The sequence below is a fragment of the Primulina eburnea genome, chromosome 1 (assembly GCF_022965805.1).
Source record: "Primulina eburnea isolate SZY01 chromosome 1, ASM2296580v1, whole genome shotgun sequence".
NCBI classification, from domain to species: Eukaryota; Viridiplantae; Streptophyta; class Magnoliopsida; order Lamiales; family Gesneriaceae; genus Primulina; species Primulina eburnea.
Window position 1 is genome coordinate 9,286,137 of NC_133101.1, and position 71,051 is coordinate 9,357,187.

At 36.9% G+C, this 71,051-nt stretch overlaps 7 protein-coding genes and 1 long non-coding RNA gene across 21 annotated transcripts in view; 2 read left to right on the forward strand and 6 right to left on the reverse strand.

The window, feature by feature from the left end:
• Nucleotides 1-2,459: 2,459 nt before the first annotated feature.
• LOC140826808 (uncharacterized) lies at nucleotides 2,460-7,775 on the reverse strand. Of its 3 annotated transcripts, XR_012116871.1 has the most exons (7): nucleotides 7,445-7,770; nucleotides 6,764-6,822; nucleotides 4,537-5,884; nucleotides 4,396-4,437; nucleotides 3,664-3,727; nucleotides 2,656-2,903; nucleotides 2,460-2,571 (listed from the first exon to the last, which is right to left on the reverse strand). XR_012116871.1 is itself a non-coding variant. In XM_073189314.1 (6 exons), coding segments are annotated over exons 3-5 (1,062 nt in total). In that variant the 5' UTR covers nucleotides 4,823-5,884; nucleotides 6,764-6,822; nucleotides 7,445-7,775; the 3' UTR covers nucleotides 2,460-2,571; nucleotides 2,656-2,901. The 3 variants fall into 3 exon arrangements, 1 of the variants encoding a protein (XP_073045415.1); XR_012116870.1 differs by lacking the exon at nucleotides 3,664-3,727 and having other exon boundaries at nucleotides 7,445-7,769; XM_073189314.1 differs by having other exon boundaries at nucleotides 3,664-4,437; nucleotides 7,445-7,775.
• A 214-nt stretch (nucleotides 7,776-7,989) lies between these two features.
• Nucleotides 7,990-11,308, forward strand: LOC140826817 (probable galacturonosyltransferase 3). The gene is made up of 9 exons (XM_073189330.1): nucleotides 7,990-8,206; nucleotides 8,306-8,361; nucleotides 8,437-8,485; nucleotides 8,594-8,635; nucleotides 8,715-8,852; nucleotides 8,955-9,086; nucleotides 9,224-9,558; nucleotides 9,654-10,599; nucleotides 11,004-11,308. The coding sequence occupies exons 1-9, from the start codon at nucleotides 8,150-8,152 to the stop codon at nucleotides 11,277-11,279; spliced, it is 2,031 nt and encodes a 676-aa protein (XP_073045431.1). The 5' UTR covers nucleotides 7,990-8,149; the 3' UTR covers nucleotides 11,280-11,308.
• A 15,754-nt stretch (nucleotides 11,309-27,062) lies between these two features.
• Nucleotides 27,063-32,588, reverse strand: LOC140826826 (ubiquitin domain-containing protein DSK2b-like). 7 transcript variants are annotated; one of them, XM_073189352.1, is made up of 8 exons: nucleotides 32,257-32,588; nucleotides 30,088-30,843; nucleotides 29,230-29,360; nucleotides 29,029-29,142; nucleotides 28,411-28,466; nucleotides 27,652-27,680; nucleotides 27,431-27,520; nucleotides 27,063-27,344 (listed from the first exon to the last, which is right to left on the reverse strand). In XM_073189352.1, the coding sequence occupies exons 1-8, from the start codon at nucleotides 32,471-32,473 to the stop codon at nucleotides 27,196-27,198; spliced, it is 1,542 nt and encodes a 513-aa protein (XP_073045453.1). In that variant the 5' UTR covers nucleotides 32,474-32,588; the 3' UTR covers nucleotides 27,063-27,195. The 7 variants fall into 7 exon arrangements, 6 of the variants coding, with proteins under 6 accessions (XP_073045453.1, XP_073045448.1, XP_073045441.1 ...); XM_073189347.1 differs by having other exon boundaries at nucleotides 27,658-27,680; nucleotides 29,230-29,435; nucleotides 32,257-32,587; XM_073189340.1 differs by having other exon boundaries at nucleotides 29,230-29,435; nucleotides 32,257-32,587.
• Nucleotides 32,589-32,840: 252 nt separating this feature from the next.
• Nucleotides 32,841-38,874, reverse strand: LOC140826859 (ubiquitin domain-containing protein DSK2b-like). 6 transcript variants are annotated; one of them, XR_012116879.1, is made up of 10 exons: nucleotides 38,499-38,874; nucleotides 36,312-37,058; nucleotides 35,471-35,676; nucleotides 35,270-35,383; nucleotides 34,688-34,743; nucleotides 33,958-33,986; nucleotides 33,765-33,854; nucleotides 33,363-33,682; nucleotides 33,187-33,261; nucleotides 32,841-33,099 (listed from the first exon to the last, which is right to left on the reverse strand). XR_012116879.1 is itself a non-coding variant. In XM_073189395.1 (9 exons), exons 1-8 carry the CDS (start codon nucleotides 38,713-38,715, stop codon nucleotides 33,537-33,539), a joined length of 1,605 nt encoding a protein of 534 aa, XP_073045496.1. In that variant the 5' UTR covers nucleotides 38,716-38,874; the 3' UTR covers nucleotides 32,841-33,099; nucleotides 33,517-33,536. The 6 variants fall into 6 exon arrangements, 1 of the variants encoding a protein (XP_073045496.1); XR_012116878.1 differs by having other exon boundaries at nucleotides 33,187-33,268; XR_012116880.1 differs by lacking the exon at nucleotides 33,187-33,261.
• A 7,046-nt stretch (nucleotides 38,875-45,920) lies between these two features.
• Nucleotides 45,921-46,655, forward strand: LOC140811132 (uncharacterized). Its single transcript, XR_012113438.1, has 2 exons — nucleotides 45,921-46,307; nucleotides 46,535-46,655. It is a non-coding gene; the product is annotated as an uncharacterized lncRNA (long non-coding RNA).
• Nucleotides 46,656-48,338: 1,683 nt separating this feature from the next.
• On the reverse strand, nucleotides 48,339-50,068 carry LOC140826875 (lysM domain-containing GPI-anchored protein 2). Its single transcript, XM_073189403.1, is given in 5 exon segments — nucleotides 48,339-48,642; nucleotides 48,739-48,938; nucleotides 49,015-49,135; nucleotides 49,218-49,691; nucleotides 49,694-50,068. Coding segments are annotated over 5 exon segments (1,065 nt in total). The 5' UTR covers nucleotides 49,860-50,068; the 3' UTR covers nucleotides 48,339-48,538.
• Nucleotides 50,069-61,699: 11,631 nt separating this feature from the next.
• LOC140811135 (NAC domain-containing protein 6-like) lies at nucleotides 61,700-62,845 on the reverse strand. The gene is made up of 2 exons (XM_073169009.1): nucleotides 62,113-62,845; nucleotides 61,700-62,006 (listed from the first exon to the last, which is right to left on the reverse strand). Exons 1-2 carry the CDS (start codon nucleotides 62,539-62,541, stop codon nucleotides 61,725-61,727), a joined length of 711 nt encoding a protein of 236 aa, XP_073025110.1. The 5' UTR covers nucleotides 62,542-62,845; the 3' UTR covers nucleotides 61,700-61,724.
• A 2,427-nt stretch (nucleotides 62,846-65,272) lies between these two features.
• The window catches only part of LOC140826882 (alanine--tRNA ligase, chloroplastic/mitochondrial-like), a 7,141-nt gene continuing 1,362 nt past the window's right edge, over nucleotides 65,273-71,051 (reverse strand). The window contains 12 exon segments of the mRNA XM_073189414.1: nucleotides 65,273-65,852; nucleotides 66,314-66,471; nucleotides 66,807-67,016; nucleotides 67,153-67,425; nucleotides 67,543-67,740; nucleotides 67,742-68,218; nucleotides 68,220-68,462; nucleotides 68,560-68,670; nucleotides 68,937-69,086; nucleotides 69,293-69,427; nucleotides 69,646-69,724; nucleotides 70,360-70,538. Of these exon segments, the coding sequence (XP_073045515.1) occupies nucleotides 65,516-65,852; nucleotides 66,314-66,471; nucleotides 66,807-67,016; nucleotides 67,153-67,425; nucleotides 67,543-67,740; nucleotides 67,742-68,218; nucleotides 68,220-68,462; nucleotides 68,560-68,670; nucleotides 68,937-69,086; nucleotides 69,293-69,427; nucleotides 69,646-69,724; nucleotides 70,360-70,538 (2,550 nt within the window). The 3' untranslated portion in view covers nucleotides 65,273-65,515.

The window sequence follows — 71,051 nt, forward strand, 5'->3', positions numbered from 1 at the left end:
TGTTTGTCATGCATAGGGTTTTACAATTTGGCAAATTGACAGGCACGTCAATGCAATCCTCATTATGTTCACCATTTGCTTAGTATAGGGCTTTGCACGATAAATCACAATTATAATAAATAATCGTGGGTAATAAATATAACTTTTGACATAAATATTAAGCAATATTCGAACTAAAAAATAAATCTTTCACTATCATTCAGTTTTGTTAGGTTAAGCGTGCAAGAGTGAGAATAGCATTGGGATGAGTGAACTCCTGTGAAGTTTTCGTAAGTTACGCTGCTGACATTGTGTCGCTTATTTTAAATTTCATTAAAGATATAATTTTTTTAAAAAAAACTGTAAATTTCATTCTAAAAATAAAATTTCATTTTTCTTCAATTATTATAAAATTCATTAATACCTGAAAACGAACAAAAAAAAGACATTTATTTATTAATATTATTTAACGAAAATAACGACATAAATGTAAACTGACACAATTTTATTATAGTTTTCAATTTTATTAGTCGTGTTTATTTAAGTTATTAATGGATATTAATTTACTCAAGTTTAAAATAAAAATTGCATAAAAACTCCTACGAGACTGTTTCACATGAACATGTCTCATATCCTACCCTAATCATGAAAAATCATTGTTTTTTCACTCAAAAAATTGACCGGTGACCCATCTGAAAGATATATCCTTGAGACCGGCTCATATAAAACCAATTCAAAAATTGGAGAACTATAAAAATTCATAAAAAAAAAAAAGAGAAGTCAAACAAAAAGAATTATTTTTAAAATAAGGATATAATACATTCTGTGAAAATATATTGTAAATTTTATTATTCTTCTATTCATTTTAAATTATATTAAAGATATTTTTTTTTTAAAAAAATAAAGTATAAATTTCATTTCAAAAAACGGTGGCTAAATTTAATTTTGTTCAATTTTATTTAGAATTAATTGATAGTTGGGAAAAAAACAAACAATAGAATATGTATTTATTATTATTATTTCAAATTTTATTAAAGATATTATTTTTTTTTAAAAAAATGATGAGTAAATTTCATTCCAAAAAATGTAAGCTTAATTTAAATTTCATTCTAAAAACTGGTGGCTAAAATTTATTTTTCTTCAATTTATTTTAGAATATATTAAATAATAGATGAAAAAAAACAAACAAGCGAAGAGAAGTATATTAATTATTATTATTTACGTTATTTATAGATGTTAATTTATTTAAGTTAAAAATAAAATTGACACAGAAACTCCTATGAGGTTGTTTCACGAGTGAATTTTGTGAAACATGCCTCATATCTCACTTGAATCGTGGAAAAAAAAAATATTTTTTCACTCCTGAAATAACTGGGTCAGCCCCTCTCAGGACTATATAAATGTCTCATATAAATGAAGTACAAATTTCATCACAGAAAATGAAGCCTAAATTCATTTATCTTCAATTTATTTTAAATTACATTAATTAATAGATGAAAAAATATAAAACCAAAAATAATAATAATAATGGAGTGCAAATTTCATCAATAAAATGAAGGCTAAATCTCATTTTTCTTCAATTTATTTTAAATTTTATTAATTAATTAATATATGAAAAAAAGCAAAAAATAAACATGTATTACTGAAGAATGAAGGCTGATGCTAAATTTTATTTTTTTTTATTTTTCTTCAATTTAGTTTAGATTCAATTAATTAATAGATTAGAAAAGACTAAAATTCATTTTTCTTCAATTATTTTAATTTCATTTTTCTTCAATTTATGTAAATTCATAATTCACATTTTACACACTCCATATTTAATTTTATTTTAATTTATTTTAAATTTCATTAATTAATATATGAAGAACATGAAAAACAACAAAAAAAATTAAATATGCAGTGTGTAAATGAAGGTAAGGATATTTATGTAAATTCATTTTATATTAATTTATTTTAAATTTTATTAATTAAAACAACAAAAAAATTAATATGGAATGTGTAAATGAATGTAAGGACATTTATGTAAATTCATTTTATTTTAATTTATTTTAAATTTATATTTAGATGAAAAACATGGAAAACAACAAAAAAATTAAATGTGAAGTGTGTAAATGAAGGTAAGGACATTTTTGTAAATTCACAATTCACATTCATATATTTATATAGACTAGATAAAGGGACCTCAATTCTTGAGGTGTCTTACCCAGATTTGTAGTCCAACATATGAACATTTATATTTATCTCTAGACGAGTATATAAAAATTATTTAGATAAAAAAATATATGATACCGAAAGTACCTTAAATCTGAGCTTATGCTCAAATGACAAATATTCAAATAGATACAATGAATATTTACACTTGTTATATTGTATATGTTTTGGCATTAGTCAGTATTTTTTGGTGTTACGATACAAAAAGTTAAAAGAGTTCAAACCAATGAAAGATTAACCGAGATCCTTATATATTTGTGTGTGTTGTACCTCTTCGAAGTTCCTGGTATTCTTCTTATACGTAAGAGATCAAACACGTTTTGCTGACTCATTACATAACTGGAAGCCCTGAATATCTCCATTTTTAATACTTGCTTCGAGCTGCCAACAAACAAAATAAATAATAAATAATAAATAATAAAATAAAGGGGTTAAAACAATGAGTCAGATTTAAAAGTCGTATACCTGAATGTGAGCGATGCAAAGAAGAATGCTACCAATCGGCAGCCAGAGTTTTGTTTTGCACAAAATCTTCGGAAAGAAAATCTTCGTATTTTAGCCACAATTGTTTCGGATTGGGTGGATTACAATGAACAAGGACTGTAGCAAACAGTTGACGCAAAGCATGAGGTAGTAAGTAAGTAGCAGCCTCTTGCATACACATATCAGCAGTGTTGTCTCCCTCCATTAAACCTAGCTTTTGTGCAGCTTCTCTAAATGTAGAAAATGTTTCACCATTGACTGTCCTTAGGTATTTAAAAAAGGTAGGTTTTGGCACATGCATTAACAACAACTTTAAATAAAATTTTTCACCATCTGAGGGACGACAACTATAAATCCGCCCTATAACCTCTTGTTTTTTACGTGGTTCCCATTCTTTTGAATCACTATGCCACGTAAAGTATTCAGGAAATTCAATATACAAGCATTTCATTTTTTTTGCATATTCATTGTATTCATTCATGAAAAAAAATTGTGTTAGCATAGTTTTTTTGAGTGTTAAGTTGTTGGCAATGCTCGTAAGAGATTGATTAGAAGGGAAAGTAACTACTTGTTCATTCTCTAAATGAATTGGTAAACATATTACGGATGGATGTATATGATTTAGCTCAAATTTGAAAATACGCCAAATTGCTTCAGGTGGTGAAATCCATCTTGCACACTGGAAGTTTTTAATTTCATCAACTACGGGATAGCTCTCATTTGCAACTAATGTATATAGAATCTTATCATGACCCTTGTAAATGTATTTGTATATATATTTTAGAGCCTGAATAGTGGAACATATTTCAACATTAATGTGACAATTAAATTTGGCTAAGAGATATGGATTAAAAGGCACAACCCAACGGTTATCAAGTTGTGCCCCCCTAATAGTAATGGAATGATTGTTATTTCGCCGACGATATATAGGGTATGAATTTGTTCCATATTTAGTGGTCTCGGAGAATTCTTTAGGGTAATTAAACTTACATGATCTATTTTTCATACAAGGGCATGTTGGATTCAATGAGCCACAAGGTCCATGCATCATATGCTTAACAACAAGGGAAAATAGGTATGGTCGAGCATGCGGATCAGGTAATTCAGCACAAACGATTCTATCAAATGCTTCAGGATGAAATAATTTTGAAGCTTTATTCAAAATAAGAAGAAAATGCGCATGAGGTAAACCTCGTTTTTGGAATTCTATTACGTAAGCATAAGCAAGGACATGACCAAAAATTTCTTTGTTAAACAATTCGTTTTTTAGAACTTGTAATTTTGCACGAAATATTCGAGAGGTTAAATCAGGCCTGTTTTGTATTTCATCAAAAGGTAAACACAAACCCTTTATTTCTGGCCAATTTGGATTCGAAGTTGTTGTTAAGAAAATATCAGGTTTTCCATAACGTTGAACTAAAGTTATAGCATCCATATATCTTTTACGCATATCTCTAGGTCCCCCAATAAATGACGTAGGTAAGATTATGCGTTTTCCAACATCGAGGCCCGTTTGGCAACCTTGTGTAATACTATCTAGTAAACCACGATAGGCATCATTTCGTAAACGGTTTTGTATGTCTGTAGTACTGAAAAAATCTAACCTCGATGTTTCAATTTTGATGTACATATCAACTACATATTGTTGAAGAAGCCTTCCAATATGCAATAGAAAAGATTTATCATTTTCTCTTATTTGTAACTTATAACAGTAATACTCACGACATGATACCGTTGACCTTTGAGTTTTGCGCTTGCTCAAATCTACATGAATAAAAAAACAACTTTATAACATAAGTAAATGCACACATTGAAGCACTGTAATTTAATTTTATGGTTGGAAAATTTACAAGCTAGAATCACCTTCGTTTTCAGTTTGTATGCCATGTGCAGCATTTGTGGAGCTTTGGATGTCGTAAATGGTTTGGCCTCTGCATATCGGTTTAGGGCGCATTTTTTTTTGCATTTGATTCAACCTCGCAATTTTACGATGCCAACCAGATTCCCCATTAGGAAATATGAGAGGATATTGCATAGGATCATAACAAGAAAAGTAGTGTTTGATTATCTGAGGGCGATTATCTTTTGGATAAACTTGTATATGTTGGCTTGTACATTGTTTGTTGGCTTGTACATTGTTCATATTCATTAGATTCTAGCCATATTCCAGCAACTTGAGACACTGTAGGCTTAGTAAGACTTCGTTGGTCAATAATAGGGTCAGCTTGCAAGGAAATTTTATATTCGCTCAGATTTTTAATGCTATTAAGGCTCCGGAAGAAACTTGCGTATGGGTTCAGTGCTAAAATATGAATCAATTTTTGTATAAGGTTTTCTTTAAACTTTGTGCTTACACACATTCGATTCGATATTTCATGTTCTACAACTGCAAGTTTTTGGGAATTTCGTTATTTGACGGTATTAAATGATCCATGAAGTGATAAAGTTGAACTTGTACACGGAATGTGTAAATGCCATCATTTCGTCTAGATAAAGATTTGTCGCAATGGACTCCAAGTGATGTAAACGCGAACATATTATTTTAACTACGAACACAGTTATTGAATTCTCTAGCATCTTCAGCACTACCACAATATAATTGTACTAAATCGGAAGGCATTTCTGTAAACAAAAGATTTATTTCTCCCGAGGCACAACAGAATGCCGAGGGTTCTAAGTAAATACGCTTTGCATCACAAAATTCACAGTTAGGCACATCAGGTAGCAGGTCTGGACAGTTCACTATAGATTGTAACAAGTCTGCCTCAACACAATTCGTATCACTGCTCATACATATTTGTAACTGGTTTTTTTTATTTCACCGGCTATTTTTTTGCCATTCTACGATCTTCTAAGCAAACATATTTTCTTTTAGGCGTGTTTTTTTCCATATTGACATCTAAGGAATTTTGTTTGTGTGAGTGTGACATTACTGGCAAAATTACTCACTAAACATGGGAAACTTTTATAGTGTAAAGAGGACAAACATTTATGTAGTTTAAAAAAACGAAATAAAGCGCAATATGGCACATAGGCAAGGTGAGTAATTTCTGAAAGGTTGCAAGCCAAACAGGATATACAGTGAAAAATCTTAATCGAAAACCAAACCTATATCCTGGTCGGGTTGAAGAACCTAGCATTTTTCCTGTAGGCAACTCCTCAATGAGGGTGGACTGCACCTTTAATTTGCTGCAATAGTGTCCAGGCAATTCTACAAGGAAAGTTATATTAATAAAATACAAATTAAAAGAACACTTTGACTCATACTCAGATTTTCTATCTTAGAACGGGTATATTGCAAAGAAAATTAGACATGCGTCATTTCAGGTATTCTTAAGCACGGTGACACACGAATTCACGTATAACGAAAGACAAAGATCATATAACCATGGGGATTTAGTCGGTAGGAGACTTATTCCACAGAGCATGCCAATCCAATGCGTTTAAAAAGCAAATAAGCCAACACAATGTTTGAGAAGAACGACAATGATAAGACTAACTGAGGCAAAACGAAGCTCCAAGGAAAAGCACAACAACTGACCCAGGAAACACTTTTGAATCCCAAACCAACGAGGCCAGGGTTTTTATTTTACTTAATACATGGGTTTAAATAACAGTCTGGGCAAGGGCCATTCGTCGAAAGGAGACACTTTAAGATAGATGTAGATAGGTGTAAGTCTTTGTTATTATATTATTAATTTTATTTGAACTACGTGTTGTGTTTTATAAAAGCTAGATATTAGTTGTTTTTTTTAAAACTTTACTGTTTAAAAAAATGAAAAAATAATTTATGTTTAATTTATAATGAAGTTGAAAATAAGAAAGACAAAGTGGTTTGTTTGCGCAAAACAAGAAAAACTGTACAATTTTATCGTCCAAAGCAAGAGTTTATAAAAGAGTTAAAATGATTTAATGTTTTGCACAAATAAAAAATGAAATCTTGAGGCCAACATCATTTAGCTTAAAGTCCGTTTATAATCAGGACAAAATCACAAAGCCTGCTGGCTAAGCAAGGTAATAACACATGGAATGCAAAGTGCCAATAACATATTGAAGCAAAACTGAGGCAGGAGGAAAAACATTAACTCACCCAGGGAAAGTTTTCGACACCAAGAAATAGATAACGCCGTTGATCCAAAAGCAAAGGACCTAGAAGAAAACCAAAATCAATATAAGCATCTACAGTCTCAAAACAATGGCAAAAAAAAAGCTAAAAACAGATACATCATAGTTAATAAACAACGAGAAATAAATAAGGTAAAAAAAAGTCTTATAATTTTAAAAGCCTAGACGAAAGCGCGACAAAGTTTTTCCATTAGTAACTCAAATAAAAAGCAAAAGTTACAAAAAAAAAAAAAACGAAAGCTCTCCCTTCAAGCGAAGGATAACCAGAAGCCATCTACGAAAACATAAGAAAAGTGACTCCAAAGCAACGAAGCCTACGGCACCGAGTAAAGCTTTGTAGAACGATTAATATAGCTACAAAAGGAAGAAAATACATGAAGAACAACAGATGCAAAGACAACAAAACAGAGGGGAAGGCAAAAAATCTTAAAAGCCTAGACGAAGGCACGACAAAGTGTTATTCTTTAGTCACTCAGTTGAACAATAAAAAAAGGCATCTACAAAGGCATAAGACCAAATAACTCCAAAATAACGAAGTCTGTGGGACCGAGCAGAAATTTGCAGCACGATTAATATAGCTACGACAGGAAGAAAAGATATGAAGAACAGCGGAGTAGAAGACAACAAAGCAGACGGAAACACGCACCTATAAAAACCGGTTGGGTCTGCGGCGATGAAGCAGCGACCGGAGCTTTTAAGGAGAAATACTCACAAGCAAAGGCAGGCTTGGAAAGAGACGAACAACAAATGCAGCAGCTGAAGGGAGAGGAACAAACAGATAGAAATGGAAAAGAAGGAAGATGTGGAAAGAGCCGGTTGCAATAACCCCTATGAAAAAGCCCTCCTCTTGACAGCACGAATTCGTGAGTTGTTGGGCAAAGAAACGTAGGCCACGTGTACTTACTTTTGACCGGGAACTCGCCACAAACCGGAGGTGGAAAGAACCGGTTGCAATAACCCTTATGGAAAAGCCCTCCTCTTGACAACACAAATTCGTGAGTTGTTGGGCAAAGAAACGTAGGCCACGTGTTATTACTTTTGATCGGGAACTTGCCACAAACTTGCCAAAAAAAAATTATTCCCTCTTTTAGATATGTAGATGTAGATATAGATTATTATTATTATTATTATTATTATTTATTATTTATTATTTACTTTTAAATTTGGGTCCAATTTTTGTATCATTGGGTAGAATCCAATCCTAATTTTCCCATTTTCTTCCACCAGAAAACAGTACCCCATCTCCTTCAATAGGTGAGTCTCGCAGAACATCTGAGTGAGTGCGCACCAGCATTTCTCCGTCTGCTTGTTGAGCCACCCGAAGAAGAAGCCCTCTCGAGATTTGAAAAGCATGAGAGGCGATCGTACGTCACTTGTCGTCCTCACAATCTTCCTTTTCATCATACAGGTAATACATTTTTGCTCGGATCGGCCACATTTCAGCTCAGCTTTCAATTTCATCTTCAACCAATTTTTACATTCCTCTCAACATTCATGGCATATGCAGTTTAAGATTCTTCACATTTCTACGGTGAGAGCAGAAGCATGGCACGCAGCTACAGCGTAAGAATATTTCTCGGATCATTGTTTGGCGGATGATTTACAATTTTCTAATTTCCCCATTTCTCATTCTTCCAGACAAAGAAACCGTAAGATTTATGACTGCCCGCGTTGTTTTGATAGACAGGTATGGTCTGATTGACATCTGCAACTGTTTCTCAGAAATTATCATAACCACAATGTCTCCATACGATTTTACAAATTCATTGATTGATACTGAGTGTTGGCTTGATAGGATGAAAGCAATATCACTTCCAATGTTCGTCCAGACGAAAAGGTAATAACTTTTATGTTCTCATCATGGAAGAGATCTGGTCTTGTGGATGATAGCTTGTGTTTTTATTTGCTTTGTGCAGGATATTGACATAATTGTAACATACGGTGACCCTACTGGTGCTGTTCAAGTTAGAAGTGTAAGATCCAGGGACCTGTCTGCTTCCTGGGTGTGGAAAAAACCTGGTGTTAAAAATCATGATCAATCAAGGAATTCATTGGTGACTTGGCACAATTCTCTCTGCCTTTTCAATGTCTTTCACATGTTCGTTGATGTTTAGTCATTCACAATTATGAATTGATATTCTTACCATCTGTCTCAGATGGAAGAGGACCCATTGCAATCTAAAATGAGCACAAGGAACGCCGGAGGAGATTTTGGTAATCAACACTCTGGAGGTGAAATCCCATATCTGCAATCAATTCCATTCCACCCAGTGAAACTCAAGAGGCAGGTACAAATTTCAAACTTTGATTAGACAGAGATGGTTCATTGTTTTACTTTGTCTGATGCTAGTACCATTCCTTGTGCTCTAGATGTTACGACATTGTTTTACTTTGTCTGATGCTAGTACCATTCTTTGTGCTCTAGATGTTACGAACGGAAAGGAGGAAAAGGCGGATTGCAGACTTGATCAAACAAGACAAAGAGACCGAGAAACAGGTGCAAGAGGCTGCAATTGAACGAGCTAGGAAGCTCGATACCACTGTCAAGGGTAAATACAGTATATGGAGGAAAGAATATGAAAATCCGAATTCTGAATCCACTGTGAAACTTATGCGAGATCAGATTATAATGTCCAGAGCTTATGCAACAATAGCTAAAGCTAAGAATGAAAGTGTGCTTTATGATTCTCTCACAAAACATGCTAGAGAAAGTCAATTGGCTATTGGAGAAGCTTCGACCGATGCTGAACTTCATGCTAGGTCTTGCTACTACATTCTCACGCAATTTTATTCATATGTTTGCAATAGGATCTCATGTAGAATTCTTTCTTTTGTTTTTTTCTTCTGTGCATCAGTGCATTGAATCAAGCAAAAGCCATGGGTCACATTCTTGCTGCAGCAAAGGACCAATTATATGATTGTGTCTCTATAGCAAGAAAGTTGAGAGTCATGCTTCAGTCAAGCGAGACAAGTGTCAGTACGCTAAAGAAAAAGAGCTCATTCTTGATACAACTGGCTGCAAAAACTGTTCCCAAACCATTGCATTGTCTCCCTTTACTTCTGACTACAGATTATTACCTACATAGGTACGATGAAAGGGATTTCCCTAGCCAAGGGACGCTTGAAGATGCTTCGCTGTACCATTATGCCATTTTTTCTGATAATGTACTAGCAACATCTGTTGTTGTAAACTCAACAGTGCTGCATGCTAGAGAACCTGAAAAACATGTCTTTCATATAGTGACAGACAAGCTCAATTTTGCAGCTATGAAAATGTGGTTTCTAGTTAATGCTCCTGTTGGTGCTGCAATTGAAATACAGAATGTAGATGAATTTTCTTGGCTCAATTCTTCATACTGCCCTGTCCTACGTCAGCTTGAATCTTCACGAATGATAGAATATTATTTCAAGGCGCATCAGGCATCATCCCTCACAGCCGGTTCCGACAATCTCAAATACAGGAATCCAAAATATTTGTCCATGCTTAATCATCTTAGATTTTACCTTCCTGAAGTTTATCCAAAGCTCGACAAGATATTGTTTCTGGATGATGACATTGTAGTTCAGAAGGATTTGACACCTTTATGGTCAGTAAATCTGCTAGGGATGGTGAATGGTGCAGTTGAAACCTGCAAGGAGAGCTTCCATAGGTTTGACAAGTATCTCAACTTCTCAAACCCAAAGATATCTGATAATTTTGATCCAAATTCTTGTGGCTGGGCATTTGGGATGAATATCTTTGATTTGAAAGAATGGAGGAAGCGTGACATTACTGGAATATACCATCATTGGCAAAACTTGGTAAGAAACCATCTGATTCTAATATCACTCCACGTAGTTTCGATAAACAAATGAATTTCTTAAAATTAATTGGCGCGATATATATCCAGTTGTATTTATTGGAGCTATGGGTACTATTACTGTCTCTTGCATGGATAGACATTGCCGATTAACTTGGTATCTTATACATTTATTTTAAATCAAATATACTCTATTGTTTTGGAAACCATAATGTGAGTGCTTTTGGAGGACCTGATATTAATTTCTGTTTTTATTTCATAACTAGATCTGATTTCTGCAGCTCAAGAAAACAGTACAGATTGAATAGATAGGCTTTAAGACCCCGCCCTGAATGCAAGTTGGGGGAGTTTGTATGTCTTTTCATTATGCAAAATATGCCTGACACTAATTTCAATTTATTACAGAATGAAGACAGGACTCTTTGGAAACTTGGCACGCTGCCTCCAGGCCTGATTACTTTCTATAACCTGACATTTCCTTTGGATCGAAGCTGGCATGTACTGGGTCTGGGATATGATCCTGCTCTTAACCAAACAGAGATAGAGAATGCTGCTGTTGTTCATTACAATGGAAACTATAAGCCGTGGTTGAATCTTGCCATCGCTAAGTATAAAACATATTGGTCCAGACATGTCATGCTTGATAATATGTACCTAAAACTTTGTAACCTCGAGGAGTAATATTTAACTGTAAATTTATTTGGTTTCTATATTTCTATACATGCGTATCCTATCTGAAGCAAATAAAAGGTGGTTACACATGTAGTGGCATGTGTCTGTCAACACAGATGCATTGTTACATAATCTGGTTGATTCAACATAGCAACTTAACCTTGTGCTTGCTTATTCTTGCGATCATAGTAGTGATTCCTTAACTCAATGGTTGAGACTTGAGAATTGTATTTATTATCAGGTATCAAATGCAAAACGGTATATAATCTTGTCTGCGGAAGAAACGGATGCAATTATTTGGTGGTGAAGTCATGGTGCTTTGGGACCTTGTTGACAAGAAAGGATATGTAATAAAAAAAAGATTTCAAGTAGTTTTTAAAGCTGATCATCTCTAACAAAACTACCAAACAAAGCTAGATATATTTTCAAGATGTTATATGCTTCATCTTCCACCCTTGATTAATTTGCTATAATACATTCACTGTCCATGTTTACCATATTTTATCCAGATCCATGAGTCAGTCTTTTTAATGTTATTGCTATAATCTGATTTTGTAACTGAGGCTGTGATCCAATGTAATTGTTAACGAATTTTATATGATAGTATGTGTACCTTCAAATTCATTTCTAAATATTTTACTTTACGGAACACAATTTAAAGCTCAAGTAATTGGTGTTGAGATAAGTTTATAAGAAGCGTGCGTCAAGGAACCCGATCACTGGATTAAGGATGATAACTTCGCCCATGCACGTGATTAAATCAAATTTTATATTACGAGTATCACATTTACTAGGGATGGCAACCACGGGCGGAGGTACAGCCTTTTGTACCCGGGCTGGTCCAAATTTTTTTTAAAAAAATTATATGTAAATGTTTGTATGATTTTGGATAAATTTGATATTAGTCCGGGTAGATCTATTTAAAATATTAAAAGATGTTAGAATTTAAAATTCTAGTCCGGGTAGCGTCAGATTCTTGGCTCCGCCACTGATGTGGCAACGAGTACGGGTTGGGGCGGTTTTGTCCAAACCAGGGACCGTCCCACCTTCCTTTAGACCCGTCCAGTCCGGCGAACTCGACGGGTCTAATCTGGGTTAGACCTGTTGGATCCGTCGAAAATATATAATTTTATATTTATTCGATAAAAAATTAAAATTTAAAAATCATTAAATTTAAATGTCTAAATTTATATTAATAATATTCAAGACAAAACAAATATTATTACAAGTTAAAATATATCCACTTGTATTCAATTTATAACAAAAAAAAATTGTAATGATATATTTCTTATTAAACATATAATAATAAATATAAATAATTTCAATCCAAAAATTTTATAAACTAAAATTATATATAAAGTATTAATTATTTAGTGTAAAAAAAATAAATTATTAATAATATATACACATATATTTTATATTTTAGATATATAGGCAAACCCACCCCGGACACGTCCCGTATTCGCCCCGTACTCGCTTGTAGACCCTGCTAGACCGGGTCTTAACCCGTCCTTTCGAAACGGATTCTGATGCAACCCATTGTCATCCCTAAGATTTACACTTTCATATGACACGTATATATATTCACCAAGCCATGAACACTTCACACACAAGCAGAGCCGTCAAAATGGGTCCGGTTCGTCGAGTTAGCTCCATCCCACCATGAAAAATTAGCGGGTTGGATCATGGTTTAGTGACCCATTTGGAGACGAGCATAAACCGAGTAACCCAAATGTGCCATGGGGTTGGGGCGGCGTGGCACGGGTCAAAGGAGGCCGGCTCGCCAGCTTTTTTAAAAGAATAACTTTTTTATATATATGATACCCTTGTAAGAGCCCGGGTCATGGATGACCCGGAATATCAAATGGATTCCCAAATTCGAGTGAGTCTGCAGATGAATTCTTCTGGAGCCGGGCAGGTGAAAGCCCATGCTCTACTCTCCGGGCAATCTTAGGCTCGGGCTCTTGTATAAATCTCCAGGGATGCATTCTACCCGGCCACCTCGGTATGAGCACCGCACTCGAGTATACTAACAGAATAGGATGTGGGCGACTGTCCCATCTCTGACACCGTGCCGATGAGTTGACATGTCAGAATATAGGGTGTGCTCAGCCGTCCTACTATAATTAGTAGCTAGGTAGCACGGAGAACGAGGTCATCATTACTCCTCATATTATAAATACCAGGTTTTCTCTTTACATTTGGAGGGGATTCATTCATTCATTCACACCAATCACACAGCCATCACTTGGCTACATTGGTTTTATTGCTTGAGTACCCTGCTGACTTAAGCATCGGAGTGGTCACGCCGGACACCCCTCCGGCGCCCATTCACGAGTTCCTTTCATTGTGTGCAGGTTACAGCTGAAGCCATATTACGGAGATATATCTCATTGCTCTTATTCCCATCATTATATTGATAGCAGATCCGGTGGAGCTCCCGACCCGGCTCACCCATTTCACCAGGATCGCATCATTGGTCGGCCGCGTGTATTTCAACATCATTAAATGCCTCCCTCGCTTCGAGATATCAGAAGAGAAGTCATACCAGAACTCTGGTGCTATGTCCTGAATCAACCACTCGAGAGATGGGCTGTCCTGACCCGGGCATCGCTCATGGGCCTGACCCATGACCCTAGCATTCCCGGGATCAACTGCCCGGGACATATTGGGGTATCATCACTCCTTCCTTAAATAGTCGGGCTAGAGTCTACTCGCTGTCCCGATTAGTCCCTTGTGCCCGGTCAGGAAAGCCATTCTGATACACCTTCTGGACTGAGCATAGCTACACAGACGTCGGTGTATGGTGAAGACTCGCGATGTACATCAATCAATCATACCTCCCACGTTTTTATGTTTTCGAGGATGATTTATCGCAATATTTCGATAGGCGTGTACGTCTTTTCAACTTTCTGGTGCAATTCCCAATGTCCGTCCTGACCGTCTATGTATCCAAGGATTCGACGGTTGTGATTAGCCCCTTGCTATTATAAATATAGCAACATCTTTTTTATTTTTTCCAAGTTACCATTAAATAGTTGGTCACAAGAGTCAAATGGCGAGCTCCAGTAATCCGTCGAATTCAGATATGGAAGAAGTCTCGTGGCGATTAGTTGAGAAGAAGAAAACCGAGATAGAAGATGAAGTGTTCCATAAGATTGTTCGTTACTGGGAGAAACTTCAGAAATTACAACTTCTCCACGAGACCGGAGAAGCTAATGCTTCTAGACTGGTGGTAAAGATGGAGAAGTATCGGGAATGTCTGAACGTGACTGAAGAGGTGAACATCTTCGAGGGTGATTACATCTACCAGCTGATGTTGCTTAAGGAGATGAAAATCCTCTCGGGCATTACAAGCACCGAGGGCTTCCTCAAGTCTTCCCCAAATGAGCTAAGGAAATGGAAAACCATGTGGATACTCTTTGTAGAAGAAGAATACTCCGCTGTAATTAGTAGAAATGCTAGCAAGTGAATAAAGTTATTCTTCTGTTTCATCCTTGCTTTGTATTTTTAAGATCTGGCATGAGTCTTTATTACTGAATATCTGCTGAACAAACCAAACAAAAGTATCCCCACGGTAATGGTTGATCACCGGCTTTGCTTTGAAACATTACGTTGGGCCCTGACAATCTCTTAGAGAGGATACGAAGCTCCAAGGTTTGTGATATCCGGGTAGTCAGAATGATGCATGCATTATCATTGAATATTATCTCGGGAAACCTTTCATATTCGGGGTCGTTTTGATAACTGCATCCGCCTTTTGGTCTACCCCACGTAATTTTCGAGGCCCTTATTAATCGCCCACGTGCACTGGTCTTAATGGCTATGATACATTCTCCTTCCCAATAAATGACGGCATGCTTTAATTAACCTTAGGCTCTTCACATTCCCTCATCCCAAACGTCTTTTCCTCCCTTTCCTATAAATAAATTGGTGGATAAGATGCACCCATACCAATCAGAACAATGTCGAGCTCCAGCGACTCCAGCACTTGCAGCAGTGCCATCTCTTCTGTTGGTGTGCAAAGTCAAATCCCAGCGGAGTTACGTCCCTATGTAGAGCTTTTCAAAAAGAATGTCGATGAGTACATTCTGGCCAAAGTCGTATGTACCTGGCATAAGCTTCAATTCATCGGCCTTCTTTATTTGAACGGCACAGTCCTCACTCGTTCTCAAAGGATGGTGACGAGGAAATACAGGCGGGAACTAGGGGTATCCCGCATTGAAGAGTTGCTGACTGACCAAAACCTGCTGCATGCCATGTTGTGGAAGGAATGGCGGCATCTAAATAAGGTCTCGAGCACTGATTCCTTTGTCAATCTTGGCATTCAAGAAGTTACTGACTGGATGGATGAGTGGAAAGGTCGAGTGGCCACTGAAATTTCTGTAATAAGACGCCGACCATTCCCTTAATGAAAATTTAGACAATTAATTCCTGCGTCTTCTTTTAATTCCTTGCAAATGTTTTAACACCAGCTAAACTAATCATCAATCCGAAAACCGAAAAAGGTAGGCCTAAACATATCCGAACGTCGGGTCCCATGCTGTCCGGGCCTTTTAGCCGGGTGATGGGATCCTCTGCTCCCGAGTTACCTCGTAAGAGGCCGGGACTTGGCATGTTTTCTTTCTTGATTGTGATAAAAGGATTCTATCGGGGCGTATTACCTCTTTACCTTTTTCACGCATGGATATAAAAGAATAGTCATATGATAAATCGGTAAGTCCCAATCTGAGTATAGTGGGTATTCCTTCGATAACTTTAGTTCTTCCGGGATCTGAATAAGGCCGAGATATGGCATTATCCCAATCCCTCTCTTCGCTTTTTCAGTCAATCATTGCGCAGTCATAATGATAGAATTCTGAGGACGTGTTGTCAGAGCCCGTACGTATTCTCAGCTACCATGGCGCCTCGATTTGAGCAACTGTCTTTTCAATTTTCCCGCCGAATGATGCCGCTCAACTTCCAAGGCTAATCTAGCCCGTCCAATCTATGCCAGATCAACGGCATAAATTCCATCTTACCCTTATATATAGCGATCCATCGCTTTTTCTAAAAATCACTTGCAAATTTATTCTTCGGCGAAGCCCTGCTTGTTTTCTTCCTCGGTCTTCTCTGTAGATTTCTCCGGCGATCTCTCCGACTATCAACCATCACCCTCAATTCCTCTCAGTAAGTCTCTCTTTTCTGTGTCTTATTTGCTTCTTTTCCATCATGTCCAATTCCACTTCTTCTACCTCGGGCAAAAATGCTAGGGGCCTATCGGAGGACAATTCTCCCACCCCTTCTGACCAGTCTGTTCAGATTCCGAGGGGTATTCCTACTATCCCCTCTCGATCCTTGTCCAAGAAGACTGCTAAAGCGTCTTCTTCCCGACCCCTGGGCTCCCCGAGTAGAGGGAAGGGTAAAATAACAGGGCCCTTCTGGTTTTCTACGGTGTCTTCCACTCTCCGTCCGGGTAGTTTAGGAGACATTCGGTCCCTGGGGGCTATTCCTTCTACTTATGACATTAGGATTCCCGGACCTACTGACCATCCTGATACTCCTCCCCTCGGATACCACGCTTTCTTCCTTGAGCAGCTTAGGAGCGGTCTCCGTTTCCCGGTTCATCATTTCTTTGAAGGAGTTGCTCGATTTTTTAACCTTCCTCTTAATCATCTTCATCCCAATGCTTTTCGTATTATGGCAGCTACTTTTGTTTTGTTCCGCATGAAACTTATTCCCATTAACTCCTCCGTCTTTCACTATTTTTATTCCTGTCGATTTAATGACGGGGTTTTTTCTTTTATGGCCCGGATGCACTATCGGTTTTTAACCGACATCCCTTCTTCTTTGAAGGGATGGAAAACAAAATTTTTCTTTCTGAAATTTCCGACTCTCCCCACCTGTGCTTTGGGGTTTCTTCCTTCCATGCCTAAACAACCTGAGCTTCCCCGAGATTTCAAACTTCTTCCTCCTTTTACTGATGCCTGGGATGCTTTAGGAAAGCAATCCTTCTTATCTTCAGTGCTGATTGGGTCGAACAATCTGGCCTATTACGGGATCGGGTCCCGGCCTGAAGACCCTGTAGATCAGATCATCGACGAGTTTGATCAACCCGGGTCGCAGGCGGGTAAATCGCTTTTCTTGGCTTTTTTTTTTTTTTTTTTTTTTTGGCGACTTTACCTTGCTGACCCACTGTGTTCTTGATGTAGCCGAAGAAGACATGATCAAAGCAAGCTTTCTAGAGGCTGCTGCTCAGAGGAAAGCGGAGCAAAAGAGGATTAGAGCGGAGAAAAGGGCGAAGGAAGCCCAGGAACAGGAGGAGTGCCGGGCCAGGGAGGCGGCCGAAGCTGGTGAATTGGAAGCACGCCGTGCTAGGGAGGCAGCTGAAGCTCAAGAAACAGAAGAACACAGAGCCAGCGAGGCAGATTTGGCCCGGGAAGCAGAGAGTAATGCCCAAGCAGGGGCCAGTTCTCCCAGGGTGGGGCCTATCTCTTCGGGAGGGGAGGAAGACTCAACTTCCCTGAACCGTCGCAAGAGGAGAGCCACCACGGAGCCACGGGTGGAGACGGTAGTGGTGGAAGATGAGCCCGAGGGGATGACCCCTTCCCCTGCTTTGGCTGATCCTTCTACAGGCACTTCGGCGACGAGGCCTCTGGTTCTACCCAATATTTTTGGGGATACCATCAGTTCAGATCTACTAGGAGTGATCGGGAGCTTCCTCCGACCTGACGAGGTGGCACATCTTCAGGGAATGCACCCTAATATGCTCCTAAGCGAAGGAGCGGCCCGGACCTTCTCGGTAAGTTCATTTTTTTGGGTTCCCTCTCCCTTGCTTCTTCCTTTCTCCTGCAAATTTTCCTGACCTTTTCATTACCAGGGTTTACAAATGTTACTTCATGGGCATGAACGAGTGGCGAAGATAGCCAAGAGAGCTAATGCCCAAACCAAGGCCGCTCAGGGAGCGCATGGTCAGCTCCAAGAGGAAGTAAGCCGGATCAGGGAAATTCATGAGAATGTCCTGGCCCGGGAGAAGGCCATTTGGCAACAGCAGATGGATCTGCTTCAGGCAAACTTATCTGTTGTTCGGGCGGAGGCGCAGTCGGCCAGGGCAGAAGCAGAATCCTCCCGGGCTCGTGCCGAGGATTTCGAGGCGATGGCTGCTGAGGCTAGAGAAGGGATGCTGGCTGCCAGAGAAGATGCAGAATACCACCGGGTCCGGGCTGAGGACTTTCAGGCGGCAGTGGCTCTTTTGAGGAAGACCCAGACAGAGCAGATGTCACACTTCCTGAAGTCTTCGGATTTTAAACGAATGCTGGCCAGAAAAGCTTTCCCGTACTTTGAACAAGGCTTTAACAAGTGTTTGGAGCAATTCAAGGAAGCTGGCCTGGTTCCAGCGGATATGGAAGATTTCCCAGATTTGGAGAAGGCTGTTGCATCTCTCCCAGACGATGACAAGGAAGATATGGATAAGCGGGACCCTCCTGCGGAATAAACAACTCTCTTTTTTTTTTTTTTTTTTTTTGTAACCCCTTTCCTCTGATCTATGTATGCATGTTTCTTTTTTTCGATTTTGCTCCCTTTAGAAAAATTTCGTAATTTCGATTGCTAAATGGGATACGGTTTACCCGGGTTGGGTATAAGTCCTAAAAGATAATCCGGGGTACGGGTCCATCCGGCCAGGGTACGGGTCCCTGGGCTTAAAAGATTATCCGGGGTACGGGTCCACCGGGCCAGGGTACGGGTCCCTGGACTTAAAAGATTATCCGGGGTACGGGTCCACCGGGCCAGGGTACGGGTCCCTGGACTTAAAAGATTATCCGGGGTACGGGTCCACCGGGCCAGGGTACGGGTCCCTGGACTTAAAAGATTATCCGGGGTACGGGTCCACCGGGCCAGGGTACGGGTCCCTGGACTTAAAAGATTATCCGGGGTACGGGTCCACCGGGCCAGGGTACGGGTCCCTGGACTTAAAAGATTATCCGGGGTACGGGTCCACCGGGCCAGGGTACGGGTCCCTGGACTTAAAAGATTATCCGGGGTACGGGTCCACCGGGCCAGGGTACGGGTCCCTGGACTTAAAAGATTATCCGGGGTACGGGTCCACCGGGCCAGGGTACGGGTCCCTGGACTTAAAAGAATTCTTTCGAGTAATTTCCTTCATTCAGTGTAGAAATAATAGATACAAATGTTTCTTAAGCATAATACTTCTTTAAATGAAAAGCATTCCATGGTCTTTTAAGAACACGTCCTTGAGGATCTTCGAGATAATAGGCCGTACCAGAACTGACTTTTCTGATTACTTTGAAAGGCCCTTCCCATTTGGCTTCTAGCTTCCCCACATCACCCACCGGTTTAACTTTTTTCATAACCAGATCTCCCACGTGAAAATCACTTCTTCGGACGTGCTTGTTATAGGATTTTATGATCCTGTTGCGATAAGCTTCCATCCGGATGACCGCCCGATCTCTTTTTTCTTCCACAAGGTCGAGCTCCAGGGCTCGAGATAAGTCATTGTTGCTCGAATAGGATTCCACTCGAGTGGAAGATTGCCCGATTTCTACTGGCAAGACTGCTTCAGATCCATAAACCAGACCATATGGGGTTTCCCGAGTAGATGTCCGAGGAGTAGTCCGATAAGCCCATAAGACGCTGGGTAATTCTTCTACCCAATCTTTTCCTTTCCCCTGCAACCGGGCTTTCAAAGCTTGCACGATGATCCTGTTGGTTACCTCTGTCTGGCCATTGGCTTGAGGGTAGGCTACTGAGGTAAAAGATTGCATAATCTTCATTTCCTGACACCAAGAGGTAATCTTTTTTCCTTGGAATTGTCTGCCATTGTCTGAAATCAATTTCCTGGGGATGCCATATCGGCAGACAATGTTTTTCCATAAGAATTTCATGATTTCATCCTCGGTGATTCTTGCCAACGGCTCGGCTTCTACCCATTTAGAAAAATAATCCACGGCTACCAGGAGGAACTTCTTCTGGGCGCGAACTGGCGGAAAGGGACCCACGATGTCCAATCCCCATTGGTCAAAAGGGCATGATGCGGAGATCGGTTGCATGTTAGCAGTTGGGCGGTGGTGGAAATTAGAGTGATGTTGACAACCTTGGCATTTCTGGACGAGCCGGGCAGCATCTTGGTTTACTTGGGGCCACCAAAATCCTGCTAAAATAACCTTCCGCGATAGAGCCGTTCCCCCGAGATGTTCCCCACAACATCCCTCATGTATTTCCCGAAGGACATACTCTGTCTCTTCCCCCGATAGGCACTTGAGTAAGGGGCCCTGAAAGGATCGCCTATATAAAACATCATTTAAAAGGGCAAATCGGGGTACCTGCTTCCTGATCTTTACAGCTTGGGTCCGGTCTTCTGGAAGTTTTCCCTCCTTTATATATTCTATGAGAGGAGTCACCCAAGAGTCTTCTCTCAGCGGGGGTGTTTCTTCTTCAAGCGAAGATACGAGCTTCGAACAATAGAGAATCTCCCGGGTGCTTACTTCTGTCAAGGAAGCCGCCAATTTAGCCAATGTGTCGGCTTCGGTGTTTTCTTCCCAGGGAATCTGTTCGATACTCCAGTCTGTGAAGGATGACGCTTGAGAAGTGATAAGATTCAAGTACTTGAGCATCTTTTCATTCTTAACTTCGTAAGCTCCCTTAATTTGTTGAGTAATCAGCTGGGAGTCGGAATAAATGATGATTCGGGATGCCCCAATCTCTCGGGCAGCACGCAACCCTGCCAAGACAGCTTCGTATTCTGCTTCATTATTCGTGACCCTAAAGTCAATCCTTAAAGCCAATTTAATCCTTTCTTCGAGTGGGGAGATCAAGACGACCCCCACTCCGCATCCTGCTATGTTTGAAGCGCCATCAACAAATACCCTCCACACTTTTTCTTCCTCGGGCTGGATCATTTCTGTTAAGAAATCTGATAGCGCTTGTGCTTTTATTGCAGCCCGGGGTTTATACTCAATATCGTATTCCCCGAGTTCTACAGTCCATTTGATCATCCTCCCCGAGACCTCTGCATGAGTCATAATTCTGCCGAGAGGAGAATTAGTGAGGACCACAATGGGATGTGATAGGAAATACGGTCTCAACTTTCGAGCAGTCATTACCAAAGCTAGAGCAATCTTTTCTAATTCACTGTATCTCATTTCGGCTCCGCGAAGGGCGTGACTGACATAGTAGACAGGCTTCTGATCGGTCCCTTCTTCCTTGACGAGCACGGAACTAACAGCAATTTCGGTGGCTGAGAGATAGACCCACAATTTTTCTCCGGGCTCGGGTTTTGCTAAGACAGGCAATTCAGCCAAGTGTTTTTTCAAATTTTGAAAGGCCTGCTCGCAGTTATCATCCCAGCCGAATTTCTGTGCTTTCCTCAGAACTTGAAAGAAAGGATAGCTACGGTGTGCAGATCGGGAAATGAAGCGTGATAAGGCTGCAATTTTCCCTGTCAGTTTTTGCACATCTCGAACCGACTGAGGAGAGGGCATATCCATGATGGCCCTGATTTTTTCTGGGTTGACTTCGATTCCTCGATCCGTGACCATGAACCCCAAGAATTTGCCACTCTTAACCCCAAACACACATTTGGCCGGGTTAAGTTTTATCCTGTACTGCTTCAAAGTGGCGAAGGTTTCGATCAGATCATCGATGAAATGGGTGACTTCTCGGGTTTTAATCAAAATGTCATCCACATATACTTCAATATTTCGGCCTATCTGTTTTTGAAAGACAAGATTCATCAGTCGTTGATATGTAGCCCCTGCATTTTTTAGTCCAAAAGGCATTACAACATAGCAGAAAGTTCCCCCAGACGTGACGAAACTAGCTTTGTCTTGATCTTCTGTAGCTAAAGGGATCTGATGATATCCCTGATATGCATCCAAAAAACTCAAGATTTCACACCCAGAAGTGGAATCGACTAGCTGATCAATCCGAGGGAGTGGGTAACAATCCTTCGGGCAAGCTTTATTCAGATCTCTGAAATCTACACACATTCTCCATTTCCCAGCAGACTTTGGGACGAGAACTACATTCGATAGCCAAGAAGGGAAATGGACTTCCCTAATTTGTCCAGCCCTCAGCAATGCTTCGACCTGTTTTTCAATTATTTTATCTTTCTCCGGGCCGAAATGTCGCTTTTTTTGCTTAATTGGCCGGGACCCTGGGAGGATATTTAGTCTATGCTCGGCCACTTGGGGCGAGATCCCGGTCAGTTCCTGCTGAGACCAAGCAAAGATATCGGCATTAGTTTTTAAACATTGCAAGAGTTTTACCCGGGTGGTGGCGCAGATGTCCCGAGCTATCCGGATAGTCTTTCCCGACTCGATCTCCACCGATTCTTGCTCTTCTTCCGATCAATTCGGACTGTTTCTCCATAACATCTTCGAGAAGAGGGCTGGTCGCCCTTGACTTCTCCGACCTGTCCTTTCACTGGGAATTTGATCTTTTGGTGGTACGTCGAGGCCACTGCTCTCATTTCATTCATGGCTGGTCTCCCTATGATGACATTATATGAAGATGGGGCGTCCACCACTGTGAAAGTAGTTATGACAGTTTTTTTCAAGTCTCCAGTGCCCAGAGTCAGGGGTAGAGCAATTTCCCCTTCTGGATACACGGCGTGCCCAGCGAACCCGAACAGGGCGGTTTCCACAGTTTCCAGCTGGTATTCATGCAGATCCATTTGGATGAGGGCATCTTTGAAAATAACATTGACAGAGCTCCCATTATCCACGAAAATTCTTAACACGTCATAATTGGCGATGCGGGCCTGAATGACCAGCGCATCATTGTGAGGTAAACTCACTCCTTGGAGATCTTCTGGTCCAAAGCTTATAATCGGCTCGTCTCTTCTTTTATTATCAACTTCTAGACACTCCCTCCTACCCCTTGCCTTCCTTGCCCGATTAGAGTCGCCATCAGTAGCTCCCCCTGAAATCATTTTGATTACTCCTCGACTCGGAGAAGGATCCTCTCCTCCCACTGGCTTGATTCTCTCTTCCCGGGTACTCGTTTCTCCTCCTCGTCTTCCACTTGAAGTGCTCATCGTTCTTTGGGGAATATTCAGCGATGAACGTCTGGACAACCAGGGATATGTCCCGGGCAGTTGATCCCGGGAATGCTAGGGTCATGGGTCAGGCCCATGAGCGATGCCCGGGTCAGGACAGCCCATCTCTCGAGTGGTTGATTCAGGACATAGCACCAGAGTTCTGGTATGACTTCTCTTCTGACATCTCGAAGCGAGGGAGGCATTTAATGATGTTGAAATACACGCGGCCGACCTATTAACATTAATGAGTGACTGGACAGATGGGATATGACCAATACATGATTTGACACGTCAGAACAATAGGGTGTAATCAGCCGCCCTAGTATATTTAATGCGCACGTCCCAAAAAACGAGGTCATCATTATTTCCTCTACTATAAATACCAGGTTTTGCATTTATTCCTTCATTCAGATATTAATGAACATTTAACACACTCATTTATTGCACACCAATATCACAGCCATCACTTGGCTACATTGGTTTCTTGTTTGAGTACCCTGCTGACTTAAGCATCGGAGTGGCCACGCCGGGGACCCCCTCCGGCGCCCATTCACGTGGTTGTTTTTCTTATTGGCAGATCTTTCAAAGGTCAACGAAGAATCTTCTTCCCAGTCCGCCGTCTTAGCTCATATTTCTTCCCGTATTCTTGATAGCTTACCTGGTAGAGTTACCGACCCGACTCCACTGTTCGACCCGGGTGGCATCATTGGCGCCGTCTGTGGGAAACTTGAGCTCAAGACGTAGATATGGTTTCCATTCGAAGCAAGTCCGACCTTGCTCGGCACCACAGTAAGCCCAACTCTCCTTGGCAAACATAGAAGTCCGACCAGCTCGGCATTCAGATCTTATATGTGGATTTTATATGAGCTCGAAGCTCAGCAGCTATTCCGGATTGACGTGGAAGAGTATTTGCTATGTACTCAGTAGCATACAGCTGTAGTCTAGCTCAACTAGAGAATTTCACTCTACCGAAAATGAATTCGGATTCAGTATTTCCAGGTTAGTGATTTGGTTTTTAATAAAACTAATATAGCAGGAGAAACAAAATCTTTTAAGTCCGGGAGATACTAGGCCCCGGCACTCATATTCAGAGCCCGGGAGGTATGAGGCCCCGGCATCCGGCACTCATATTCAAAGTCCGGGAGATACTAGGCCCCGGCACTCATATTCAGAGCCCGGGAGGTATGAGGCCCCGGCATTCGGCACATTATATTAAGTCCAGGGATCCATACCCTGGCTCGGGGCTCCGTACCTCGACCATTTATGAAGGCCAGGGCTCCGCACCCTGGTTATCTATTAAGCCCAGGGTTCTCAAACCTGGCTCGGGGCTTCGTACCTCGACCATTGATGAAGGCCAGGGCACCACACCCTGGTTATCTATTAAGTCCAGGGATCCGTACCCTGGCTCGGGGCTCCGTACCCCGACCATTCATGAAGGCCCAGGCTCCGCGCCTTGGTTATTTATAAGCCCAGGGTTCTCAAACCCTGGCTCGGGGCTCCGTACCTCGACCATTTATGAGGGCCAGGGCTCCGCACCCTGGTTATCTATTAAGCCCAGGGTTCTCAAACCTGGCTCGGGGCTCCGCACCTCGACCATTCATGAAGCCAAGGCTCCGCACCTTGGTTATTGATAAGCCCAGGGCACTACACCCTGGCTCGGGGCTCCGTACCTCGACCATTTATGAAGGCCAGGGCTCCGCACCCTGGTTATCTATTAAGTCCAGGGATCCGTACCCTGGCTCGGGGCTCCGTACCTCGACCATTTATGAAGGCCAGGGCTCCGCACCCTGGTTATCTATTAAGTCCAGGGATCCGTACCCTGGCTCGGGGCTCCGCACCTCGACCATTCATGAAGCTAAGGCTCCGCGCCTTGGTTATCTATTAAGTCCAGGGATCCGTACCCTGGCTCGGGGCTCCGCACCTCGACCATTCCAAGTCCCGGGACCTGCTCCCCGGCCCAAGGCTCCGCACCTTGGTTATTCAGTAAGTCCGAGAGACAAAAGGCCTCGGCATCTTATCTCAAGTCCATGAGGCACGATACTCCGGCATTACTTCTCATTTCTAGGAGACATGAAGCCCCCGATGCCTTTATAGAACAAGATTGATTATCTCTTTGGGAATCCAAGCATGACTGATCGGGACAGCGAGTATGACTCTAGCCCGACTATTTAAGGGATGTGTGATGATACCCTTGTAAGAGCCCGGGTCATGGATGACCCGGAATATCAAATGGATTCCCAAATTCGAGTGAGTCTGCAGATGAATTCTTCTGGAGCCGGGCAGGTGAAAGCCCATGCTCTACTCTCCGGGCAATCTTAGGCTCGGGCTCTTGTATAAATCTCCAGGGAGGCATTCTACCCGGCCACCTCGGTATGAGCACCGCACTCGAGTATACTAACAGAATAGGATGTGGGCGACTGTCCCATCTCTGACACCGTGCCGATGAGTTGACATGTCAGAATATAGGGTGTGCTCAGCCGTCCTACTATAATTAGTAGCTAGGTAGCACGGAGAACGAGGTCATCATTACTCCTCATATTATAAATACCAGGTTTTCTCTTTACATTTGGAGGGGATTCATTCATTCATTCACACCAATCACACAGCCATCACTTGGCTACATTGGTTTTATTGCTTGAGTACCCTGCTGACTTAAGCATCGGAGTGGTCACGCCGGACACCCCTCCGGCGCCCATTCACGAGTTCCTTTCATTGTGTGCAGGTTACAGCTGAAGCCATATTACGAAGATATATCTCATTGCTCTTATTCCCATCATTATATTGATAGCAGATCCGGTGGAGCTCCCGACCCGGCTCACCCATTTCACCAGGATCGCATCAATATATATTTTTCATTATTTTTTGTGAATTGTTGCATCATTACACTTATTTTTAAAATTTGTTTTTTAGAAATTTGAAAATAGCATTTGATGTGTTTTTAATGTCTTAAAATTTTTATAATTAAATTTCTATTCATGTTATTCACATTATATGAGTATATGATTTTTTATACAAAATATACTCGTTGACATCAAAATTGTATATGATTTGTTCGATTATGATATTTATATTTGTTAATGTGTAACAATGCTCGTATTTTTGTTTGAAATATCAAGTATTAGTGTTGCTTTTATATTTTTTAAATTTTTGACGGGCTGGCTCGTCTAACCAATAACCTGTAGCTGGTTGAGATTTTTCCAACCCGCCGGATTGGCGATCCGTCCCACCCGTTTGATGACGGGACAGGACGGCCGTTTGACAACTCCAAGTAATTACACATAATTAAATAAGCTGAAATGTGTGCGCAAGCCATTCTTGTTTTATAATCTTAAATTGATTATCTAATATTTTACCGCTTGTTAACGTTAATGAGTACGACCATGAGCCTGTCATACGAATGACAAAAATAATATTCAACAAAACAGATTTGTGTTTATTACTGCCGATGCAACATGCTTAATTTGCAGCAGCATGTGTCAATGACATATGCATAATACTTTCGACAATCCAAGAAATCGTGGACCTCAAAATAAAAATCAGATTTGATTCATGAAAATTGTTGTAAGCGTATTTCGTGTGTAATAATTTCGCTTGAGTTCCATATTGTATCGTGTACTTGTTTTTGCCAGATGAGTCTATTTGGCACAACTAATAAAAAATATATATACCAACAGCACAAACTTTTTGAAAAATTCACCATTAGAAAGATATGTATTCCAAGTTTGTCAAGTATGGGGTACGGTACTTCCAGCACACAAGTAAATTGTTTTTATTCTCATGTCTCAAAACCCAAACTGGTCTGATATATGACATCTGCCGTAACATTTACTCTTACAATCGCCAGTGCCAAGGCCCAAGAACAAAAATATACATAACACTGTCGCGACACTATCGACCAGGATTCCCCAAAAGTCGTTCCACAGCTGCGTGAACATTTCCTGATGTAGCGCGCAGTGCTCTGATATTCTCTTCAGTGTCAAAAAAACCCATCTCTTGCAGCTGTGACAGCTGTGTTGAATACAGTTCCTCCGGGGGCACTGCAGGAACAAGAAAATTTCAATGTTGAGTTGTGATAGAAAGGAACCGTGTATCAGTCAAAAAAAGGTGAGATGAGAGTTTTAACCATCAGGCGCATTTGAAGCAGTCAAACTACCAGCTCCCAGACCACCAAACATGTTCATCAGCATGTCTAAACCCATATTATTTTGAATGCCTGCATTCACAAACACGCACCGGAAGACTACAGTTGCATGGGCACAAATGTACATATGAATATACAAGTACCTATCAGCTATTGACAACGTTTACACAATTGTAAGATTTACAGTTTATATTGCTTCATACCTCTACCTTGATCAGTGTGAACACCTCCCCTGAGAAAAAGAACACGAAAGTTTTAAGAAAATACTACAGAAAGTAGGAATTAACATACACTTCAATAAAAATGCTAAAAGTAATATGTTAGACAAGAGCATAAACAAAAATAGAAAGGGTTTATGTACGAGGACAAAAGGCACCCCCACAAGTTGATATCAGATAAATTTTGGAAATAATCTTTGCATCAATGTTTCAAACCAAGATAAAATCAATGTAGACAAAATCAGAAGCTAAAAAAAAGTCACAATCTAATCAATGATGGCACCTCACTACATGGCCATCCCTCAACAATTAGTTTGAAGGTCAATCAGCAACCGATCTAAACCCGAATATATAAATCTTGCAAGTAATATCCATGATGGAGAAAAACATCAGGTTTGTTAACCGACATGGAACTTGTATCAAAATGAACCATGAAGATTGAAGTTCACATAATATTAGATAACTCATAAGCAGGTGTTTAAATTACATCCCTGCGGGTATTGAAACGAGACTAATGCTTTTAGCAAGGGCCAAAAAAACCAGGGAACTCCATTATCTATTACACAGAATTACTCGAGGAAAAAAGGTTATCAGGTTCAATCAAGGACGACAGACATAAGTTGCATGATAATAACATGTAAAAGGATTTGCATGCCAATAAACATTGAAGTAGATAATTGGATTCAACAATCACTTATTTAAAAACTTTTGCCAAAAAGCTCAAAATCACTGTTTTCTACTCACGGGGTTGATTGCCGCCGACTAAGTTGAGAGAGTTGTTGCTGAAAAGCCATCATTTGCTGGCAAAAAAAATGTCTGGTAAGAAGAGAAAATGACAACAGTCTTACATCCTTCACTGAAACTCATAATGCTTTTGTGTGTGAGACTGTCTGTATGAATACACATCAACATATCTTGTCAAGAAGGTGTTGGAAATAAATAAACACTGAAATACCAATAATTGGCACAGGATGCAATAAATACTTATTTTGTAAAAACTATTTGGTTAGTCAGTGATTTAGTCCTGAATTGTCAAAGCATTTTCATGAAACAAATTGATTCCTGTTGTTAAAACTATCAATAACCTTACTAAGTAGTAAGTACATCAATAAAATGATAGCAATAGTGAATGTATACGTTCCTGAATGTTCTACAAAAATTATGTAACACTTAAGTAATTTATCATACACCTGCAAGCCATAAAAAACCATTCACAACATCTTTTTTCATATGGAAAACTCCTCACTCATCAGATTTTCAGACATCTGAAGTCTGAACATGAATATTTCGGCTGACAAAGCTGAAAAGGAAAAAAGAAAACCCAAGTGAAGAAAAGGTCAATAAAGGTCAATCGAGACATGCCTGCATCGTTTCAGGTGAGGTCAGTTCGCGTACAATTTCAGGGTTTTGCATCATTTCTCTTAACTGAGGGTTCACATCAAGTACAGAGCGAAGTTGAGGATTTAAGTTCAGGATCTGCAATCAGGTTGTAATTACAGGATGTTTTAAATCTACAGCAGGCTAACTTATCAATTCATACAGAACTGTGGCAGTGGTAAGTACTTGATCCAAGTATTGAGGATTAGAAAGAAAACTCTGCATCATCTGTGCCATGGCTGGGTTCTGCAATAACTGACCGAATGCTGAGGAATCCGGCATGCCCATTCGCTCCAATTCAGGAACACCGAGCCCTCCTAACCCAGGAATGGAAGGTAGTCTCGCATCATCAGTTGGATTAGATATTGAAGTATTATTTGTCTGAGAATTTCCTAAAATATCACATTCAGCAGCTCATATATAGTGCCCATTACTGATACACGGAAAGAAGACAAGAAACAAAAAGGCAATAGGATACAAATGACTTGGACCCTAATAAGATTAACAGGAGCATCCGTTGACAAATTTCTAACCCCTGAAGAAAGAATGGTCAAAGAAACTAGTCCTAACCAAAAGAGGATGTGAAGCAAGAAAGTTGAAATGCAAGGAAAACATAAATAAATGTTGTATCAATAAAATCATTAAGCACACCACAGCAGTTGAGAACATAAATCAAACTGCAGAAAAAAAAAAGTAGTACAGATTTGATAGGAATGAGATGAGGAAAAACCAAGCTCATTGAATAATGAAAAAAGAACAAGAACCGCCATTACTCCAGGTTAACCAGACTCAGAACCGAAAATGAAGAAAAACAAATTAGATATAAAATGCTAACTAGCAATAACGTCATGCTTAGGTCAGCTGCACTCAACACAAGGTTATGGCAGTACCTTACCAAAACAAAATTATAGCACAACTGAGCTAAATACTGACTTCGCCTAAATATGCCCTTAATTCTGCCTAGAAATTAAAAGTCACAGGAACTTTGATGCAAAACAGATCACTTAACATAACATTCACAGAAAAAAAAGGTTCTCATCTTACCGGAATTACTCCATGGGTTGGGAAGTGGATTTGCATTCGGGACCGTGGTTCCCGAGGCCATTTCAGTTTCGGTGTTTGCAGAATTAGATACTTCTCTGGTTTGAGTGGCATCCTGATTCCGCAAGAGGGCAGCAAAAGGGTTTGATCCTACATCAGCGCTAGCATCCATTGTTGTTGCATTCAAGAAGGGTTCCTGGACATTCTCATACATGCGTCTAAGCATATTAAATCCTTCGGGAGAAGATTCAATGTTACTCATGGCCCTGTCAGTGTTCCGCATCATCTCACGCATTAACTCGGGATTCCGAGCTGCTTCCAGGGTTTGTCTAAGGACTCCGGGATCGTTCAGAATATGGGCAAGTTCAGGATTCCGGTCAATGATCTCACGCATTTGAGGGTTACTCATGATTAAGCTGCGCATTATTTCAGGGTTGTTCATCAGGCTTTGAATTGCAGGGGAGTTAATTATCTCTCTCATCATGTTAGGATTCTGAGTAAGTTGTTGCTGCACCTGTTCAAACTCAGGGAGTCCAGTTCCAAATAATCTAGACACCCCAGAGCCACTAAGTGCCCCCAGATCAACCCCGGGGAAGAACGTAGCACCTGCATCAGCAATCCCAGAACTCCTACTACTGGGAGCAGGTGGAACACCAGTAGTACTGTTGGTGCTCTCAGAAGCAGCTGGAGCAGCAGAGTTTGGTGCTGCAGATGGTGCAGAACCACGAACCATATGAACTGTGTGATCAGCCTGCAAACCTGTTCATGACATGAAATAGACCAACAATAATCAAAATGAATGGAGAGATCAAGGATATGAGCAAGAGGATGGTCGCCGGATTGCTCAAGAGCAACCAAGGATGTAACAACTCTAAGTTGTATTTCCAAAGTATATGCACACATAGTTTAATTCTATCAACAGAAACATAAAAAAACAAGTTTACAAAAAAGAAAAAAACCAGAAGTGCTCATTAATCATGCATCAAAATCATAAATCAACAGGTGATGCTCATTAATTGCTTATCAATATCAACAGCACTTGCCCCCACAACACAAAAAACAATAATCTTTAGTCATTCTTAACAATTCCTAATTTGACAAAGAAATGAAATATCATCAATTTGCAAGCGTCCAACAAATCAAGATACCATATAATTGGAGAGCGTAAATCATTAACAATCATACCCTCACTATCCCCCTTGTGATATACACTACGTACAAATGAAAAGTCCTTTTTCATGAAGTAGGCTCTGAATTTACCATGTACCCATTATTCATCCAAATTTTGCAACACATGACCCTTTCGTAGTCATTGCATGCATATATAATAGATAATCTATCATCCAACAACATATGTGAAAGATGAAATGAACAAATTAAACTTAACAGAATCAATGGTAAATAAATGTTTGCACATACTCGATTTTTGCAGAACTACATGAAAACATATTATAAATTCTCAGTGGCAGAGTTGGGAGTTGAAAGTAGAACAGAAAAATGCCCAGTACTGTTAACATGCCTACACAACTTTCTCCTGGATATGGCCAACAAGTAGGTCAAAAGTGTGCAGCGTGCAGGCATCCAACTGATGAGACATTCTAGAGATAGAACATGCTTTTGGAGCAAAAAGATGAATCATATTTCTATTATTTCATAAGCCATATGTGGCGGTGTAATAATGCCAAAATTTTGCTTGTCGTATCTGGATACATATTTTTCTCTTTTAGCAGACAAAACCCTGGTGCTTTCCAAATGCAATCTCCACTGGCTAATGTTGAACTTTCATAACGTTTATCAATGTGCTACAATAAGGCTTTCAAAGACGGACAAATCAAAGTAAATGCCAATGCCATTCATCCGTCGCAAATTTATGCAATTAAAGACAAATGCTTCAACCATCCATTATTCAGAACTCTGATTCTACCAGAATTTATCCATTTGACACAAAAATATCCCACAAAATTCACCTCAAATGACAAGATCAACAATCAGGCCAGCTAAATAGAAACATCCAAGCACACAGATCACATGAAACATTCAACGAGTATTAATTCATCTGCTTCTACGTGATGTCGCACCCAAAAAAGGTCCAAAATACACATTGTTGCAACACGATTCCGTAAATTTAAATAAAAAGAGAAATTCGGAAAAACTCCATTACGAATGTTATACCGTATATGAGGAGGGTTTGGTCGTCTTTCAAGATCCGACCTTTGTAAATCAAACGCTGCTGTTCAGCTGGCACATCACAATTCTGCGCTAATACAGCTTTGAATTCCCCCACTGTGGACTGTAGAGTGGTTTGCACTGAAAACTTAGTGCCGTTGGAGCATCGAATGTTTACATTGACCTCTTCACCTCCGCTGGCGCAGACGCTCGACTCGCCCATTGAATTATTTTCGTCAAATTGAATCAACAAAAGAAAATTCTTTAACCCTAGTTTTTTCCTAACAGAGTGTTTGGCAACCTGTGTAGATTGCAAGGAAAAGGAGTAGAAATACACCGTTGAAAAAAATTTAGTAATGTTTTATTTCTTTTACTAGTAACGATTTATACTTATGACGAATGTCCAAAAAAATCAATTATATATTAATAATCACTTATGAAATATAAATTTATTTTTATTTTATTTATAAAGTAAAATGTGATCAGTACAAAATGAGTATAAATAAGTTTGGTCTTATATATTACATATATCATTAGGTCTTAATTAGGCGTATTATAGTAATTAAATGTGTGTAATTCTAACAACTAGATGACAATGTTATATACATATATTTCGGTATATTCAATACGTGAATGTCACATCATCCATACTAACATAAAACGTACGATTATAAACATGAATGTAAAAAAATGAATGAATCTACTTACATAATTGCCCCTAAAAAAATTTATTAGTATAATTCTATTTTACAGTTTTACCCCATTATTTACACTAGCTAGATGTTGTGAAGATGTCTTCGTTCTTTCACGTCTCACACCTCAATTCTGCCTGTCGCTTTGGAGCAAGAGCTGTCATACGAAGAATTATGAAAATTAACGATGTTCAAAATGGTAACAGGAGAGTTTATAGTAAACTCTACATGAATTCACACGTACACCTATTTGTACCCAGCTACATATCATCATCCTAACCGGAAATTATAGTCGTAGCCATAAACCCAAATTTGGATGCTGTAAACTAATAACGGACTTGATTCAGGAAAAGTGATCCAAGTATATTTCGATCTTCGAATGTACAGTGTATCGGAAAGGAGCTAGTTAGATATGTATACCAAGTTTGTCAAGTATGGGGTACGGTACTTCCAGCACTAAGTAAATTGTTTTTATTCTCATGTCTCAAAACCCATAGTGGTCTGATATAATTTGACATCTGCTGTAACACTCTCTTACATTCCCCAGTCCCAGGGCCCAAGAACGAAAATATACGTTACACTGTCGCAATACTATCAACCAGGATTCCCCAAAAGTCGTTCCACAGCTGCGTGAACATTTCCTGATGTAGCGCACAGTGCTCTGATATTCTCTTCGGTGTCAAAAAAACCCATCTCTTGCAGCTGTGACAGCTGTGTTGAATACAGTTCCTCCGGGGGCACTGCAGAACAAGAAAATTTCGATGTTGAGTTGTGATAGAAAGAAATTGTGCATCAGTCAAAAAAAGGCAAGAGAGTTTTAACCATCAGGCGGATTTGAAGCAGTCAAACTACCAGCTCTCAGACCACCAAACGTGTTCATCAGCGTGTCTAAACCCATAATATTTTCAATGCCTGCATTCCAAACACACCAGAAATTGTGTCCATGCGAAATTACAGGTATCTGTCTTCTATTGACAATGTTTACTAAATTGTTGGAGTTTACGTTGCTTCATACCTCTACCCTGACCAGTCCGAACACCTCCCCTGAGATAAAGAACACGTAAGTTCCAAGAAAATACACTAGAAAAATAGTTGGAATTAATATATGCTTCAATAAAAATTCTAGAAGTAAAATTGAGCATATATGCAAAAAAAGGGTGGGTCTGATATCAGATAAATTTGGAAATAATCTATGCACCAGTATTTCAGCCCAGACAAAATCAATGTTAGACCAAATCAGAAGCTAAACAACAAAGTCACTGTCTAATCAATGATGGCACATCACTACATGGCCATCCTTTAATAATTAGTTAAAGGTCAATCAGCAACTGATCAATACCTGAATACATTTATCTTGCAAGTAATATCAACGGGGGAGAAACACATCAGTTCTGTTAACCCACACAGAACATGTATCAAAACGAAACCATGAAGATTGAACTTCACATAATATTAGATAACCCATAAGCAAATGTTTAAATTACATCTCTGCAGGTATTGAAAATGACTAATGCTTTTAGCTAGGGCCAAAAAAACCTGGGAACTCCATTATCTATTACATAGAATTTCTAGAGGAAAGAAGGTTATCAAGTTCAATCAAGGACGACATAATAAGTTGCATGAAATGTTTGAACGATAATCCCCTGAAAAAGGACTCGCATGCCAATAAACATTGAAGTAGATAATTGAATCCAACAATCTATTATTTTAAAAAAACTCAAAATCACTCTTTGCTTGCTACTCACGGGATTGATTGCTGCCGACTAAGTTGAGAGAGTTGTTGCTGCAAAGCCATCATTTGCTGGCAAAAAAAATTGACTGGTAAGATTAAGAGAACATGGCAACAGTCTTACATCCTTCACTGAAACTTATAATGCTTGTGCACGTGCGTGCGTGTGAGTGTATACACATCTGACATATCTTGTCCAGAAGGTGTTGCAAACAAATAATCACCGAATTACCAATAATCAGCACAAGTGCCGATGATGAAATAAATGCTAAATTTGTAAAAGCTATTTGGTCAGTCAGTGATTTAGTCCTGAATTGTCAAACAAACATTTTCATGAAATTAATTAATTTCTTGTGGATAAAACTATCAATAACCTTACTAAGCACATCAATAAAATGATAGCAATAGCAACTTTCACCAATGTTCTATAAAAATGACGCCGCACTCAAGTAATTTATCATAGTTCACAAAAATATTTTTTCATATGGAAGTCTCCACACACATCAGATTTTCAGGCATCTGAACATGAATATTTCGGCTAAAAAAGGTGTAAAGGAAAAAAGAAAACCCAAGTGTATAGAGGTCAATAGAGACGTGCCTGCATCGTTTCAGGTGAGGTCAGTTCACGGATGATTTCAGGGTTTTGCATCATTTCTCTTAACTGAGGGTTCACATCAAGTACAGCCCGAAGTTGAGGATTTAAGCTCAGGATCTGCAATCAGGTTGTAATTACTGGATGTTTTAAATCTACAGCAGGCTAACTTATCAGTTCATACTGAACTGTGGCAGTGGTAAGTACTTGATCCAAGTATTGAGGATTAGAAAGAAAACTCTGCATCATCTGTGCCATGGCTGGGTTCTGCAATAACTGACCGAATGCTGAGGAATCCGGCATGCCCATTCGCTCCAATTCAGGAACACCGAGCCCTCCTAACCCAGGAATTGATGGTAGTCTCGCATCATCAGTTGGGTTAGTTGTTGCAGCATTATTCGTCTGAGAACTTCCTAAAATATCACATTCAGCAGTTCATATATAGTGTCCATTACTGATACATGGAAGAAGACAAGAAACAAAAAAGCAATAGAGAAGATACAAGTGACTTGGGACCCTAATAAGATTAACAGGAGATCCATCGACATATTTCTAACTCCTGAAGAAAAAATAATCAAAGAAACTAGTCCTAACCAAAAGAGGATGTGAAGTAAGAAAGTTGAAATACGAGTAAAACATGATTAAAACAATAAAGGCATCCACAGCAGTTGCGTACTGAATGCAAACAAAACAAAAAAAAATAGTACAGATTAGGTAGGTACGAGATGAAGGAAAAGGCAAGCTCATTGAATAATGAGAAAATAACAAGAACCATCATTACTCCAGGTTGTCCATACCCAGAACTGAAAATGAAGAAAAACAAACTATATATAAAATGCTAACTAGCGAAAATTTCATGCTAAGGTGAGTTGAACTCAACACCAAGAACATGGCAGTACATTATCAAAGAAAAAAATATTGTAAAATAGAGCTAAATACTGGCCTTGCCTAAATATGTCCTTAATTCTGCTTTGAAATTAAGTCACAGAACTTTGAAGCAAAACAGATCACATAATATAACATTCTTAAAAACCGATTCTCATCTTACCGGAATTACTCCACGGGTTGGGAAGTGGATTTGTATTCGGGACGGTGGTTCCTGAAGCCATTTCAGGTCCTGTGTTTGCAGAATTAGTCCCTTCTCTGGTTTGAGTGGCATCCTGATTCCGCAAGAGGGCAGCAAATGGGTTTGATCCCACATCAGCGCCAGCGCCCATTGTTGTTGCATTCAAGAAGGGTTCTTGGACATTCTCATACATTCGTCTGAGCATATTGAATCCCTCAGGAGAAGATTCAATGTTACTCATGGCCCTGTCAGTGTTCCGCATCATCTCACGCATTAACTCAGGATTCCGAGATACTTCCAGGGTTTGTCTAAGGACTCCGGGATCGTTTAGAATATGAGCAAGTTCAGGATTCCGGTCAATTATCTCACGCATTTGAGGGTTATTCATGATTAAGTTGCGCATTATCTCAGGGTTGTTCATAAGGCTTTGAATCGCAGGGGAATTAATTATCTCTCTCATCATGTTAGGGTTCTGAGTAAGTTGTTGATGCACCTGTTCAAACTCAGGGAGTCCAGTTCCAAATAATCTAGACACCCCAGAGCCATTAAGTCCCGCAAGATCAACCCCAGGGAATAACGTAGCACCTGCATCAGCAATCCCAGAGCTCCTACTACTGGGAGCAGGTGGCACACCAGTAGAACTGTTGGTGCTCTCAGAAACAGAAGGGTTTGGTGCCGTAGATGGTGCAGAACCACGAACCATATGAACTGTGTGATCTGCCTGCAAACCTATTCAAGACAAGAAATAGACCAACAATCATCAAAGTGAATGGAGTGATCAAGGAAATGAGCAAGGGGATGATCGCTGGATTACTCAAAAGCAACCAAGGATGTAAAAACTCTAAGTTTTATTTCCAAAGTATATGCACACGGAGTTAAATTCTATCCACATAAAAAAATATTAGAAATTAAAGACAAGTTTAGAAAAAATTCAAATAGAAGTGCTCGTTAATCAGCATCGGTATCCATAAATCAACAGATGATGCTCAATAATTGTGTATCAAAGAAAAAGCAATAATTTTTAGTCATTCTTTGCAGCTCCAAATTAAAAAAGAAATGAATTTCACAATTTGCAAGCGACCAACAAATCGACATACAATATAATTGGAAAGCATAAATCATTAAAGACCATACTCTCACTGCCCCCTGTGATTACACACTACTAACAAAGAAAAAGCCCTTTTTCATGGAGTAGACTATGAATTACCATATACCCATTATTCCTCCAAATTTGTAATACATAACCCTTTTCTCAGCCATTGCATGCATAAATACCCATTATATAAATCTCTCAAAGATAAAGTTTCTTTGCATTATAAATACTCAATCTATCATCCAACAACATGTGTGAAAGATGAAATAAACAAACTAAACTTAACGGAATCGATGGTAAATAAACATTTGACACACACTCCATTTTTGCAGAACTACATGAAAACATATTACAAATTCTCAGTAGCAGAGTTGGGAGTTGGGAGTTGGGAGTTGGGAGTTTCTATAGCACAGAGAAATGCCTAGTAATGTTAACATGCTTACACGACTTAGACCTGGATATGGCCAACGAATATGTCAAAAATGTGTAACTCATGTACATGCATCCAACAACTGATGGGACATTCTAGAGATAGAACATGCTTTTGAATCATAAAGATGAAAACGTATTTCATAAGCAGCATGCGGCGGTCTAATAATGCCAAAAACTAACTTGCTTGTCGTATCTGGATACATATTTTTCTCTATTAGCAAAATAACCCTGGTGCGTTTCAAATGCAATCTCCACTGGCTACTGTTGAACGTCCTTAACATTATCAATGTGCTACAATAACACTTTCAAAGATGGACAAATCAGAACAAATGATGGTGCCATTTATCTTTCCTCCCAAATGGATGCAATTAAAAACAAATGCTTCAACAATCCATTATTCAACACTCTGATTCTACCTGAATTTATTCATTTGACACAAAATCATCCCACAAAATTCACGTCAAATGACAAGATCAACAACAAATAGAAAACATTCAAGCATACAGAGCCTAGGAAACATCCAACAAGTATAATTTATCAGCTTCTAATGATGTCGCACCCAAAAAACTTCAAAAATACAAGTTGTTGCCACATGATTCCATAAATTTGAATACAAAGATAAAACTCCATGAGGAATAGTGTACCGTATATGAGGAGGGTTTGGTCGTCTTTCAAGATCCGACCTTTGTAAATCAAACGTTGTTGTTCAGCTGGCACATCGCAGTTCTGCGCTAATACAGCTTTGAATTCCCCCACCGTGGACTGTAGAGTGGTTCGCAGTGAAAACTTATTGCCGTTGGAGCACCGAATGTTGATATTGACCTCTTCACCTCCGCTGGCGCAGAAGCTTGACTCGCCCATTGAATTGAATCAACAAAAGGATAAACCCCTAACCCTAGTTTTCTCCCCTATATCACAGCCTGTGTGAATCGCAATGAAGAGGAGATGGAATTACACCGTTGGTCGAAAAACATGGAGGAGATGGAGAAGGTGTATATTTTTTGATGATATACGTAGATATGTAGGTATGTATTTATACACGTTGACACAAAATACAAATAGGAGTAATAATTTATTGGGTGGGTTTCTTCTGAGCCGATCTCACAAATCTTTATCTATTAGATGGATCAATTCTACCGATATTCACAATAAAAAGTAAATACTTTTAGCATAAAAAGAATATTTATGTCTCATAAAATACGACTCATGAGACCGTCTCACACAAGTTTTTGTCTAATCTATAAACTTAAAAAAATAATAATCAATTATAAAATATAATTTTTTTTTTACTTACAATTATTTTTATTTTATTTTTAAAGTAAAGTGTGAGTAGTACAAATTGAGTATAAATAAGTTTGGTTTTTAATATAGTACATATAGCATTAGGTTTTAATCTTACAAATTTGTAATCTTTTTTTTCCAATAATTAGATGACATACTCTTAATTAGAGCATCCGTATTGGTGGATGTTATAACACCCACAACCTCATCAAAAATCGTGGGGTCCACATGCCACATCCACATTACATTAACACATCTATTCTCCCACATTCATTTTAACATTCACACTCATTATTTATGGGTCCCGCTGTCCACTCATTCATCCTACTCTTATTTTACATTAAATAAATTCAATTTCAATTTTTTAAGAAATTTAAATTATTATTATTTTATATTAATAATAATTTGTTTTTATATATTCAATACGTAAAATAATTTAACTTTATAAGTGTCATTTACTTAAAATTAAAAATTTATTATAAACCTAAAATAAAACGGTACAACATATAATAATAAATAACACTTGCATAAAAATAAAAGAAAATAAATTAAATTTAACAGAAGATGCAAAATACTAATTCAAGGATTGTTGTTGTATTTTGACCAAATATGTTCAACTAAGTCGGCACGAAGTTGGTGATGCACATGAGTGTCACGTATTTCGGAATTTGTTTGAAGATATTCACGAAATCCTCGGTTTGAGCCCTGGACAGGTTGTGCGGGTTCGTCACCTTCATCGTTGTACCAATTTGTCACGTGAACCCCCTCATTTTCGACAATCATGTTATGTAAAATAATGCATGCTAACATAATATATTTTAACCTTTTTCTGTACCAATAACGAGCTGGACCTCTGACAATTGCCCATCGAGCTTGGAGCACCCCAAATGCTCGTTCAACATCTTTTCTTGCAGACTCTTGTCTTTCCTTAAAAAGCCTCCTCTTGGGATCCTCCGGGCAAGGAAAAGCCTTAACGAAAGTGGCCCATTCCGGATATATTCCATCTGTTAAATAATACCCCTTCGTATATTGAGTCTCGTTGACCATGAAATTAATCTCTGGTGCATTCCCTTGCAAGACGTTATTGAATATGGGAGATTCGTACAACACGTTAAGATCATTACGTGAACCGGCGACACCAAAGAATGCATGACATATCCACAAGTCTTGAGACGCGACCGCTTCAAGCACGATTGTCGGTGACCCATGGCCTCTTGTAAACTGGCCTTTCCAAGCAACTGGGCAATTTTTCCATTCCCAATGCATGCAATCAAGACTGCCCAACATTCCAGGGAACCCGTGCCTTTCATCATGCATTTGAAGAAGACGTTGAACATCATCAGCATTTGGCCTTCTCAAATATCGATCACTAAATAGTTCGACCACATATCCGCAGAACTTGAAAAGACACTTGATGGCAGTTGATTCACCCATGCGTAGGTACTCGTCAAGATGGTCGGCCGGGACTCCATACGCCAATTGACGAATTGCAGATGTGCATTTTTGTAGTGGTGACAAGCCTTTTCTTCTCGCAGCATCGTCCCTTTGCTGAAAATACGGTGAACGCTCCTCAAGTGCATTCATTATTCGAAAGAATAACTCTTTTCGCATGCGAAATCGTCTTCGAAATATTTGATCTGGATACACCGGGTTTGTGGAGAAATAATCATTGAAGAGCCTCGCATGCCCGGCTTCACGATTTCTTTGGATGAACCTTCTTCTTCGCCGCATCACGTTATTACTTTGACATGATTCAACTATTTGTCGACTTTGTTGAAGCATCAATGACATTAGCTCTTTCCCCGGATCATAATCTTCGTCATCAACTTCAACTTTGTAAAATCCGAGATCTCGATTTTATCGTGATAGTAGTTGTAATTTTTAGATTGGATAATTCTACCGGATACAATAATTTTACTCAAGAATTTAAATAATATCGTGTATATTTGTTTTCAGAAATTGAGATATGCAGAATTTTACCGGATACAGATCTAAGATTTGATACACCTGGATCAAGATTTAAGCAAGAAGATAATCCAATCTTGGAACTAAAAATCTTGAGGATTTTATCATGTAATTTTCGAAAATAATATTGGAAGATTTGTTAAGGATTTTCGAAAATAGTAGGGAGAGTCTACGCGATAAATGCAGTCTTGGGAAATATTTAAAAGTTCAACTACCGGGATTTTAGGAAAAATAATCCAAATATTATTTGTGGAAAAATACCGCTAAATTTCGGATTTAAGTAAGCAAATTTGTGGGATTTAAGAAATATAATTTTTATTATTTTAGGAAGTCAAAAATCTACCGAATATTGGGAATTAGACATAAAAGTCGAAATTTTGCAGACTGGGCAATGCATAATTTCGAAAATTATCCTTGGGATATATACATACAATTCGAAATTTAGGATAAAGAATAAATGTAGATTTGATCACGATTTTAGATGGAGATTTGATTCAGATTCAAACGTGATTTGATACACGATCAGGATAGCAGTCAACTCCTATAAATAAGAGGGCTCAGTGTCTCGAAAATCACACCTCTTTTCTCCAAATTTTCGAGAATTCCCCCCTAGTTACTTGGGATTTTCGAGCACAGCGAAGCGCTGCCGCAGTCCAGCCACCGGAGTTTTCACGTTTTTCTTCAAGAAATTTAAGGTAAGTGGGCTTGTTTTAAACTGTATATTTTCGGTGCATTTATTTTCGCATTTTTGAAAAATTCGGGCGAGTACAATTCTTCTTCTACACTCTTCTGGTTACGATGTTTTTGGCATGATGTAAATGTTTTGACACTGTGAGAATTCAACTTGATATGAGTGGGAATCCCAACCATACGTACCCTTACGCAGTGGGGGAGATAACCGCTATACGGCCTCGTCCCCTTAGAGGAGTAAAAATTAGGGACTGATATCAGTAAACCATTGAAAGTAGATGAATCTCAGTGTCGGGTTAATGATGCGCACGTGGTATGAACTATGTTTGCATGGTATGTATATTTCGAAAATTGCATGTTGTTTTTATTGTACTCGAACGGCCCCCACTTGCTGAGTGACGACCATATCACTCACCCCTTACTCTACCCTCCGAGATAAATCAGAAGAAGAAATAGAGAAAGAAGAATCAGACACCATTTTTTGGACTGATAGTGGACGCATGAAGAATTTTAATTAAGAAGAATGTGTTATTGTGAGTTTTAATTCAAGTTAGAAACGCTTCCGCAGATTTTTATCGTTTTCAGAGTTACTATTTGTAAAGACTATTCCATTTTTATGGTATTTAAGATATATAAACTGGTTTTGGTTTATACTGTACTACGAGGCTTGTTGTTTAGTAATTAAATGATTGTTGAATAACGCCGGTGTCGACTAACCCCGGTCTCGGGGCGTGACAAACTTGGACTTCGTTTTCACTTGTCGAGCTAGATGTTGAACTACTGGAATATTGAGACATTTTGGAGGAAACAAATTCAAGTGTATCTTTTTGCCAAATGATATGTTTGTAGAATGAAAAATTGTATAGTACAAGGTGTCTATTTATATTAAAATTTGCAACGGCTATATTCCAACGACTATATTCACCAACGGATACTTTAAACTAAAATTAACAACGTGTAGCGACGGTTTTTGAAAATCCGTCGCAAAAAGCGACGGCGTTTATAAAACCGTCACTAAATGGCAAAAATTTTTGACCGTTCGTTAAATATAAAATATAATTAAAATAATTGAAAACACGTGGGGCCCGCGTGACAGTAAATCGGCGACAGTTTCTACATAGCCGTCGCTAATAGCGACGGTTTTTGAATTTGAAATTTTAAAAAAAATAATCTGACACACGGGCGTTCATACATATGAACGCCCAACCCTCTCTCTCATGTGAGTTGACGTTATAACGCCCACTCACATTGGAGAGTGGGTGTTAACACCCCTTTAACACCCAATGTGGGTGCTCTTAAAACATAACTAGGCAATTAGTTGTTTGTGACACTGACACACGTTTGCGGTTCGTAGAAAAAATGGTCATAAAAAAAGTTTTGTTTTAAATTTTAAACGAGAAAATTAATAGATTGGTCATATAAATTTGTCACTTTTGGTTTTTAGTATGACATCTTTGTCACATTTGATTTACTTCCGACATCTTTCCATTATGTAAATATTTGATCTTTTTTACTCAATTTTCATCACAACTGCTTAAGTAACTTTTTTCAATTGTGATATGTAAACTTTGAATAGTGGGTTTTGTCAAGAGTGAGTCTCATATGAGACCGTCTCATGGATCTTAATCCGTGAGACGGATCAACCCTACTCATATTCACAATAAAAAGTAATATTCTTGCATAAAATGTAATATTTTTTCATGGATAATCCAAATAAGAGATCCTTCTCACAAATACGAACCGTGAGACCGTCTCACATAAGTTTTTGCCTTTGTCATATCATACATAGTGTGAAATTTAAAATATACATAAACTTTTATTGAATAGATCTCTTTTAAGGTGTGTCAACATTATCTATATTTACAATAAAAAATAATATTTTTTGACATAAAAATAATACATTTTTATAAATAATCCAAATAAAATATTTGTTTCACATGAGTTTTTGAGACTTTTATTGGAGGGAAAGTGAGCACATCTTCTCTCCCTTATCCATCGAGTTTTTGTGACTTTTATTGAAGGGCAAGTGAGCACATCTTCTTTTCCATATACACCGACATTTACGTTGAGAAAAATCTAATTTTCTCGAACAAAAAATCTCCAACTTTCTAATAAAAGAGAAATTATGTTACATGGAATTCGGATTCGATCTACGTTTTATCTTCATCTACCACCACTTACATATGATATGCAATCTTTAATCCTTAAGCATCCAATGAGTTGTTATACAAATGTTAATACTGGTTTTGTGATATTCTTGTGCTACATCTTAAAAATTAAAGATTTAGAATGAGTTTATAACGAGCTACAATGGATTTCTATAGCAACTTGAATTAATCGTTTTCGTAAAAGTTAGGACGAATACAAAATAGTTGTTATAGGGGCCCATTGTGCAGTCACGCAGGCGCAGGCCTGGGCTCGGGGCGTGACAGAATGGTATCAGAGCTGGTCACCAGCATGGAACACCGAGAAGTAAGTGCTATGCGGGGCAAAATGCTACGTGCATGAGAGCCACCTCTTGAACCTACGGGGCAAAGTGCTACATGACGGGAGCCACCTCTTGAACCTGTAGGAGCCACCTCTAGATTCTCGGTGCTGGTGGATCAAGTGGTCAGGCTGCGACGAGGACGTCGCGTTCTGAAGGAGGGGTGGTTCTGATACCCTTGTACCACATCTTAAAAATTAAAGATTTAAAATGAGTTTATAATGAGGTACAATGGACTTTTATAGAAACTTATGTTAATCATTTTCGTAAAAGCGAAGACGAATATGAAATAATTGCTATAGGGATCCATTGTGTAATGACGCAGGCGCGAGCCTGGGCTCGGGGCGTGATAGGTTTTATGGTGATCGAAAATGACAAACATTTGAAGAGGAACTGTGTAAAGATTTGAAACTTCTAGAGAAATGAACATGTACATTGAGTATGTTTGAACAATCTTTTGTAATGAGTGAACAAGCTCTTGTAATAGGTTTCATCCTTTCTGCCTCTTATCATGTTATCTCTGTTTTTAACTTTAAAACATTACAGCCACAAACCAATACACAAGACTTGATAAAAGCCATAAATTGTTATTGTTTTGAGATGCCAAAAGTGTAGGTACATAAGAAAAAAGTATGTGCATCCACACACTGAATAACCCGTTAACCACAAACAATCTTTTGTGACATATAATTGATATTGGCAACAATAATTTTATATTATCAATGTCATATGAGAAAAAGACTTGGAAAACATAAGAGTTAATACATATTTCACATTGCATTTTCTACAAAACACCAATATGTCATAAGACCCACATTATAATGAAACTTCTATGCATAGCATAATAACCCAAAACATTCATTCTCATAAATTGAGTTCTTACAAAATAAGAATACATTAATTCTAAGAAATTATCCAATAACCCAAATAGCAAAAAATGAAAATCAATCATGATCCAGTAAGTAAGAACTTCAAATTTCGATTATGTTTTTTAGTTTCTTTCTTGTAAACTTTGAGAATAGCTAGTTTTCATTCTAAGTCCAGAATTATAGTTATCGACATATGACACAGTGGTGGATATTTCATGCGAAAAAATCACATCCCACCACTCTGCCATAGAAAGTAATAGGTTTCACCAAAGAAATTAGTACTGGAGCATAAAAATCAAAGCACGAGAAAGATGTAAAATCAAAGTATTGAAAAAACAAGGCACTCACCCTCAAATTTTGACAGCCGTGAAACCTTTATTTTGCATTATCACTTGTCCAAAAAAACCTTAATTGTACTCTTTTTTCACGTTTACAAAACAACATTCATCTTTCAGAAATAGATGACATCATAATCTCGTGTAAAATAACTTATCTTCTTAGAAATTTAGGGATTTGTTGATAGAAAATTAATGATTTGCTTTCTCTAAATAAAAGCTTATGCGGATGGATATGGGAGGGAAGATGTGATGTATATGTTAAATTACTCATTATGTGTGATGTAGTAAAACCTATAATTCAAAGTTTACACATCACTAAGAAAAAATATCAACTCATCAAATGTTAAATTACACATTATGTGTGATGTAGTAAAACCTATAATTCAAAGTTTACACATCACTAAGGAAAAAATATCAGCTCACCGACCGCCGTGAAAATTAGGTAAAAAAAAGACTAAAAATCTACATAATAGAAAGATATCAGACATAAATCAAAAGTGACACATATGCCAGACCAAAACCCAAAATCGGCAAACTTATAAGGCAAATTTATCAATTTTCCCCTTTTAAAATGAAAGTTGACTATATGGATTTCAAATCTTTTATTATATTTTGGAGATATTTCAGAATATTACATGTATATGCATGGATTTGATTGTCTTATTTAATAAACTTTCATATTAATTAGGATTATCCACCTATAAATAAAAAGCATCCAACTTTTATCAAGAAATGTCCTTCATACGCTTTTCATATGCAAGAATTTATGTACTTTTTCTCTTCTATACTATGCCAAATCGAGTGTCGGAGCAGCTTCATCTTAAGGTGAAGTCATCACACTCTTTGCTTTGATACACAATTATATTTTTGGTTAGTTCGATTCGATTCTATTAAATAAATTAGCTTGATTATCGGTTCGAGTTATTTTATTGGGTTTGTTTTTGTATTTTTAAAGAAACGAAATTAAATCCCACACATAGTTTTATACCTGTTGAATGAAGAATTAAAAAAAATATATAGATTTCTGATTCGTACTGAATCACTGTTTGCAGACTCAACGATTCTTTTTTGTTCTCCTGCCTCATAAGCTTGCAATCTGCCCAAGGACTGCAATTGCTCGAGGAAAAAGAAAATCTCTCCGCAGAGCCGGAAAGTCAAAATTGCAGAAACCAATCTTTGCGGAATCCTCAGATCCGATCATCGTATTTTGATGCAACATATTGTTACTCGTTCATCCTTTCCGTCGACATAAAAGGTACCTCCTCAAATTACCATCGTGGGAAAATATCTTACTTGCAAATTAAACCACCATCATACAAATGATCTTGGCAAAAACTTGTGTGAGACGGTCTCACGGGTCGAATTTGTGAGACGGATTTCTTATTTAGATTATCCATGAAAAAGTATAATTTTTTATTATAAGGTGTGTTTGGTTGGTGTGATAGGATAAGTGAATGATTAATAATTAGAGTGATTAAAAATGAGATATATAGATTAATAGTATGAGGGATAAATAACATGGTGTTTGGTATGATATTAAAATGATGGATTAATTTTGTAAATTTTATTGCAATGACCAAAATGCCCCAAATATTAATTAGACATATATTCTTAAAATAATTGGATAGCTAATTAAATATTTGTAATTATAATTTACATTTATCAAAATTAATTTAAATATATTTATTAGAAATAAATATGTGAATATGCAATTACTTTAATAATTAAAATAGTAATAATATTTTCAATGTTAATGTTAAATAAAGTTTAGTAATAATTATAATATTATTGTTTTTTTAAAATAATTGTAAATATTTTTAAAATAATTTGATAGATAATTAAATATTTATAATTATAATTTACATTTATTAAAATTAATTTATGGTGTGAGTAGGGTTTTGAAATAAGAGAAGGAGAAAAAAGTCATTTGTGGTGTGATGATTATTTATCCCACCTAATTTATTAGATTAATAATCAAACAATTAATCATAAAATTAGATTTTAAACCAAGTCAAAAGGATTATTAATATATCTTAAAAGTTGAACCAAACATTAGATAAAAGTATGATTATTTATTTATCATTGGTTAATCACACCAACCAAACACACTCTAAGAGTATTACTTTTTATTGTAAAAGTAGGACTGACACATCTCACATATTAGTATCCATGAGACCCATACAATCATCTTTGAGAAACGATGTCCATCGATGCACTACTTGCAAGTAGCGGGCATCTAAATTGAACGCTCTTTGAGTCATCCTCTCTTTATAAAAAGTTCAAATTTTATTTTTGAAAACCTATTTTAATAATTAAATATACTAATGTACTGATACATGCGGCTATGTACGTGTACAACTTTTTTAATTAATCGATTTATATTAGATAAATGTCATATCATAATTATAAAAACTAACGAGGGAGCCGAGTGCAAATTTGACAAATATAATATTGAAAAGGAGTTGTAACAAAAAAAAATATTGGAAGGGCAATTCGGGAAACATAAAATGGTTTCCTTTTTGAATCTATTTGAAAGATTTATTTTATGAGTAGGTCTCTTGTGAGACGATCTTACGAATCTTTATCAGTGAGACGGATCAACTATATCGATATTCACAATAAAAAGTAATACTCTTAGCAAGTAATATTTTTTCATGGATTACCCAAATAAGATATTCGCCTCACAAAATAGGATGTGTAAGACCATCTCACACAAATTTTTACCTTTTTTATATAACATTATAAGATAAAAGAAGAAATCCTCAACTGGTATTATTATTATATGAACTTATAACATAAAAACTTATGTGAGACGATTTTATAGATGTGACACTAATTTTTTATTTGAATTGTTCATAAAAAATATTATTTTTATTCAAAAATATTATTTTTTATTATAAATATAATAAGATTAATAAGTCTTACGAATAAAAATATACAAAACCGTCTCATAAAAAAACATTATCTTCGCAGAAATGATATAAGAATACAAAGAAATTATCCCTTCTGCTACACCCTATAAAACCACAACTCACGGACAACAATTCCATCTCATCTTACATGTGCCACACACTCACCGTAAAAATTAGAAACAGCAACAGCATATGCCTCCAACCCTGCAACCTCACAGCCAGTGATTTATCGCCACCGCCACCACCACCTGAAATGTTTGAAAAATAGATGAGAATTTTAGAATTTATCCATTTATATATAAAAGTACAGTAAATGTATCTGTATGTATGCATTGTTCACCCACCACCAACAGCTGGGCAAGTGGAGTTCAAAACCAGCGTGGTTAGAATGGTTTGGTTGTTGTATCCAGCATAGGAACAGGTGGTGCGATTGCAACCCGAAGACGTGCTGTTTCCGATAGACAAGTTTCCAGGACCCTCGCACAGGACTGAGGGGCATGAACCAGCACCCGTTTTCAACCGATCTGAAGGTACACATTGTAGCCTGCGTGCCAACCAATAAATTATACATTATATTATATTAATGAAACTTTATGGATCGGATTGGACTCATGACTCACACCCACTGTAGTGCAGCATCACATTTGCACACCACACAGTTGTTGGCAGTGAGCGCGTATGTGTCATTGGGAACGAGCAAGTTGTAGTCCATCGAATTATTCTTGATCGTCGAAGAACAAGTTGTGTTTCGACAAAAAAACCACCAATCAGCAAATATTTATATCTGCTAACCAATCTTGATCGCTACAGTTGACAAGTATACCTCTAAGTGGCACATCTAGAATACTGCCAGCCAGGAGTTCTTCGGAACTATTCAAATTATTGAGTCGCAGCAGCGTATCCTGTGAAGTATTAAACTCCTGGGCAATTCCCTCCACGGAGCTCCCCTTGGGCACCACGTGTCCATAGTGCACCACCTTCTGCCCATCCACATCATCACAGCTGCAGGGCAGCGGTATCGAAAGCTTCTGTCCCTCGAGAATCAGATCTGGGTTTGATATGTTGTTAGCCGTCTGGATTTGTGAAACGGTGATCAATCCTGAGAACACCTCCGCCGCGATGTGATAGAGACCGTCTCCATGGATCACGGTGTATGATGGGAGGCCGTTGGATATCCCGGTGCCGTTGGTGCAGATGCAGGGGAAGAGAATCTTGATGATCTGTTTGGAGGCTACAGGGTAGGTAGGTAGGGTGGAGAGGGGAAGGTTGTTGGCGGCGAGAATGGAAGAGAGATTGGGAGTGTGAAAAGGGTCTGAATGGAGGAGAGAGTGGTGGCATTGGGAGAGACGTAGTCGATAAGAGAGTTGCAGGAGGCGGGAGAGGCGCAGCGAAGGCTAAAAGTTGGTGGAAGAGTTGCCATTCCCAAGAAGAGAAGGAAAGCTGAGAAGAAGTTGGTTCTAGCCATTGTTGAGTTCCCGAAGAATCCTCACGCACTTTTTGTAATGGTCGGCGGAGATCGAAGATGGAAATGGGGAATGGTGGAATGGGATGAGTGCAAGACTTTGACTTTGACAAGTCGATCCACTCTCCATTCCACATTTGTTTTTATTGGAAAGCTCCTCATAATTTCTATCAGTCTATTGATAAAATTATTCAAATCTTGTTTTCCTACTTCCAGAAATTATCAGTTACTTCCTCCATCTCATATTATCTAAGATAATTTTTTTTCTCTCAAATATATAATAGTTCTACTCTTTTACCAATATATTTCTATTTAATTTATTTTTTAGTTACTAATTTGTTTATTTAATTACTAAAACATTCATTAAATAAATGATAAAATGTAAATTTATTTGTAAAAATTTCTTTTTCAATAACATTCTTAATATGTGTGAAACACTATACAAACCTAAATATTTAGGCAAAAACTTATGTGAGACGGTCTCACGGGTCGTATTTTATGAGACATATCTTTATTTGAGGTCATCCATGAAAAAGTATAACTTTTTATGCTAAGAGTATTACTTTTTATTGTGAATATTGGTGAGGTTGATCCGTCTCACAGATTATGATCCGTGAGATAGTCTCACATGAGACTCACCCAAATATTTATAATTACTAGTAGCAAAATACGTGTATTGCACGTGGATAACGAACGCGTTGCATGAATAAAAAATGGAGTGATTAAACTAGATGTGATGTATATATTGATTTTAAAATTAATTGATATAATTACTTGATATAAAAATTAGGAGAAAATATATGAAAATTCAAGTGCAAATAATATATTAGGAAAAAACTCTCTCGAAGTAAGAGATGTAGATATATATTTTATTAGAGAAGCAAAAAAAATTCAAAAGAGTTCATAATTGGAAAAATCCAAAATATATTTGTATTTTTTGTCATTTGAAAAAAAATAATGGGACACCTCCTAATATTTAGATACAAATATTAAAATTTCAAAAGTTACTAATATTTTTTTTAAAAAATTAAGTCATTAAATCATAAAAATATAAAAAATACATAACCTCACACAATTCAAAAACTAATTTAGAATACACACACATGTAATCATTCAAAAATAATATATAGTAACACAATATTTTGAATAATGTCAAATATTACAAAAACAATTAAATTGTTGTCACTACATTTTAAATTAATTTTGCTGCTTTTGTAAGTCCATATAATAGTTAACATTACTCTAATAGATATAAAAATACTTTTAAAGTAGTGAATAATGTCAAATATTACAAGAACAATTAAGAATTTACAGGAAAAAAATAACGAGAGATTACATAATTTTCAATTATAGTTTAGAATCTATGATTTAAGGTTTGAAACTAATATAAAACCTTAATGTATTTATGATTCAAGGTTTGTCAATGTATCATAAGTTCAAATTCCTTGAATTTATTCTCTCCAAATTGATTAAACTAATATAAAACTCCTTGAATTTATTCTCTCCAAATTTCATAAATTCATCTGATGAATTTATTTTCTCAAAATTTAATTATCATAAATTCAACTCCTTGAATTTACTATATCATAATTTTATATAAATTCAACTACTTGAATTTATTCTCTCGACGAGAACAAAATGATCCAGTTATTGTGTAGCCCTCAATGGTTCAGGGATACAGCTAGTTGTGGATTCACAAATCATTGTGATTCATGACATAATCATTTATTCGGGCTTACCTTAATTTGTCTCATTCTATGTATCAACAATTGATCGTTAGAATGTCAGAAATCATATTTCTGATTAGACCCATCGAATCATGATAAGAGCGTCTACTAGTATCGTCCCATGATTCCCTAGGTATCACTGATAGTGCCTGCAAGAACCAGTCTGTTATGATTAACGTACAGTAAGGTCCCTTCATCTCATATATCACAATCGAATCTGAAACCATTGATTCATCGAGGGTTGCATAAGAATTCGATAACTATGTGACACATATTTGAGAATAAATAGTGACATCACATGTACAATTGGAGAATTCCTTCTCCAACGTACATCTCATACTTTGGCCAAAGATTCAATGCACTACTATTTCATCAGATCACATAGGATTCCACACACGTAGGTGAGCGGTGAATTCCCGACTATAATGCACTGGCTCATACATGCGTCGCAACTGTACCCAATCCGCCACTTAATGACTCTCTTGGAGTCGGTAAACGAGTCAAAGCACAACTCTAGCATATAGAGCCTCAGTGTTGTCCCGGGTCGTAAGGACTCTGTACAATCATAACCACAGACTTATCCTCTCGATGAATGATAACCACTTGGAAAGTTCTAGGGAGGGTAGTTCGGTATAATCATCATATGACCACCCATCTGCATGTTTGGACATCTCTATGCCCTTACCAAGAAACGTTGTACAAAACATCACATATGCTAGTCTCAAGCTCAAGCGACCTTTATCCATGTTTTAGGCGGCTGAATCGACTAGGAACAAAATTAGATTATACAATGTTTATAAATGAGTTTCAACATCGAATCAAGATTTATTTGTATTAAAGTATAATCAATGTCTTAATCTACGTTAATCACATCAATATAGATATAAAGAAATAACAAACCATGAAATAATGAATTATATTAAAATAAAGATTGTTTATTACAACAGAGTCAATAAATTTTCTAGCCAACAGTTGGCTTACAAGACATCTACTCTAACAGAGACACCCACTACATTTGTTGTTCATTGTCTTCTTTTTACTCTTGTGTACCAAATAATACCTCCGTCACACTTCCATATAATTCTAGTGCTCATGCGACACACATTGGATCTGTTTATCTATCTTGTGAACTCATCTTAGAGAATGTTTTATTTGTCCCTCAATTTTTTTTTAATCTTCTTTCGATTAGTTCTGTAACCAAACACATGTCTTGCTCAGTGTCTTTTCATGCTGATTCTTGTGTGATCCAGGACATCTCCGAGAGCGAGATATTGAGATGGGTAGACGTGTTGAAAATCTTTATGTCCTCGGCACTTCCAGTCTGTAATGTTTCTGTTCCTCACAACAAATTATGGCATTTTAGATTGGGTCAAGTTTTTTTTTTAATAAATAACACCTATTAAAATAAGGTAAAAATAGTTTTATACAAGTACTATGAGCGTCTCCAAAAGAACAAATATTGAATCAATAGAACCAATGATACCATTGCCAACTACATGGGGCATACCCCGGTTCTAGAAAAAAACAAAGATGATATTATCCACACAACATAATAATAATAATAATAATAATAATAATAATAATAATAATAATAATAATTGTGGGGACCCAGACGCTAATAATCTTTGGGATTTAATTATCAATTAAGATAAACAGGGTCTAAAAATTTTTCTTTTTAAAATGAAAATGCGGAAGGTAATGGAAATAATTAATATACATATCTGTATAAAAATACAATTCTTGTACATCATGCATATAGTTCAACTAGACTAAGGTTCAACTACTATAATCAAGTAATGAAACCTATCTAGATCCAAGTCCGGAATCACCACTCTAATCTTGATCTCTAATCCTCTTCTTGACCCTGATCCTGTCCCACCTGTTGTCATGCACACATACAAAACAAGACAACAGCCGGATAACTCCGGTGAGATATAAATATCCCAGTATAAACAATGTATACATGCAGTTAACTGAATTAACATAAAAGCATGAATTATATCTTATCACATGTAGCATAATCAAACAACATGTATCAATACCAGTATGTAAATAAAAAATGAATCGTAATCTAGGAAACATAAATTAATACAGATCTGTAAATCAAACTCTAGTATCAATATCTAAGACTCGACTCATCTCTCATTCTAATCTAGGGATCCCGATCTAAGTTAGACTTTTGGTATGCTGTATCGAGTGTCTACAATAGACGTCGATCTACATCTAAGCTCATCGATACACCGTAAGTCTAGGGTCTGAGCAGTTCTGACAAAGACTTAGACTTGGGCATGCTATATCGAATGTCTACAATAGAAGTCGATCTACATCTAAGCTCATCGATATACCACAAGTCTAGGGTCTTAGCAGTTCTGACAAAGACTTGGTGTTTCTGCCCTAGCTAGGCTGATTTGCCCTAGATTCAAACTCTGGCTCTGCTATCATTCAATAGACTTAAACATATCAATCTGATAATTTGTAAATATCAATGCAATAAAATAAAGTATGTGATTTTGGGAAACTCAAGTTAAACCTAACTCGAGTTGTGCAATCCCGAATCAACATTTATTTATACCTTTATCTTCTCGATCGGACGAAGACGAAGTCTCACCTTCAACTCTGTCCATACCCAATCTGGAAATGACAATATAAAACAGGCACAATATCAATATCTGTTCTGAATTCAAGACTGTCTCTGTAAATCTGAAACGATATATCGAGAATCATAATATCAATATTCCATTCTCAATTCAACTCTGAATCTGATTAATCTGGATTTAATTCAAATCAACGATTTAACGGAACAATCTGAATATTCTCGTCAATACAACCTCACCAAATATTAATTACAAATCATAACCCATATCTGATATAATCCATAATCAATTCATAATCCAAATCTGTCCCATTTTCAATCGGTATAATCAAAAAATCATAACAATTTCATAATCAGTCTGTTCTTCGATCTGACTTCGATTATGCAATGTCTAGTATTCCCAGAACACATAATAATGATCACATCACAATTTCTCCAACATCATATTTTCGAATCAAGATAAAATTTAATAAAACTTACGTCCTTGTGTAGCTCTTGACGAGGGGATCTCAAAACTATGCTCGGATTAAAAATCTGATGGCCGGATCTTGCACAACCAATTTTCTAAGATACAAGGAAGCTTGAGGATGTTTCAACTATGGAGCTCGGTTTCTGCTGTTTCTTTATGAAGGAATTGAGAATGTTATACATCCAACAAGCATGGCAATGACAAGTGTCCACTCAAACCCAATATTGCACTTTAGTCCCTCAACTTTTCACTATTTGCAATTCGGCCCCCGCTCAATCTTTTAATTCAATTTCAATCCTAAATAAGTTCAAACATCTTGGAATATAATTCAACACTCCATAATTCTCTAATTCAATAATCTCGGTTTAAAATAATATCATTTCTATAATCTCGGACCTTGCATTTCTCTCCCTCTAAGATATGATTTCGTCCTCGAAATCACAGGTAATCAAGTCAGATATCAACACGAAACGTATACAAGAGGTAAATCAGAAAACTTATCTCAATGAATCAATTCTGAAATTTCAATCTCATATCAGATTCTGTCTTTCAGATAGTCTCATTGACCTACTGACAATCTTACTGTGTTATCAACAACAGAATAATCTTCGTTCTGAAATATTTTTCTTTTACGGATCTCTGATTCCAATCTGGAATAAGAATTCAAGAAGTATAACATCGTAATACCCCTTAAAATAACTCTAACAGAATCAATCTGACAATACTGGTTATACAACATCCGTATATACCAATCCACAGCTCATAACAAATCAATACCATTAGCGGTTATCAAATCTGTTTATCCTGGTCAAGGATATACTCGATCTTTGGCTTCAATTATCAACAGTCATCATCTGATGTTGACATATTTCATTTGTCTATTCTGAGCTATTTTTATTCATTTCTTAATCAGCTTCATTTTCTTTGTCATATCTCTGACCGTATCAGATCTTATCTCAGGTATCTCCGAGATATTATTCTTATACAAAGGAAATCTGCAGTACTCACAATACCATGTGTCTTCTGTAACTATCTCATTATCCATCTGATGACTATCATTGTACCATAATTCATAAAATGACAATATGTCATATCAACTAGTGCTAACATCCAGCACTACAGTTCCACAAATATCTTCCAATATCTGGATAGTACGCCCTGGCTATCTGTCAGTCTATGGATAATATGTAAATGAGTTCATGGTATATTCTGCCACAATTACAAACTCAATCAAAGTTCACAATCTGATATAATCTACTTCAACATTCTGGTCAATCTGACCATTTCTTGACATCGATCTTTGTCATCTAGTCATGTTTGTACGTCATCTTGTACAACTAATAGATATAGATTGAACAATTTGTCGATCACAATCATATCATATCATAATCTGGAAAATATTGCAGTGGTCTCATTACGAAATTCATCGGAATATACTCCTCATGTCTTAGCCAGAAATATACAAATTCTGTAATAAATCTTCCGATCTCTATCTTTCTATCTTCTTTTATTGGCGATTCAGACATTTCAGTACAATTTCTGCCTACATTTCAATACAACTTCTGTAATAACTGATCTCATCTGTCTATATCACAACTATCTGTTCGAATATCATACATTTTCAATCATCAAACTGAAAACTGAATCCACTACGGTGCATTTCTGACCCTATCTGTGATTTCAGATCCGAACTACTGACATAAACAAATCAGTTAATAACATAAATTAAAGAAGAAATACCTACCTGGTATTCTGTTATAACTATCGATATCAATTCTGTTATACAATTCTGAAACATTCTGATATCACAAGACAATCATTCTTGTACGGTTCAAATCACATATTTGCTATTCTGTTCGATGTTCTGCTCTGATTATCACATTCAAGTTCTGAACATTCTGATCATATTTCTGAACTGATGTACTTCTCGAATTCAGCTCTGATTCGGTTTGAACTGTATATACTCTCACCGGTTCACAATAATCTGTAGCACATACGGATTCACAACAACAGTAATATCAAATCAGAGACGAAATATCAATATCCTATACAGATCTAGTGAGTTCAGTGAACTCATAAAACAATGATTCCTGGTAAATATCTTCATGTCATTCTGATCAACTGTTATATCTCCTCTGAAAATAAAATATGCTCCCCAAAACAATATAAGATATCTCAAATACTGATTTAGAACAATAACAATATTCAGCAGATATAAAGCAACAGTCGAATAAACTAATCTGCCAAAACAGACAAAATACATTCCTGATATTTCTGACATTTCTGAACTTTCTGATATCGGTATCATTATCAGCCCCTGATCACTATCTCAACTGGATCAAAATCAATCGATATACTAACTTCAGATATCGCATACTCTGAATACAATCTGTTTCAAGTAGGATTCTTATCTGAATAATTTCTGTATACAATCATCACAGTTCTCAGAATATTCAATACACTCTTTAGATATTCGATTCGATCAATCAAATGCTGCAATTATATCAAAATGTCATAGATATAACAAGCATAGAATCATCAGAACATCTCTGAAGATACTGAAATACGCCAAAGAGCAACACTAAATCAGATGTGTCGGTACTCTTCTACTGATCTTTTAATTCTTCCAATTCATTCTGTATCATTCTGTACATTCAATGTTATTCTATACTGAATTCTAAAACAACAATCAGTATCTGAACTGGATTCAATTCTGAAATCTATCTTTCTAATATAAAGCAAATCTAAAATCTTATCTGACAACATCAGCCAATTCGCACATCATTGGCAAATCTGTCAATGCTAGACTCGATTTCAGTACATCTACTGAATACATAAGGATACCATCTGTTCTTTTCTGTAAAAATCAAGTCATAGACAATCTAAATATCACAGGAATTCTAAATCTAGAATACTTACTGTGAAATCTCTAGTCATTAATCATATCTGGTCTGAATCTTGTACTCTCTTGAAAAGTATCTATAATAGTTATGTACTTGTTCAGCATATTAACATCAATAATGTGGTCAAATCAGAAACACAAGTACGTCAAAATCTAACTCAATCTCAGTCTCATCTTACTGTAGTATACAATATGTCACAGAAATCTCTGAGATCAATCTTTCTTTCTCACAAGGCAAGGGTATCAATACTACAATAAACATAGGCTCAACAGGTATCACATATATCAATGCAATTCAATCAAAGATCATCGTAAGGAATGCTTTGTTGTATATTCTACCAATAGTACAAAATCAATCGAAAATCACAGTCTGATATAATCAACTTTGGCGTTCTGTGAAATCTAACCACCCTTTTGACAGACATCTCAGTACTTTAGTCATATTTATACGTCTTCATATACAACTAGAATCCACAGACTTAATCTGTCTGTCACTCTTGACTCAAGTAAACGCTCACTTTCGAGAGGAATGTTGTAGTTTCATCACGATATCCCTGGAAATATGTTCTTAGCGTCGACAGCTACAACTGGACGTAAGTTTTACTACGTTTTAACATGTCTTGAAATTATGATAGTGTTGGAATCGAATATGATTCATATATGATGTACTTGGTATGTTAGACATCGTAGAATCGAAGTCAGATTTAGAAACAAATTGATTATGAAATTGTTATGATTTTTCAGAATATACCGATTGATATTGGACAGATTTGGATTATGAATTGATTATAGATTATAGTGGATATGGGTTATAGATTGTAATTGATATCTGTTGATATGGTATTGACGGGGATATTCAGATTGTTCCGTTATGCCGTTGATTTTGAATTAAATTCAGATTGATCAGATTGGTATTGATTTGAACAGTATATTGATATGGGATTATTTGATATTGTCATTGCCAGATAGTTTATTGACAGACTTTGAATTCCAGACAGAAACGTCGTCAGAACTGCAACGAAAGAAAGGTATAAGTCAATGTGGTACCGGGAGAACGCCTCGAGTATGATATACTTGAGTTTCCCTAAATCACATACTTCTTGTTATTATATACATTGATTTGGATTGATATGCTTGTTCTATTGATTTATAGAAGCATGTCCTAGACGAGTATTAGACGAGTGATCTTGTGACAGAAGTGCTTGAGAGTGGCGGGATCGTCACGGGCACATTGCACGATGTCACAAGATAATGTACTGGCGATAGTGCCACAGTCTGTGACGGATAGGTCAAGACACCGGATGTTTGGTTATATCGAAGTGGATAGAATTGGATTTTCTTCTATTATTGATGTTTGATATAGGAATACCAACATCTGGAAAACGGGATCCCTAGACTAGGATTGAGTCTAGTATGAGACGTGGAGTCACGAGTCTGATTGACAGTTTGATATTGATTATGTTTTCAGATTTGATATATATTACTGATATGTGTTACATGCTTTTCAATTGTTTATATGATGGCATGTTTCATTGGTTTATACTGGGATTTTATTCTCACCGGAGTTATCCGGCTGTTGACGTATTTGTATGTGTGGATGACAACAGGTGGGACAGGTTCGGGGTCAAGGAGATGAAGAGAGATCGTGATTAGAGTGGAGACTACGGACTTTGATTTGAGATAGGGTTTGGAACACTTGATATGTAGTTGTTAAACCTTAGTTTGAATGATTGTGTATAGTACCAGACTTGTACTTTTAATACTGATATGTATATTTGCATGTATTCCATTATGTTCCGCAATTTTAAAAAAAAAAATTTAGACCATGTTTATTATAATTGATTAAATTGTCCCAATGATGATGAAAAACATTATTAGCGTCCGGGTCCCCACACTCATTTAGTGTATTTTGTGACATTATTAATCAAAGATAAGTGTTTATTAACTTCAACTTCGATAAATTTCTTTATGCTTATGCAACTGTTACTAAGATAGTTAACAAAATCTTATAAGCAATATAAATATTTGAGAATAAATTATTCAGTTTTGCCAAACATTAATATAGCATATTATCAAGCTAGTTAAAGACTAACTCGTTAACTTCCACAAACTAAAAAAATGCCCCATAGTATCTTGATATTGTTTAAATATTTCAAACCGAACTTGAAGAAAAGATCGAGTTTGAACAATTATAAACAAAAAATAATCAGATTACTCTTTTTTTATTTAATATTGTGCCATTTTTTTTTTATTTCAACATGTTATCAATTCAAAATATATACACCTTAAGGACAGACCATGAGGCGGAGAGGTAGGATAGAAATTTAATACATCATTATTTACACATTCATGATGATCCAATTAGAATTATGAGTAATTAATTTAATTGATTAATTTCGAAAAAATTAAAACATTATTTTTTCTTCTCAAATAAAAAATCACAAAAACATATATTCAATTCTCCGATCACCTCAAAACAACCATTTTAGAGTAATTGACTTTTGCATTTAAGTTGAATTTATAGTTGGCATGCACTTCAATTGTACTGTTATGAATTTATTGTGAGACATCACATTAAAAGAAGCTAGAAGAAAAAAAAGAAAACAAGAAAAAATATGAGCAAATTATCAATAAATTTATATCCAATAATTAAATGTGTGTTCAGTATTTATCAGATCATTTCTTTTTCTTCAGTTCTTGACTAACACAAAAACATGTTAATGCACTCTCTAGACCTACATGTGTTTTTAATATGCAATTCGATGTAAAATATTAAAAATCTGAAACAAATATATGATATTTCAGAACCCAATGTTTTAGATCGTTTTAGATATCACACTAATTTATGATTTTGGAGTATTCAAACATATATAACAAATTTTGATATTAATGATATGTTTTTTTTGAGCGAAAATTCGGTACAAAACTTTAAAAAACTGCTATTAATATATGATATTAGAGTACTAAACTTTTCAGATCCGACACTAAATCATAATACCCAAACATGCATAATTTTTTTTTTGATATTAATGACACGTCTTTTTTCGGATGAAAATTTGATATAAAACATTAAAAATCTGGTATTGATATACGATATTTGAGTATTTTAAGATCTGACACTAAAATATGATTTTTGAATACCCGAACACTTATAACAATTTTTTTTTTATTAATGACAGATGGCTTTTTCTGATGAAAATTAGTAGAAAACATTAAAAATGTGATATTAATATATGATATTTAATTTAAAAAATAATTCAGATGATATACTTATATATGATATTTGAGAACACAAATAATTGTACAAAGTATTGATATTAATATAGTTGTTTCAATTTTATGTTCAAAATTTTATATTTCATATCAGATCTAAAATAATTTGTTCTGCAATATCATATGTATGTTCTAGATTTTCGATATTTTGTATCAAATTTAATCATTTTTTTTGTGAATTAGAGATTGCAGAGAAAATTTTAGTTTGACAGACACTAAACACACATTTAACTATGTTGTTGGAGATTTAAAAATTAAACAAGTCTCCCAAAAATATCTAGAGAGTATTAAATTAATTAACTAAAAAAACATTTTGGCATCATAAAATTTGCCATTGGGCCTTAATCAAGGCATTTAAGAAAGTCTATTTCGAAAAATTACTCGGTACGACCATAGTTTTAGCATAATGAGCCTTAAATATCTATATACAATGCAGCGTCACTTATTTCTTGATCTTATTGTTATTACGTGTCTCAAAAGCGGATAGATCTCAAGTTTGAGACCATGTAAACCTTCGCCGAGAAAAAAAACTTATATTATAAATACATGGTAAGATAAAACCAAGTTTCACTTGTCGAAAAATAAAACCATAGAATTACTGAAACTCGAACACTCTTAATTTATAATTTTTGTAATTTCAAGAGTGCAAAAAACCATTTTAGTCATGTCCTTCCACATGCAACACAGCTGTTGAGGATGTACGACTTTTTATGTATATATTAACCATACTCGCGGTATTACTTCGATTATTGGATGAATACTGTGTGTAGTGCGTGGATAGGTTCAAAGAAATCCTCCTTCCAATACTTTCATATAGTTTTCTTACTCGAAATTCTTGTACTGTCCCAGTTTGTCATCAACTAGAAATACCAAAACAAGGAGGATATATATTATATTGATTCAATCAGCATAATGGTAAGAAAGTGGGGCTGAATTGTGTCCAGAAAGAATCTTGGTTCCAATCCATCTCGCAGTTGGGCACTTGGAGCTCATGTAAATCCTCTACGAGACTTGCGCCAGTACTACTCCTCCCTCGACTACTCTCCTCCATAAGTGTTGTGTCTGTGTCCTCGGAAAATGAGACGTAATCCATCGTCGGGGCCTTGAGTTCTTCTTCTATGGCAGCCCTGTGTTCCAACTCCTTGAGGGAGGTTGCCTTCCTGTATATTTTACACACCACGATATCCTGCATGCCCGTGATCATTAGCCAATTTAACAGATCAGGAATATTCGGAGAAGAAAAAGGATTAATGATCAAGATTTGAAGTGTATATAAACTAGTACATACGTACCCTCTGGGAGCAAGAATCCGGTAATCGATACTCGTTCATTACCCAGTCGGTCTTTGTTCCATGTGGCGCTCTGCCTTGATAGAACACCAGCGTTTTCCGAAATCCCAACACCTTCTTAGGATTGGACACGCTCGGTATCTTGCGGTCCGACCCAGTGGCCTTCCAGTACCCCTTTTCCGTAACCCTGTTTGGCCTCCCTCCACTCCCATGTTTTCTGTCCCTCTGCACGAAAAAGTACCATTCCCGCTCCCCAATTCTTGCCAAGCCCGGAAGCTCGTCGGGATCATAGTTGTAAATATTTAGAAAACCGATTATATCTACATTCTTGCCAAATATCACACTTCTGAGATAGAAACTGAGGAGCTCCTCTTCAGTTGGATGAAACCGGAATCCAGGCAACTCAAGCTCACATGCACTCCATTCATCCATAGAAAATTAGATCAAAGTGAAATATTGATGGTCAATGAAATTAAAAGCTCGCTTATTTATAGAGAGAGACACGTATATATATATTTGAATCAGTCTTCTGTGATTTTCTTTAAAATGGTGTTTTCAAAACTTACATACAAGAAATGAATCCATAGTCACACTTCTGTCAAATCAAATGGGATTTTTGTAGAGGGTCTAAATCTTGAATTTCGATTCAACTTTAGCATCGATCGTCTAGAAAAATATATATTCACCCATTGAAAGTTTGAATTCGGAACAGAACAGTACTCTCCATTAGTTGGTCTCATAGGTCCAATATTTTGTTGAGTTTTGTATAAAGAATCAAAGCAGTAATAGTATTCAAAAGCAAAGGAATTTGTGGAAAGTTATAAGCAAAATAAATTACTTACTTTTAGAGTTAACATTAATCGGATCGGCTTCATTCTGTCACCAGCCTACCTTTTGCTTTATTACATAGAACTAAATTAAATTATCTTTATTAAAAAAACATTAAATAGTCACGAACACGTCGCATGGTTATCAAATTAATTTGTATTAATTAATGAAAGTGAAAGAAGCACTTGAGGCCAAAAACTTACAAGACTTGGAAAGTCTTCTCCGAAGACGACATGAACCAAGAGGTTGACCCATTCCTTGACTCCCATTTTATATTGTAGGACCGAGCGTTTATCGTGCTCAAATTTTTTAAACAGTACAAAAGCTCAAGCACCACAGTTCGATTGCTCTACCAAGCATGGACAATTATTGTCTCCAACAATCTCCTCAATGAGAATCGAACCCGTGACCTTGCTCTAATATCAAGTATAAGATCGAGCGCTTGCCGCTTTACCAAAAAATATAACTAGTAGTATTGGTGCAACTCAAATCTTTTAAACCGCACAACAGTTCAAACACCACGGTTCGATCGATCTACCAAGCATGAACAATTATTGCACCCAACATACATAATTAAATTAGATCGATAACTATTTTCATTTTTGGATGTGTTTGGTTGAGTGGATTAAATAAGGATAGATTAATAGTCAAATATTTATCGTTAAAATTTTAAGTTGTTTTAATAATCATTTTGACCCGATTTAAGATCCAATTTTATGGATAACTATTTGATAAATAAAATTAGATCTTAAACCGGGTCAAAATGATTATTAAAACATCTTAAAATTTTAACGATAAATATTTGACTATTAATCTATCCTTATTTAATCCACTCAACCAAACACACCCATATATAAAAAACTGTGATTAATTAAATAAAACACTCACAGATATAATTAATTTCATATATCGTGTCACGAGCTTGAATCAACTATTTTTTTTATTTTTTTATCAATTGAAACAATTATATTTATGTTCTATATTTTGTTTTTGCATTTTTTAACATTTAGAACCACATTCACTACTTTTGGTGTGTTATGGATAAACATAAATGGTGGACATTCTAAAATATTCTAGATTGGTATTGGAGATTATAAGAGCAGACAGCTCTATAACTTTTCTTAGCAAATATCTTAAAAATTATCACTAGAAAATTCTGCTGACTAACAATTCTCAACCATCCATTCCGACATATATTTAAGAATAATTTGCAAATCAATCACAAGTTTTTCTAAGTTGTAATAGCGATATAACTTCATTAACTCGTACAATTTTATTGTGTACACATTTTAAAATTAAATATTATATGGGTTATGTTTAAACCATTTTGGCTTTTTTTTCCTTGAATAAAGAATGTGGCCATTCTAACATAATAAGTTTGAATTTCCATAAGATTCAGATAAACGAAAATAGATTTTTTTTCTTGAATTAATATAAGACTCTGTAAAGTTTAATGATATAGTAAATAGGAAAAAATAATTTTGATCTACTAACTCATCAAACTCTGGGTTTTATTCCATTAACTTGTAAATTTTGAGTACGTCCAGTTGCTAACTTAGTGCTGGATATATCAACAATTTTCAGCACCACGTCACCACTTTCTAGTAATATATCCGTATTTTCGGACATCGCATTGACATTTATCGATATCACATCAGCACTTCGTCAAAATATAACTAAAACTCAAAAAAAAAACTTACCGTACTAAAATCAAATTTGGAATGTGCAGCAAACAAAAAAAAAAATATTTCTATCAAATAATATAATATAGATATATAGTAATAGTTACATAATAGTAATAGATGTTAGGTTTTTCTAAAAATAAATAGTAAGCCTGCCTATCCACTCAAACCAACCCCAATCCATAACCGAGACAGACTAACTCATTTTGACATACCTTCATATGAGTCGTTAGAAATCATAACCTAACCACTTTTTTTAATGGTGGGTTGGTTTAACGACTCAATCCGACGGACCTAACTCAAATTGACAACTCTATGAAATTGTACACAGGAACTCAAAGATCAAGCAAACATATTATGAGAAGGCATAAGCCAAATCCTTACATAGTAAGTAGTATTCAATTTACAACTAGAATAGGGTAGCGCCCTTAGGATTCTGGTTTTTGGGTTAAACAGAGTATTTTTAAGTTTCATTTACAACAAAGCAAAATAAATCCATTGCATTATCCCACCATACCATGTAACGAGTTTTGATTTACTGGAGGACTGTTGGGCAGCCTAATCACGAGAGTGCCACATGTATTTGAATCAACACACAAATTAATGATGGATCTTTCAGAGAGTTACGTTTACTTTCATGATAAATCTACCTGTATAAAAATCAATATTATATATTCACACGTCCTAACCTCTGATTATGTCGAAAAAGGCCACAGAATGATAGTGTGTATTAGTTTGTACTGGGATAGTGCCTTAAAACATTTGCTTCAGCAGCATGGATTGAACATATGTGGGACAGAAGGTTTGAATGGAGAAATCTAGTAAAAGAGGTATGCTATGTAGCAACTTAGAGAACAAGAGTCAACTCAAACTTCTTCCCATTGATTATGATATTTTCATGTTGTCTTTTCAGCAAGAAGTGAAACCAGCTCTTCCCGAGCTTTTTCGAGGGCGACCAGCAAGTTCTCAGGCTCACTTCCACCAGCCTGGGCAAAATTAGGCCGGCCACCCCCTCTTCCACCACATAGCTTGGCAATAGGCCCTATAAACTTCCCTGCTTGAATCCCAAGACTAACTACCCCAGGAGTAAAAGCAGCAACTAAACTCACTCGTTTTTCATCTGGACATGAACCCAAAACAACAACTGCAGGATCTTGTAGAGCATCTGCTAAATACTCAGCAGCAATTTTCAATGCATCACCATCAGTATCATCCAAGCAATCAACTAGCACCCTGCACGAAAAGTACTAATTTGTTGGGTATTGGAATTACAATAAAACAATATTTTGTTTTTGATATTATAGATTTATATTAAAATAAAATAAATTTAAAAAACTATATCATATATTACTGATGTTTTAAAATCATGAACAATTAACACATGTTTTTTTAATCATTATTTGCTAGTGTTGCATTCAAAAAATTTGAGAAAAAGAACACACAAATATTAAGATATTAACAGGCTAGCATAATATATGATTTATCTTGTGCCATTGATATTTAACCAATAATTTTTTTTCACAAAAATTTAGTCCCTTAGACTCGTAATTCTGGTTCCGCCCCTGCTTTGAACAAATAGGAGAGGCAGGTTCACCTATTCAACAGACTTGGAGGAGATAGTGTAATTGATTTTTGTAATTAAAATATAGTTGTATATAAAGATTAGTAAAAATACCATGGAACAACACATTTACCTGATATCTAATGATGATCCTACAGTGAACGCCTTATTAACAAGACTTGATGCTTTGTACATCGCTGCTTTTGCACGTGCAGCTGAGACTTCATTCCTTGCCTCTCGCAAATCTTTCAAAAGATTGTTCACCCTAACTGTGACATCTTCCGCATTAACCTTCATGCAGAGCAACTTTTAATGATTATACTTCAAAATGTAAAGACAATAAGATGATACAGTTACAGATCAAGAGACGAGTCAAATTCAAGCATATAATTTTCGCAAAACTATCTAAAGTAGAACCCATGCATAGCAAAAACCTCAATTCTTTAGTTTTTGAGAAGGAGAACATTTTTCAGAACATAAATAAAGAAAAATGGTATGGAACAATTCTATAATGCAAAAGAAAACACAAAACAAATAAATGTAACACGTAAAGGAATAAAAGATGCTATGAAACTTGATTACAAAGTAGACCAATTGTTGATTTTAAGAGTCCACGTATAGCATACCTTGAGAGTGGAGCATAGCTGCTTCATGTAGTTATCTCTGGTGCTGACATACTCGATAAAGGCTTCACCAGCAACGGCTTCAATGCGTCTGATTCCAGAAGCAATTCCTTGTTCAGATATTATCTTGAATCCACGAATCTCACAAGTGTTGTTGACATGAGTGCCACCACATAGTTCCATGGATACACCAGGAACCTCAACAACACGCACCTATGAACAAAACGACAACTGATTTACTCCCAATCTCCTATAAATATATGCACATAGTTCCATTCCCAAAAAGATACCGTGCATATTCGTCATTTTAAAGTTAGCATATATAGGAAAAAGATGAATAAGAATATACCTGTTCTCCATATTTTTCACCAAACATAGCTATTGCTCCAGCCCTCTTCGCTTCAGTCAATGGCATCACTTTTGTTTCAAGAAGTGTCGCATCTCCAATCCACTGGTTGATCAGTTGTTCTATCTCGATGAGCTCGTGTTCACGAAGAGGTCGATTGAAACTGAAGTCAAACCGGAGGCGGTCAAAAGCCACCAATGAACCCGCTTGAGCTGTTTCCTGACCAATTACTTTCCTTAGTGCTGCTTGGAGTAAATGTGTGGCTGTATGATGGGCCTGGAAATACAACAAGATAAAGTTGTGTTTATCGCTAGATGGACAATGGGCGTAAAAAAACATGAGCAGCAAAAATAAGGTATTTAACAAATGATAGATGTATGTAAAGGCTCACACCTTTGCACGTTGCCTATGGTTTGCATCCACTGCAGCTTCTACTTCAATGCCAACACCAATAACACCTTCAGTGACAGTTCCTTTATGAACAAATATGTTTCCAAGGGATTTTTGGACATCTTTTATCTCTACAACAGCTTCTCCCAAGTGTCCAGGCTGAGTAACATACAGAAATCCACTGTCCCCAATTTGACCCCCATGATTCGGCATAAAATGGGGTTTTGTCAAGTATAACTTCAACTTCACTTCCTTTAGAAACTTGCCCCACAGGCTTTCCATCAACTAACAGACCCTCAACCACCGCATTAGCTAACAAAGTGCTATAACCAACAAATTCAGTGTCTGAAATGTTTTCTGTTAGCTCAGTTCCATCTTCAACTGAAAGTTTGACTATATTATGCGCAGCTTGAGATTGTCGTCTTTGGTTTTCCATTTCTGAATCAAAACTATCCATATCTATACCAACACCATGCTCACCAGCGACTTCCTTCGTTATTTCCACTGGAAATCCATATGTATCATATAGAAGAAATGCATCCTTACCAGATAAACAAGGTACAGTTCCATTTATCTGAGAAAAGGACAATGCATCTGCCAACATTTGTCCCAGAAGTCTTTCTCCTCTCTCGAGTGTTAACACAAAGCGAAGTTCCTCCCTTTTCAATTCCTCGAGAATGCAGTGAAGCTCTAGTCTTTAATTCTGGATCTATGCTGAAGCTTAACTTTATAACCTCGTTTGCCAATATAGGCAGAAATGCTCCTTCAAGATTTCCCATGCCATCACCTTTTATACCAAGTAGCCTGCCAGTTCTAACAGCCCTTCTGATGAGACGTCGAACCACGTAGCCTCTGCCAACATTGGATGGGAAAACTCCATCTGATATCAAATAAACTGTTGCACGCATGTGATCTCCTATTATCTGAATAAGATAAAATATTTTGGAAAAGTAATTCCAAAATCAGGATATTGCCATTTCAGTTCAAGAGAAGTATTGGCACGAAATTCCATTGACTTACTTTAAGGTTTGTCTTTGAAGACTCATCCGCAAGTGTATATGAAATATTTGCTAACTTCGAGGCCTTCTCTATTATAGGAAAAATTAAGTCGGTTTCATAATTGTTGGGGACCTGCGAAGAAAAAGAAGTGGAGTTTAGCAAATTCACAAGTGAATAAGATGCCTTATCAGCAAACAATCTACATGAGAAAAATAATTTTTACCCCATGATATTCTTTTTTTGGGGAGCCGAATTAAATAAGCATGAGCAATTTAGGAGCCATATCATATCAATTTTATTTTAATGACTATAACAAGATTATGTCCCACTCACATATCTCCTAAGTCCTAATGCATTCAATATTATCAAGAACTCACTTTGCAAAAAGTAGCACCAACCTGTTGAAGAATGCGAGCCATACGCTCTAACCCTAGACCAGTATCTATATTCTTCTGTTTCAAGGGCTCGAGTGAGCCGTCATCCTTTTTGTTGTATTGCATGAAAACAAGGTTGTAGAACTCAATAAACCTAGAATCATCTCCAAGATCCTGATATTCAACCAACACGAAATATACAGTAATAAATTAAAAGTCGTATGCATTAGAGGTAGGACAAAATTAAATTTTGAACAAAAGCATGAAGTATCAAGACCAAGTAAAAAGAGGTTCACAAACTTTACCGTGGAATAAACAAGAAATCCTGATCAAACAACACAGAAAATTAATAACTCCCCTGGCGTAAATCAAATACTCACCACATCTGAATGTCCTCTCTCCGGATGAAAATCATAATAAATTTCAGAGCAAGGGCCACAGGGCCCAGTAACTCCACTGGTCCAGAAGTTGTCATCTTCACCAAGTCTTTTTATGCGGTTTGCAGGGACGCCAACCTGAAAGCGATAACATCAGCAAAGTAATTAGTTATAAATATGTCCTTGTCACCAAATCTTCAGTGTATCTGGAAAGTAAGAGCCACAATTTCTATCATGACAAGTTAAGACAGTCATATTCATATTGCTTGATTGCAGTGAGTGGAATGGTTGGAGATAAAACATAAAACAAGATGTTAATATTAGGAAGGAAAATAATGTGAGTCTAACTTCTTTACCTCATTCTGCCATATAGCAAATGTTTCATCATCTTTTTCATATACACTAATCCATAATCTATCAGCAGGTAATCCAAACCTACACAAAACATAAATAACATGAGCATGTTAGTAAAGCTAAGAGGAGGGTTAATTGATAAACAGTTATAAAAAGACAGTTGCTTAAAGAGAAATCTTCATAATTTTCTGGTCAAAAGAAACAAATGTCAGCGATGTATTACAGTCATGAGAAAAAAAAACAAGTAGGGCAAAGAGGAGGAAGATACAATACAAAACAATCTTAAACCGTAAATGCTTATCCAATAGGAGTCAAAATGCTTGAATAATGACGAGATTCTTGTAAAAGTAAAGGAAAGGAGAACTAGGATATGCATGTACGGAACCTTAATCATTCAAAATCCATAGCAGGTTTGTGACTGTATATTTTCACTGGTGGTGAAATCATTGGGAAGAAGTTTTGGCAGTCAAATAAAAGAGAAGTATGGACCATTGCCGACTCAACATAATAATGGCTAAAAATAAAAATTCAAGAGAGCGACAAATTTTTAATTTTGATCTGACATTAAGAAGAGTCAGAAGGATTTTGTTGACAAAGCATGTACACTGCTCTTTTGGCTTCAAGCAGTGCCCATAGAAACCTCATCATACAACTCATTCTTCAATAAACTAGGGATTTCACAGAATTTAGGATACTTTGATCAGGTTGATACATACTCTAACGTAGAAAGCTCCCATGCCCATTTTATGGCATCTTGTTTAAAGTAATCCCCAAAACTAAAATTTCCAAGCATCTCAAAGAATGTTTGATGTCGAGATGTTCGACCTACATTCTCAATATCATTCGTACGTATACATCTTTGAGACGTTGCAGCGCGAGGCACTTCTCTTGGCACCTAACAAAAAATAGACAAATCAATTCTAAATGTCAAGTACCAAATGCATAAATTATTAGGATTTTCTGTATAGTAAGCACAACCCATAAGATTGTAGATTATAACCATAATCATCTTAAAAACAAAAAAAAGGGAAAATATAAACCCAATTTCTTGAAGTGAATAGATATGAAGTGAAGAGAGGATTATACTATGCAAGTAATTCAGAGCCAGATAACAGCAAATCACGAGACGGTAGACTAATAGTGGCACCAATGCCATGGGATTAAACAAATGGAACATTCTCTAACCATTATTATGCTGTAAAGATATAAAAGCCAGAAAATTTTCTGGATAGCTTCATCAATGACATTAATCATCTAAAATGTTTCTCATTATTATTTTTCCTTTGAGAAGAGGAGTATGAACTATACTACACAGAAATAAGGTCTGCATTTACTAAGTTCATCAATTAAGTTCTTCTTTGATATGCTACTAAAGAGTTTTTCCTTCAATCAAGTAGCACTCCTGGAC

Excerpts from the sequence above, each read along its gene's own strand:
- LOC140826808 (XM_073189314.1), bottom strand. The coding sequence starts at position 4,822 with ATGAATATGAACAATGTACAAGCCAACAAACAATGTACAAGCCAACAT. Across the intron at positions 4,438-4,536 it reads CATACAAACTGAAAACGAAG|ATTTGAGCAAGCGCAAAACT; the intron begins GTGATTCTAGCT and ends TTATTCATGTAG.
- LOC140826817 (XM_073189330.1), top strand. The coding sequence starts at position 8,150 with ATGAGAGGCGATCGTACGTCACTTGTCGTCCTCACAATCTTCCTTTTC. Across the intron at positions 8,636-8,714 it reads ATGTTCGTCCAGACGAAAAG|GATATTGACATAATTGTAAC; the intron begins GTAATAACTTTT and ends TGCTTTGTGCAG. Across the intron at positions 9,087-9,223 it reads CAGTGAAACTCAAGAGGCAG|ATGTTACGAACGGAAAGGAG; the intron begins GTACAAATTTCA and ends TTTGTGCTCTAG.
- LOC140826826 (XM_073189340.1), bottom strand. The coding sequence starts at position 32,473 with ATGGGCGAGTCGAGCGTCTGCGCCAGCGGAGGTGAAGAGGTCAATGTA. Across the intron at positions 29,143-29,229 it reads ATCCTCAATACTTGGATCAA|ATCCTGAACTTAAATCCTCA; the intron begins GTACTTACCACT and ends ACCTGATTGCAG. Across the intron at positions 27,681-28,410 it reads AGTCGGCGGCAATCAACCCC|GGGAGGTGTTCACACTGATC; the intron begins GTGAGTAGAAAA and ends TCTTTTTCTCAG.
- LOC140826859 (XM_073189395.1), bottom strand. The coding sequence starts at position 38,715 with ATGGGCGAGTCAAGCTTCTGCGCCAGCGGAGGTGAAGAGGTCAATATC. Across the intron at positions 35,677-36,311 it reads CAACCCGTGGAGTAATTCCG|GAAGTTCTCAGACGAATAAT; the intron begins GTAAGATGAGAA and ends GTGATATTTTAG. Across the intron at positions 34,744-35,269 it reads CCTCACCTGAAACGATGCAG|CAAATGATGGCTTTGCAGCA; the intron begins GCACGTCTCTAT and ends TTTTTTTGCCAG.
- LOC140811135 (XM_073169009.1), bottom strand. The coding sequence starts at position 62,541 with ATGGATGAATGGAGTGCATGTGAGCTTGAGTTGCCTGGATTCCGGTTT. Across the intron at positions 62,007-62,112 it reads CGGATTCTTGCTCCCAGAGG|GATATCGTGGTGTGTAAAAT; the intron begins GTACGTATGTAC and ends ACGGGCATGCAG.